The sequence below is a fragment of the Lygodium microphyllum genome, chromosome 4 (genome assembly GCF_053477565.2).
Source record: "Lygodium microphyllum isolate KBCC chromosome 4, Lygodium_microphyllum_v1.1.10, whole genome shotgun sequence".
In the NCBI taxonomy this organism is placed as follows: Eukaryota; Viridiplantae; Streptophyta; class Polypodiopsida; order Schizaeales; family Lygodiaceae; genus Lygodium; species Lygodium microphyllum.
In genome coordinates this window covers 117,269,492-117,341,580 of record NC_141138.1, presented here as the reverse complement: position 1 = coordinate 117,341,580, position 72,089 = coordinate 117,269,492, and the positions used below count along the sequence as shown (strand labels likewise).

The following is a 72,089-nucleotide window of genomic DNA, read 5'->3' as shown; positions in this document are numbered from 1 at the left end:
TTTGCCTTTACTATCTTGAACCCATAGACTGATTAGACGACATGTGATGCGAACACCTCTTGCGATATACGCAGGAGGGATGGGTCATAATTTAATGCACCTAGTTTAGGGCTACGAGCCTCTATTCCCCTGGGAATGGTATGCTTTGATGTCTATCATAGTTGTTTCTAGGAGGATGTTATGCGTAGTATTGTTGGATTTCATTAGGCCAAGAGGGCCGATTCAGTTTGGTAGCAAAGTTATGTTTGATTTCATTAGGCCAAGAGGGCCATTCCCCTGTCTAGTGCGGGTGCGTTTAATCGGGTTTTTGTTTTAAGTGTTGTGCTGGACAGGTTTCGTGTTTCGTGGAATTTGGTGGAGCCTGGAGGAGCCTTTGCTGCGATGAAAGCTTCTTGTGGCCAATCCAGGTGATATCTCTCCTTTACGAGTACCTTTCCTTTCCTGTTATATGTGTATCTGTACTTGTCGAGGGGATACATTTTTGTTGGGGACCGGTAACTAAGGCATGAAGTCCCAAGATTAGGCTAAGTATGTTTGAGGGAGGTCGGAGTAGTCATTGCCTCCTGTAAAGACATTGTCAGGCATCGAAAGACCTGTTTTAGAAGGGAATCCTAGTGACCCTGTTCTGCTAGCCTGCTAGGCAGCCATTCTAGGAGTTCTTGTTAATAGTGAGGCAGTTAGAGAAGCCTGCCAGAAGATAATAATAATGATGCCAAGAAACCCTGAACATCCTACAAAAGATGAATATAAATACGAAGGTGTGTAAAAAGGGGTTCTAACCCCTATCAAAGAAAAGAAAAGAAATAAAAATGTATAGGCAGTTGATCATTGCCTTGCGAAGGCCTGGTAGGTTCCTGGGGACGAGTCAGACCCGGGGCCGATACCTTGTCTTCCTAGGGGTGGCTTCTTGTTGAAGAATGAATGACAAAACAAGGCCGGTTGGAGCAAAAATAAAAGTGAGCGTTAGAAAAGGATTAAGTGTCGCCTTGCGAGGGCTTGGTAGGTTCTTGGGTGCCGAGATAGGTCCTGAGGCCGATGCCCTGTTCTCCTTGGGTCACTACGCTCAGCTCCCTCCTTTTTACATGCCCAAGTATGTTCATAAAATAAAAACCCTAGAAGAAGAAATGTACTGAAAGAAAATATTCCTTGATCAGGCTATAGGAGTCCTCGCCTTGTAGGAGCTCCTAGTTGTGTTGTCTTTAGTTGGTAAGTAGTTCAGACTACCATCTAGGGCAACCTCTTTGATAGGTTTTTTAGTTTGGTTGTGTTGGAGCAGGTGGTTAGTGACTCGCTTCGGATCTTCTATTAGATGCTGCCAAGTCTACTTCTTGTGGATGTCATGCCTTGGTTCTGTCCAGGGGTAGGGGGAGCATTGTGCTGAGTTTTATTATATATTTGTTTTGTATCAGTTTGATGCTTCTTTGATTGTTTATGTGCAGATATGTTCGTGGATTCGACGGGCTGAGTCGCCCTATCCCGTGGTTGCCAATGAGAGCGGAATTTTGGTGCCGGCAATTGCTTAAAAATAGCTAAAAATTACGAATATCAAGGGAAAAATATTCACCGTCAAAGGCGGCGGCTCGATCTAGGACGATTTTAAGTGTCAAGCAGTTGACGGGCGCCCAAGTGACACGTCCGGATTTTTAGTAATTTTTTTGTCAGTTGGGACGAGATGCGGGAGCTGCAGGCCTGTCCAGGATGCCGAGACGGACACCCAGAATTTTATAGCACGTCAATCGGAGCTCGGACGAGGAAGATAGCCAAAAACCGGCCCGAGACGCCCAAGAGAGTGGCCAAATTGGAGAAATGAAAAGGCATGACTAGTGGGGGGGGTGCCCTTTGGCTTCCCCACCCCCAATTTTTTTCGTGGAGGACAACGAAGAGCCATGAATGGATCAGCGCCGAAAAAAACGGTGGCCCCCCCACACAAATCGATGTTCAGGCTTCAAAGTAAGCCATGGATTCAATCATAGAAGGCAACCACATTCGATCTTCGCTCCGCATCGCTCCGATTCACGCAAGGAATGGCAGCCTTTAGAGGGAGAGAGAAAATCAGTATTTCTCTCTCCTCCCTCCCTCTCTCCTCTAAGGGGGAATTCATGTGGGAAGAAGAAGGAAGAAGAAAGAATGGTGGAGGCTTGTCCGGCATGGATCGGATTGCTCCACGGGCTGGAAATGGTGATTTGTGATCGTCATGAGCATGAAGTGCTGCTGATATTCAGATTTGCAGCCATGGACATGAAACCCGAAACACGCAAATAAGCGGTAATTCAATCTTTTCAAAGGAAATTTGAGATCTCATGGTTTTTGATTGATAAAATGTTGTTCATGTGGGCTAAAAATTGTTTATGTTGCTTTTTTCCATGAGTACTTGCTGATCATAATCAGCAAATCAGAAAAATATGCATCTTGTGGTTCAAAATAATACACTAAAACACGTAAAATATGAAAAAGCAAGGGAAAATGATGTTTTTGGGCATAAAAATGGAAGAATGAATAGGAACACCAACTAAATTTTCATTCTTGCTGCAAGAAGGAACTAAGGGCCACAGCCCATAACCTATTTTGAATTTTTAGTAATTAAATAATGTAAAAAATAAGGAAAAATACAAGGAAAATAGAGAAAAACCATAAAAAATAAGGAAAAAATGCATTTTGGGTGTGGAAAATTAATGAAAATTAAGAAAAATGTTTGTGAATGTTTGTGGGGACTGAAGCATGAGGATTTGCCTCAGTTCAACCCCACCTTCTTGTTCTAGTGTGTTTTTCTCGCTTTCTATACATAAAATGATGGCAAATGCCCTATAAATCCATATCACAATGCAACATTTGATCGATGGGAGGGTAGAGTGGTTAAAATGTGTCTTAATGTGGAGTAAAATGATGAAAAGACTACTGTTTTTGTTTGCATGCCATATAGGTCGGTGAATAATTATAAAATAAGAGCCTAGTAGCACGAGGGTTTCCTCGGTGCTAGGTTCATGCAACGCCGCATAAGAACGGTAGTTGAAAATCATTGAAATGATGTTTTCCAAATGTGCACAATATTGATTTCATAATTGTTTGAGCACTTAGCATCCAAAATATGCATAAATCATGGAAATATTTAAAGGTATCAGAAATCCTGGATGCACAGCAATTGCTTTCATTAGGACCTTGACCCACGTTGAGTGAGAGACAAGACACCCTAAGCCATAGGCTAGTCGTGGGGTCTGGGGAAAAGAGAAGTAAGGACAATGGTACATTCCTGTATACGATTAAATGGTACCTTGAGTGGATTTTGTGCGAAATATTTATATGTTGAGCGACGCATCAAGGGGCCAATCCCCAAGGTGTAGGAGAGTCGCAGAGGGGTGGCGGCACTCAGCCGTTGGAGGACCCCCTATGTCTGTGCTTTGTGCCATTAGGCAATGTGTAAGGGACTCTCTTTGAGGAGTAGTGGGTGAGAGAATAGTGGACTACAAACGAGGTAATACAAACGCAAGACATTTAGGAAGGCAATGTATGTGTCATCAACGCTCCTGGCCACGAGGCCATGGGGTTGTTGAGCGCATGAGATAGAGGTCCGGCTAGTGCATGAGCCAGTGCCAGCCCATTTGAGGTTCCAACATAGTAATATTGAAGAAATCATAAAAAATGAGTCATATAATAATTTTATGCTAAACACGCAAAATCTGAGACTATGCAGTTTCAGGTGAAATATGTGGTTTTTTGGGTTCTGGTGTGTGTATGTTGTTCTTTTGGGTTGAAACATTCTTTAAAAATTATTTTCAGTAAGATCAATTAATGTAAATCAAAAAATCAGTAAATATAATTAATTATGCTATAAATAAATAGCCAAAAATAAAAAAATTTAAGTTTTTTACATTCAAAAAAGTAAAAAAATAAGATTTATATTTGTGAATGTATGGTAGAGCTGAAGCATGAGATTTAGCCTCAGTTCAGGCCTATCTCTTTGTTGAAGTGATTTTTTATTATTTTTGTAAAAGAAAAGTGCATAAAAATTACTACTTAAACCTACCAACAAATGCATAACTCTAAATGGTAGGGAGAAGGGGGTTGTTGAGTGTTTAAAGTATGCTAAATTCTAATGTTTTATGATGCATGTCATATAGGGTTCAGTTTTGTCTAAAATTAAAAGGATTTAGTAGCACGAGAAAGCTCGGTACTAGCCCTAAGCAACAAAGCAATCGTGTATTAGAATAAAAGCATGAAAAGAATTGTCTTTGCACTTTCATGATGCTGATTTTAAATGAATAAATTTATTTGAGCACGATGGTCATACACAATTGCATCGCACACACCATAAGGTATCATATCCTGGATGAATAGCACTTGTTTGTATAAGCAATTAACTACACTGAGAGTGCAAGGTACCCTAAGCCGCAGAGGTAGATATTCAGTTCCTTGGGGGTTATTTAGTGAGGTTTATTCATTATCTCCTAGATCAATCATTTGAAAGAGTGGACTTTGTTTCGAATGTGTTCTATGTTCACTGCTCATCTTGGGGCCAATCCCCAAGGTGTAGGAGAGCCGTAGTGGAGCTGCGATGATCAACCGAGGGGTGCTCCCTTTGTGTGTGCTTACGTGGTGTGCAACACAAATATGTTTAGGGACTCCCTTTGAGGAGTGGGAGAAAAATTATTTGTTGGACTACAAATTGTACAAACGGAAAGTTCTTAGATGCTCTTGGCTATGAGGCCACGTGGGGTGGTTTTAGGTGAGTAGTAGAGGCCCTCACCTAGTGCCTTAGAGCCAGTGATGGGCCCATTTTGGGTCCCTACACTCCAACTGAAGCAAGTGATGATACTCCCAATCTAGAAGTAAATGAAATAGGTGACGATCAAGGTACTCATACATCCAATGCTGGGGAGAACAAAAAGCAAGATGATTTGGATAATGATTGCATTATTCCTCAAGACATGGCAAAACCTTATGGCATTGAAATCCTTGAAGCATTGACAACCAATCCAGCAGGGTTTCCCCTTTGATTCCTTTGTGTTGATGCATATGCAATCAAAGGGTGATGGAGCTTAGATAGGATTTATCTATGTTGAAGGTTGCACTTGAGAATGAGGGTTACATACCCACCAAAGGCTCTTTCATCCTCTCACTAGCCTTGCCAAATGGAACACATCAAGAGGTGGATGACAACATTGTCTCTAAGTGGGACAAAAATTGGCAATTAGTAAATGAGGAGTTTGAAAATGAGTTGTAAAGAAATGAGAATTAGTGCATTCTTAGCAATAAAATGTTTTATGTTTGGAAGGGAAACCATAGGACTATAGCATGGATGCAGATTATCAAATAGTTGTATAGAAATCATAAGGCAAGACATGTGAGAGTGCATTCATAGTTCATTTCACAGAAGCCCAAAGAAGATGAGCTACTCTTGATTGCAGCTTTGCAAACATTCAACTTTGTAAGCTATTTGTGGTATTTTTTTCTTCTTTCTACTTCAATATGTGTGGTACTTTTGCAACTACTTTCACATTTGTGGGTTTCATTAGGGCAAAAAATGCACTTTTTGTTCTTGTCTCCTCCTTTTTGAAGATAGTAGAGTCCACCTCGTGATTCTCTCCTCTGTTTTAGCCAAAATCTCCAAACTCTGACATGTTTTGGTAGTCTCAAAGTCCTTATTTACTTATAAAATCTAATAAAACTAGCTATGATAAAGATGTTGTGAAGTTAATAATGACTTTTTTAGAAGTCGAGAGCTTTTGGCACCCCCAATATATTTTCATTAGTCTTTTCAATATTTCTTCTTTGTTCATTCGTATTTCAGTGAGCTTCTTTCTTTGCTCATTTGTCTTTCTCAGTGAGCCATTTTCTCTGCGAATTCAATCTAAGTATGGCATCCAAAAGGCACCCATCTCATTTAACAAACTCCTGCACTGTCAATAGCCAAGGAGTAGATGGAAATTGGGAGCCCAAAACCTTTTGCATAAACGATTGGGTGACCATGTTGCCCTCTTGCAAAGGCTCTCACAAGGTCAAAAGAAGAAAAACAGAGGATATAAAACATCACTGGAAAGAGCATATCATTGCTTTCAAAATTACACATGAAGGGTGGTTAGTCAAAGTGCAACATGTTTACATGGCCAAGGATATGCACTTGTCTCCTAACGAACGTTTTTTCCAGAAGACACATTATAAGTCTTAAGTTGATAACATATGTGATATTTTTTTTCATGTAAGCAAGTATTAATATCGAATTCTTGGTTGTAGATATATTTCTATCAACTAGTACTGAATGGCAACCTGTAGAGAGTTTGAGTGGAACTTTCAATGTGATTCATAAGGCATTTGCAGACATTATATATATTGATGAGATCGTTGGTTCTTTTAGTGAGAGAATTTTTTTTAAATATTATGCACAATATGTGGTTCTGTCTAAAGAGGGTACATATTGATATATCAAGTATTTGCCATTGCCAAGTCTCTCATCTCTAATTTGAGAGGTTCGTGATGCATAGTTTTAAATTCAAAATATGTCAAGATATTCAAAATTCCATGACAACTGGAAGGATCTCAAGAAGAATGCGCATGTCATGGTTTATCCCCTTACATATCTTTGTGGGCTGCTCCTTCAAAATAGCAAACTTACAAAGAACAAAAGTATCTTGGCTAAGTAGAAATTTTGTAGAAGTAGAACTAGATAACATTATAGGAAAGCTTTGGAAATCTAGAGAGGTTGACCATAAGGGCAACACCATGAGGTGTATTGTATACCCCCAATCCTTGCCTCTGTGTTATAATATAGCACAACAAACTCTTGCTTTGGGCTTTGATTATAGGATATACAAACTTAAACTAGGCATCTGGATTCCCTTGGATTCTGATACAGATTGCACACCCTTCAAACTTAAAGTTATAGAAAATGAGGTAAATATCACTTCCAATTGGAATCTTAAAGATGTAAGGGATACCTTGGAGATTCTAGATTGTACATCCCCAGAATATAAGTTCAAAGTAAACAGTAAAATAGTTGGAAAAAGAGCTGAACGCTCTTTCTCTTGTATGAGTTGCTTGCCTCCCACAATTGTAACCTTCGAGCCATAAATATGAAAACATTGATGACATTTACATTTGACAAAAAGCTTTTCTTTGAATGAAGAGTTACAAAATTGAAGTATAGAAATACAAGGATCTTGCTTCATTTGCATCTATTTATCCTCTTTCAGCTTTGTAACTTCTTCATCACTTTTTGAAAAGATATCTAATCTCCTTACAGTGGCTTTTTTCTTTGGTTGGTTGAAGAATTTGACTTGGACAGGGGGCCTCTTCTCTTCAGGGGGCTGATGAGGAGATGGATGAGAAAGTGTTGGCATTTCTGTCTTTTTGGAGCTTACCTTACTTGTCTTTCCAGATGACTTTCCTTTTTCCTTACTCTTAGTCTTAGTTAAGGATTTAAGTGGAAGAGAGTCGGGGTTGACTGGTGTGATTGCCCTGTCCAAAATTAACTCAATACATCTCTCTCTTATCCACCATGTGTATGAATTGGCTAATCTTGGCACTGCAAGGAAATTTGTAATAAGTTGGAAAATGTACCCAATATGTATCTTAAAAAGTCAGTTGTCAGGCCAGTGATACTTCATACTTGTAGGGAGTTAAAACAAATAAATTGAATAATTATAAAGTTTGATGACAATGCAGTAGTTTCTGTGAACACTGAAAGACATGTTGCCCAAAAAAGAGAAAGACATGTTGCTCAAAAAAAAAAAAGTGAAAGATACTTACATTAGCCCCATCTATCTTGAGAATCTTTGAATCCATTGTCCTACAAACATTTGAAATCATTCTCCATCCACAAGAATGTGAATCATTTTGCAAGGGCCCTTCTTGTAAGAGAAAGCTACATGGTTTTTGAGGATCAGCAAGATCCTCATATGTGGTATCCAAAAATATAACCATCAACCTGCCAGCACTATAAATGGAAACATGTTACTAAAAAAAGACAATCAAATAAAATAAATAATAAACTAAAAGGTGAGGATTATTGTATTCAACATACATTTTTGCTTGACCATGGATACCACTGAGAGAGTTCAGAAGGATAATTTCTCTAGTGAGAATATCAATATATATTAAGATCCAATGTCCTTTGCAAAGTAAAATGTTAGTAAGAAATGCATACTATAAATAAGTATACATTAAGCCCTTTGCAAAATTGCATACCTTTCAATGTAAGGAAAAAAAATATTGTAGTTTGTGATTGGATTGAACGTTTTGAAAAATAATTCTATGTTTGAACGAGATCTTAAAAACAATTCCACTGATAACAGTGGATCAACAATAAATATAGTTTTAGAGATTTCTTAGCTAAGAGAAGCAATCAACACCCTAAAACCAATAGTAAAAAAAAAGGAATGTTAGTTGCAATGAACATCACTATCATTCCATTTTTAAAAAAATTGAGTCAAAAAGTCTTACCTTATGCAACAAGAGACTACAGAATCTAACAATTGAATATATCTTTCTTAACAAGCATGGATTTGTCCTCATGGGAAATACTAAGATAGTCTTCTTCTGAAGAAGTGCAAGAGACATTCACAACCATTTGCATGTATACCTCTCCCATTCTCTTCAGATTGACAGGACCAAGGATAGTGATTTTCCTCTTGCAAACTTCATCCTTTGACTCTATAATCTCTTGTGGTCGTTCTTGTTGGGCAGACACTTGTTGGAGGGTGATCTTTGTAGGGTATAAATGTGTCACCTCTTCAATCACTAGTTGTTTTGCTCTCCTAGATATTTTTGGAGGAATGTTAAGGATCTCAAATGCTTTTTTATCAAGAGTGGGCGAGGGCCTCAATACCTTGCCGAACCTATACATGATTCTGCTGACCATACTAAAGTCTTTGTTCATCATCAAAGTTACTCTATGAGCGTGGTTAGCAGCAATGTAAGCATCGTTCATAAAATCAATAATGAAGTCTTCAGCAGCCTCTTGAAGGCAAAGAATGGCTGCAAGCTGCCTTTTTTTTTGCATGCCAACTTTAGTGGACTACCTTACTCGCACTGTATTTGAAGATGACTGATAGGGCGCGAATGTAGTGAAGCGCAGATTCAAAAATCACCTACTCGCACCGTATTTACGGATGACCAATACAGGGCGATGCGACAATCCTTGAACTCGACATTGTTGTGTTTTCACACTCGTGGATTCAAAAAGTGAGCCACACAAGCTGGCATCGTTGTTTTATACTTGCGGGACGGGCAACACGTGGCACTTTTTTATTGGCTAGGGTTTGCACAGGCCTTCCATGTGGCAAATAGTTGTCGATCCATATAAACAAGTAATTAGATATTGATGATTTTTTTGGAAAATTATCAAGACTAGCTAGAGTTGAGGTCCACTTTTAGTTTTTCATATGTCAATTTGCACCATTTTGTGTACCCCTTATACAAGGCGAGGAGATATTGTTCTTGAGGTCGCTTGCGCACTTTCACGCCATATCATAGATCCACAAATACAAAGCGAGGAGGCATTGTTTGTGAGGTCGGGTGCACACTTTCACGCCGTATCATATTTTCACTCATGTCTGAACCCAAGGATGTTGTAGGCTCCCAAGAGAAGGTAACCCCCTAATAAGAAAAGAAGAAGATTGTCATCAAGATCAACACGGGCTTTCCTAAAATTCACATAGCTTCCTCCCCTTGTTCAGTAGTAAGTGTGGAAATGCCTAGGAAGTCTCCAGTCAAAGGCCAAGGCACCATTGAGGGTTTTTGGATTGTCTAAGATCATAGAGGTTTCTCCATCAAAAAGGCTCCTAGACTTTGTTCTTCAGAATGGCATGGAGTTATCTTGTTAGGGAACTATAAATGATATTTTCAACCCTGACTGGGATATTGACCATGTATTGAACTCATGCAAGAAGTTATTCCTAGAGGAGTTTGCTGAGTCTAAAAGTCTTGCATTTTCGATAGTTGAAAAGGATGCAAAGGAATATGTTCACATACCTATTGGGAGCTCACCTTCAGAGAAGGCTTTGTTTTCAAGAAAGTGTACATCTCATTCTCTTGATAGGTTTTGTACCTCAGATTTGTTTTGTTTTGCTTATTCTAGGAAATGTAAACTAATGTCAAAAAAAGCTGCATTCATTGCATATACTCTTGTTAAATATAATGAACAACAATTAGAGGGTCCAAAATGTTCCAGCTTCTGCCTTTTGGACGCGGTAGCAAATGACAAGGATGCAAAGGAATGTTTGGACCTTGAGCAAGAAGCATATATTGCTGGCAAACTAGATGTTGCCCAATTCAAAGTTGAGATCATTATTGAAGAAAACCATTGAAATGAAGATCTTGTATGTAACTCTTCTTTTTATACTGTTTCTTCACTTCCAACTTTCCCTATCAAGGACAAGGAGTACATACTGGTAGCAGACATCCAAAGGCTCTTCAATCTTAGGGAGGATTATTGTTTAGCGATCATTGCATAGGCTTTTGATGCTGCAAATGGCATTGTTGACGTCAAAAGTGAATCAAAAGAAAGGTTACTTAAACTTGATACCAAAATTATGGATGACAAGTTTATTGAAGCAGGGGATGCTCTTTCTCTTTGTTTTCGTAAGGCAAAGAATGTTGAGAAAGAGTATGGGATTACTGAAGAGTTCCACGGCCTTCAAGACTGACTTGGAATTTCAAATTTTGGAAGAGAAGAGTCGCAATATGTTAAAGAATTGGAAGATACCAATGAGGCACAATCATCAATTAACATATGGAATCCAACTAAGCTAGAGAATGATGAAAATCAATTGGTACGATTATCTTGAATTCTGTAAGATACATTAATATGTTTGATTTCAACATTCATTTGACATTTATCTTTTTTTACAGTTGGAGATTGAAGATTTCGATAACTTCTTGGGATGGGGTAAAGGGACAAGAGTTGGTATTAGCTCACTGAAAGATGTTGCACTTGGCCATTACTTAGCAAGGAGTGATCCGAATGTTTTTTTGGTATTTAATAACATATTCTCAGAGGAAAAAATATGGCCTATACTATGTATCAAGGCACTTACAAGGCTACTTGGTTTCTTTAGGTCATAGTACAATGCACACAAGGTGATGTTTTTGGAGAAGATTGCGGCAATTAAGATTTTTGGTTATGGTCCTGGTTTCTCTACTTCTAGAGCAAGATACTTTCTGGCCCTCTCATCTTATGCTTTGGAAGCAAAACGAATTGATTTAATGCTTTGGTTATGGTCCTGGTTTCTCTACTTCTAGAGCAAGATAATTTCTGGCCCTCTCATCTTATGCTTTGGCAGCAAAACGAACTGATTTAAAATCAATAGTTGGCTACAAGAGAAGAAAATTTTTATGTTACAGAGGAAATATACCGGAGGGGGAGGATGATATAAAGGCTCCTAAGAGCTAGCTTTGTACTTTTCTTTCTTGAAAAGTACTATGAATTCTCAAGTTGAAGTACTCATTCTTTGAAGCTGTCATCGAAAAAACCAATTGAATAGCTCCTCAAGAGCATTTCTTTTTGTAACTCCTCCTCCATGTCTTGTGCTTTGAAAAAACCTTATACATGCTTGATAGTGAGATTTTTCCATGCCTTGGCCGCTATAAGTTGCTAGGGGGCCTTGCTCCTCCACAAAGTAAGGCCCATGGATATGAAGGATATGTTGCAAATTCATAAGAGTAATGATTATTTTATGCCAATGGAAATTTTATCGAAGAAAGCTTGGATTGAATATTCTCTCTTAATAAATAAAATATGCTATCTTCTTCTCCCCATGCCTCCTTTATTGCTTGAACAAGATTTGTAATTGAAAATTTGAACTCTTCTGGATACATGTTGGTTTTCATTTGTTGCTTGAGGAGCTTTAGGAAGACATCGAGGTGTCTCCAAACCTCCATCCTTAGAAATGCAAGTCATGGTATGCTTGCAACATTTGTTGTTATCCCACACAGCTCTCTCCAATGCTCCCATCTATTTTCCTGTATGGTTTCCTAAAAAACGTCTAGCTTTTGAGCCTCCCATTGAGACATCAACCAAGACATCTCTTGTTTTCCCTGAAAGTGTTGGATATTTTCTTAAGTGAACTTGACCTCCATGAAAACCCATTTTGGAGAGTAATGCCTCACATTTGTCAATATACTCATTCGATAAAGACAAAGGCTTAATTGAGTATGCATAGTCGAGATGCAACCTGAGAAGTTTATCATTAATTCTAATCTCTACATGCAAAGTACATATATGAACATTTGTAAGAGGAATTGAAAGAATTGGATCCCATACACTACAAGATATAGGCCTTATACCGACGTTAAAAGCGACAAAAATGTAAATAAAGAAATTTGCCCATGTCATCGTAAAAAGTTTCGTTATTGGCGATGTCATAGAACAGTCAGTATTAGCATCGTTATCAGCATCACTATTTGCGTCGGTATCAACAAATAACGACGGTGATAATGACGCTTTGCAATGCTAATAACGACGCCAATAATGATGCATGCAGTAAATTTGCGACGCTAATAGCAACAATAACAAGGAAAAAATTTGTGCTTTATTTGGGCCATACAAAATAGTTTCTGCATTGTGTACCATGCTCGTATAAATAAAGACAAAGTGTACTTAAATTATAACACTAATACATGAAATAAATACATGATCGCATAATGAAAGCAACTGGTACAATCATGGCAAGATATCACTACTACATAGAAAATGCCTACACAGATCACGTGACTAAAAAAGAAGTGTGTGTGAGCTCCAGGGATCCAAGGGCGAGCTATAGATCATCGCCATCCGAAAGCTCGTCCCACCGCAAAGAAGCATCGAACGGACTCTGCAAAAAAAGAAACAACTACACATCAGTCCACCATACAATAATGCATTCTAATTAAACATGGTAAGTACTGACAAGAAAGATGAGTGACTTACAGGGCCACTGCATCCATACAATCGGTCGATCAATGCAGTGAGACGATGCCTCTCTGCATATCAAGTCTCAAGGCCGGTCAGATCGCGATTTGTAATGGAATGCTACAAAGGAAACAAAATACTAACAGTTAGAAACACGATTGTCAGTACAAAGGATATTGCAAAAAAGTAAGCAAGAAAAACAAAAGAAAAACTTACAAAGTCCTCCAAATATGTCCTGTGGCCGCCACTCCCAAGATGATGGACCACTCTGGCATCTAGTCGTGCCCTCGCCATCTCGCACTGCTGTCTTCAACGTCCTGGAGAATCTGTAGCCTCCTCCCTCAGTCGACACTAGTTGTCCGTGTCTAGCCACTCGGGCTTTAGCCCCACTCTTGAGTGCCTTGTGTGGGTCCGATCATCTGTGTGACATATATACACGCATGGACTCCATCATCCAGCCCATAGAAAACCTATCTGCTACTGCGACTGGTATAGGAAACTCCTCATGCAAGGATGCTACTATGTAGTTCTTGCTCCTCTCCGGTATGTTTCTCCAATGATCCAAGACGTTGTGCCGAAAAACTTGTTGGCACAACTCTCTCATGCAAGCTATCACCCTCCTTCCCTCATCATTCATGATGATGGCTCCTGACCTATCATCTACAAGGTAGGCATACCCCTCTGGGGTATGCCTAAGATGGGTCCTCTCCCACCTGCGACCATGCTCCTGGGCATATCTAAGAGACCCCTGTACTTCTGGTGTACCAATCGGGGTAGTATCTATCGGAGTAGCACCCATAGGGGTGCCACATGCGGACGGCTGCGGAGTGACTGGAGTAGACGTCCCCACAGGTGTGACAAATCCTGGAGGTAATGCAACTCCAGCAAAACGACGAGACGGAGATATCGCGTCCATCCCCTCAATAGCAACCACTTGAGCCACGCTCTCTGGAACTGCCACGAGAGTGAGGATTAGTACCTGTATATCTGAGAGCGGAATCTTGATGCCGAGAAGTGCTTAAAAATAGCTAAAAATTATGAATATCAAGGGAAAAATATTCAACGTCGAAGGCGGTGGCTCGACCTAGGACGATTTTAAGCGTCAAAGTGCTTTAAAGGCGCCCGAGCAACACTTGTTAATTTTTACTAATTTTTCAGACTGCCGTCTGGGTTGTCAAGAGTTATCGGCCAATGCGGGATGTCAATCTGGATGCCTAGGATTTTTCAGAGCTCAATTCGGAGTCCGGACGGGGAAATGGCCAAGGAACCGGTCAAGATGCGAAGAGGTGGACAAAAGTTTGGCCAAATGAGTGGTGACCTTTGGGCATTGGACAACTTATGCCACATGAAATGTGGCATGCAAATCATGGTGAGGGAAAAAGAAGAAGGAAGTGTGGCAGCAGGTGCCGAAAAATGCGCCATGATCTTGGGCAATGCATCATGCAGGCTGAATACAACCCCCCCAATTGACATTGGCCCTTGCTTCCCCTCTGCCTGCTGGTCTTATCGCCGTGCTTCGCCCGTCAAATGGTGGCCTGGTTGGAGAATTCTAATTTCAGTCTTTCTCTCTCCTCCCTCTCTCTCCCTTCAGGGGCTATTCTTATGTGGAAGAGAAAAATGAAGAATGGTGAAGGAAAGCTTGTCCGGATGAGACCGGATTGCTTCCGTGTGGATGAAGACATGAAGAGTGCTGTTTTTGAAGATGCTAGACATTGAATGAGGGCTGACACACAGTCCCATAGCAAAACCGAGATCCTGAGACACAAAGCCTAAGTGGTAATTCAATTTTTATGAAGAAAAAATGAGTTTTTATGCTATTTGGTTGATGAAATATTGTTCCCATGGGCTGATTATGCATTATGTTGTTGTTTGCTATGAGTTTGATCAGTTTATGCTCAGAAAATCAGAAAATCATAAGTGTTATGACTGAAATTAATGGTATAAAACACGCGTTGAAGAGGCAAAATAGGGGTTTTTTGCAAAATAAAGGGGAAACATGAGATATATCATCAACAAAACCTGAAATTTTGCTATCAAAGAACCTAAGGGCCACAGCCCATAATGAATCTCAATTTCTAGTCTTTTTTTATTGAATAAAATAGAGGAAGAATACCAAAAAATGGTGGAAAATGGGTTTTAAATGGGAGAAAATTAGGAAACGATAAAAGGAAAATTCCAGAAAATTACATAAGTGTTTGTGCAATGTATAATGAAGGTAGAGCACGAGGTTAGCCTCGGTTTACCCTCATTTCTATATTTTTGTCGGTATTTATTGCTTTCTCTACAAAGAAATACACATAAAACGACTCTTACTCCTATCAATGATTGCAAAACATTAAACGGTAGGGTGAGAGGGGAGTTTGAGCATCAAAGTACAATCTTAAACCTGATTTATGTGTTGCACTATGGCTATAAGACGTTGTTTTAAAATAAGGGGAAAGGCAGCATGAGCGTAAGGCTCGGTGTCTCTCCTCATTTCATTACATAAACGTTAGCATGGAAATCATAAAAAGATTGGTTTCACACGATGCACAATGCTGATTTTCTATTGTTTGTGCACTAAACCATTCACATTATGCACTATGCATGGTTCATGGTATCGAAGAAAAATCTCCTGGACTGCATAGCAATTGTTTTCTTAGGACTTTAACCCACGTTTGAGAGTGTGAGGTTATCCCTTGCCGTAAGGTAGAGGGTCGGTTTCCTAAGAGACCGTGAAGTGAGGAAGCATGCTATATCTCCTGGAAATACGAGAAATATAAAAGAGAGGAGTTTGTGCTCGTTTGTGTTATATGTTTAGCAGCGCATCAAAGGGCCAATCCCTGAGAAGTAGGAGAGCTGCAGTGGGGCTCCGACTATTAGTCGGTGGAGTGCCTCCTATATGTGTGTGACGAGGCTTTATGCCTAAGTACTTTGGGATCTCCCTCTGAGGAGTTTTAGGGAAACGTTGGACTATGAACTATAAACACATGAATTAAGCTTTAGGGCGGTGTATCCTTCAGCATTTGATTGACGCTCCTGGTCCGCGAGGCCGTGAGGGTGTTTGTGTGTCATGAGCATGAGGTCCGGCTAGTGCTATAGCCAGTGCCGGCCCATTTCAGGTCCCATCAGTGGTGCATCTGCCGGGAGCCACTTATAAGTGGTGGTTTTCGGATCTAGGGTTTCTAGGGACCAAAAGGAAGTTGATTTATGTCCTCTGACAAGGATCGTCAAGCCGAAATTCAGAAAGCAGAATGTGCTAAGAGGGCTAGATGGTGGTTAGAGATCATAAGCCATTATTCTCCTCAAAGGTGTAGTCTAGTACGTATACGAAGCAGTGGTCTTAGTAACCCAACTGCTCTACATAGTCTGTTAGGTGCAAGAGGAAGCATAAGTTCTTCCTCTCCTCCACCAAGTCTACCCAGTTCAAGTGGGGGGGTGAATTCACCCGTTCAAGCTCCTATTGCTAATCTGATTGTCGCCATGGCATAGCCTATTGTGATTCCTGCAGGGACGCCGGATTTACCAGCCTTAGGAGTTCCCTTGCCTATTTTTAATGGGTTAGCAAAAGAGGATGCAGAATTTCACATTTGTGAATTTCAGAGATTGATGTTCAATTATCGCATCCAAGATGAGGGACATCTCATGATGTTCTTCAATATGACGTTAAAAGGAAGGGCTGTGGTATGGTATCATAGCATAGATTCTCGAACCATAACCACTATTGATCAATTCTATGCAGCTTTCCGAGCGGAATATGCCCCTGAAAGAGATGGCCAATATTGGTTGCGGGTCTTGAATGTAACGCGCCAAGATCCTTACGAGAATGTGAAAGCATATGCCAAGAAGTTGAAGGAAGTATTCTGTAAGTTACAAACTTACATTCCCATTCTGTCGGCTACCCGATTGCAATACTTTTTGCATGGATTGGACTTTAATATCCAAGTACAATTGAGCAGTGTGGCCTTGGCAGACATAGACATCGCTATTACACGAGCAGAGGGAGTAGAAGCATGATTACAAACGGTCTACTTCTCTCGAATGAATGTTAATGGGGGTTTAGTACCTGGCGGCAATCCATCATTGACGAATGGAAGTCAAGGGATGCCTATGACTAACCCTATTGGGAGAGGGAGTATGGTTTCGAATGTACCTTTATTGCCAACTCCTCCCAGTGTGGCTATGCCCATGGCAAGTCAGTTGGCTCCACCAAATGTTGGAGGGCAAGTTTCAAATTCGAATGTTGTTCCTGTGGGTCAACAGCCAATGCCAAATCAGATTGTTAGGCCAATGGAATGATGGGTTGATGATCGAGGCTACGAGTCAAGTGCATCTAATGTCCTTGGCAAAGTTAAGGACATGATGAAGCATTATACTGATATGATTTTCGAGCAATATCGACAAATAGCTGTCGACGTTAATTTCTTAAAGAAGCAACAAAATTTGATAGGGAGTCGACGCCCTAAAGAGGGTGGACCCTCTAGATTTAGTTGTGAATGGTGTACTGGACAACACTTTCCCAGAAACTATCCAAATGTGAAATGTGACATTTGTGGGAAGTCAGGCCATTTAGCTGCTACCTGTTGGAGTAAGATTAGCTCTCTCCAACAAGGGAGTAAACAACCGGGCCTAGTGAATCATAGAGCGCAAGGAAATACCTTGCAGTAGAATGATGCACCAAGGCAAATATTACAAAGGGAAAAAACAAATATAGAAGAGTTGCCACAAGGCAACGGAGTCAGCCTTATCGAGGCTGTATGAGTCAATGATGCTGAAACCTCTAACTTAAGAGCCGTGACAAGAGGTCAAAAGGCTAAAGAGGTTGACAAAGATAATACAAAACCAGTCGAGGTAAACCCTAAACAAGGGGATAAGGGGATGCAAGCCCAGAATCCTAGTATGGAAGGGGGACCGCTAAGACCGGTTGACAAGAAAGTTGACCCTAAGAAGGATGATGAAGTGCCAAGGAAAAAGGCAAGAGCTAAGAAAGAAGCACCAAAACCGGTCCAAAGACCAAAAGAGAGGATGGTTTGGCAAGAAAAGAGAGCTTTGGCTACTTATCATGACTTTGATTTAGCAAGTTCTCTCTGCAAAGTTAAACCAGATGTGAACCTCTTGCAATTGATCAAACTATCTCCAGAAGTACGCAAGGAATTTAAGAAGATCCTGCGTATTGGGTATATTGTAGAAACCTTGGGCATAGCACGAGTAGGGGAAGATTGCTTTGACCATGCTGAAAAAAACTGCCCTAGGGTTCCAACTTATGTGGATGGAATATTAGTGGAGCATGCCATTGTAGACATTGGATCCTCCTTCAATATCATGAGTTTAGAATTGATGGAGAAGTTGGGTCTAGGCATCCAGAAAGACAGCTCCACCCTTTTGAGAATGGCTGATGATAGTTTGAGACAACTAGAAGGTCGTGTTACTAGAGTCCATGTTACAGTTGCAAGTGTAGAATGTTTCTTGGAATTTAGGGTGATAAGATTTGCAGGACACCCTAGCTATCGGGTTTTGCTAGGTAGGCCTTGGATCTTACGAACAGACTGTTAAGTCGATATACCCGCCAGTCGAGTGGTCCTAAGTAGAGGTGCTAATCGAGTAATAGTCGATGCTTATCCTGAGTCTCCTCAAAGTGAGAGAGCTCCTTTATCTTCTACTGAATTAGAAACAGCAGACGATCCATTTGGTGGTGAGACATCATCTAGTGATGAATCTAAGGAGGGGTCCACTACAGAGGATATCTATCAGATAACTCTAAATGAGCCGATAGAACCACAAGATAGGATAAGAGATGCGGATGTAATTGAGTTGGACATTGGCACGTCGAATGATTCGCAGCCAATTAAATTAGGTTCCATGCTCACTTTAGCAGAAAGGGAGGGCTATGTGTCCTTGATTCAAGAATTCCGCGATATCTTTACTTGGAGTTATGATGAGCTAAGAGGCATTCCTTTCAGCCTAGCTGTTCATACTATTCCTCTAAAAGAAGATAGTTATCATGTGCGTCAGAAGGTAAGGCGTATGCCTTTTGAATTGAGGGACGGTCTATTTGAGGAGTTACAGAAGTTAAGGAAAGCTGGTTTAATCTTCCCTGTATAACACACAGAATGGTGTTCACCCGTTGTTATCAGAAAGAAGAAAAACAACTAGATCCGATTATGTGTAGATTTTAGAGAGCTGAATAAGCAGACAATTAAGGATTACTACCCATTGCCATTTATTGACCAGATGTTGGATCAATTAGCGGGTAGGGAGATATATTCATTCATGGATTGCTTTGCAGGATATAACCAGATGGCAATTGCAGAAGAGGACAAATTGAAAACAACTTTTATTACTGTCTTTGGTACTTTTGCATACCATGTGATGGCCTTTGGTTTATGCAATGCACCTGGATCGCGGCAACGAACAGCAGACAAGACCTTTGGTGACATCTCCCCAGATGAGTTGAAAGTATTTATCGATGACCTGGGGGCAGCCACTGTAAGGGAAAGGATGTTGATTATTTTAAGAAAGTTCTTTGAGCATTGCAGACAATTCTGTATCGCTCTTAACCCACGGAAGTGTGTTTTTGGAGTACCTTATGGGCTATTGCTAGGCCATGTGGTCAGTTCAGTAGGGATAGCAACTAACCCTGAAAAGATCAAGGTTATAGTCGCTATGAGTCCACCACGCACTCCGAAAGAGGTTCATAGCTTTCTGTCGTCGATAGGGTACTATCGAAGATTTATAAATGCCTTGGCAGAAAGGACGTTGCCATTAATGAATTTATTATCCTTTAGTTGTTCATTTGAATGGAGCGACCCTTGTAAGGTAGCTTTTGAGGATGTGAAACAAGAGCTAGTAAAAGCACATGTTTAAAGGCAGCTAAAAGGGGTGAGATGTTCTATATATTTTCAGTAGCCACCATGCATAGTATAAGCTGCTGCTTAGCCCAAATCTGGGAGGAAAAGTGGTATCATCCGATAGCTTTCGCAAGTCAAAAATTGGGCATTTCAGAGATCAATTATACCTACATGGAGAAGTTGTGTCTTGCGATGGTCTTTGGGACTAAGAAATTCAAGCACTACATCCTCTATGAAAAGGTAGTATTATATACGAAGGCGGAAGGACTTAGATTGCTTATGAACAAGCTGCAGCCGCCTGATCGTTTGGCAAAGTGGTTAATCACTTTGCAGGAGTTTGATTATGAGATTAAGAGTAAGCCACCGAGGTTGCAGGGTATTGTGGAATGCCTTGTGGATTTCAGGGAGCCGAATGAGACTTTGGTTGAAGGAAGCGATATTGAGAAAATGTTTAAAATTGATACAGCTTCTATCCCATCTTGGTATGCTGCTATTACGCATTATCTATCAATAGGAGAGACGGGAACTAGTTTGTCAAAGTCTGAAAAGAGGAAAATAAAACAGCAGGCATTGAAGTTTTCCTTGATCGCAGGGACACTATATTGGCAAGGTGTTGATGATATCTACCGCCGATGCATGATGCCTGACGAGGTTCCTTTCATCTTGGAGGAGTGTCATGACTCTGCATGTGGAGGTCACTTCGCGGGACGGTTGATGGCACAGAAAGCTTTACGAGCTGGATATTGGTGGCCGTCCATCTTCCAACATTATTTTGAGTATGTAAAGAGATGTGATACTTGTCAAAGACATGACAGTAGAGAAAATAGGAAACGTCCACTTACGCCTATTATGGCTATTCTTCCATTTGAGAATTGGGGCATTGATTTTGTGGGTCCTATTACCCCGTCGTCTACTACCCAAAAGAGGTATATTATAATGGCCACTGATTATTTTACAAAATGGTCAGAAGTGCGAGCGACGAGGCAGGACAATGCGAAAGAAACTGCAAGTTTCCTTTTAGAGCAGATCATCTGCCGTTTCGGTCCCCCAAAGGAATTAGTGTCGGACCGTGGAACCCATTTTCTGAATAAGGTGATCAAAAGCTTAACTGAGACTTGGCAAATCAAGCATAATAAAATGACTCCTTATAATCTGCAAGCGAACGGACAAGTTGAAAGTACTAATAAGCAACTTGTGGGGATCCTGTCTAAGATAGTCTCTGGGAAGAAACAAGATTGGGACAGGAAGTTGTATGTGGCAGTATGGGCATACAATACAACGTTCAAGCAAGCTACCGACCATACTCCATTCAAATTGGTTTATGGGAAAGAGTGTGTGTTACCCCTCGAGATTGAGTTGCCAACCATACGGTTTGCAATTAATCATTCTTTGGGAGATAAGGATTCCCTTTTTGAATGTTTCACGACCATAGCCCACCTAGATGAGCTGAAGTTGTAGAGCTTATTACACCAGGAGGTAGCTAAACGTCGGATGAAGCAGTTGCATGAACTTAGAGCGAAGAAATATACCTTTAAAAAAGGACAGTCCTATATTATGATGTGCGTAGGGAGTTGTTTCCAGGGAAGCTGGAACCTAAATGGGATGGCCCCTACAAGATTGTCAGGTTAGGGAAAAAATAGATCTACGACCCTATTAGCTGATATACAGGGAGTAGAGTTTAAAAATAATATTAATCTTAATAAGATTAAACCTTATTATTTCTAAGTATGCTAATATAGAGAAATGCATTGCAAGTCCATGCTAGGGATGATTTGAGACCTGCAAGAGAGCTTAAAAGCTGGTTGATGGGTTGGTTAATCCCTTATTTGGAGCACCCATATCTAGAGCATAGATACCATATGGGGAAACTTATCTGGTGGAGCAAAGGATACAAAGTGATTGAGCAAGAAGACGAAACCTTTGTGTGGGAGATTAAAGTCTTCCGCCATCACTGCTTATAACTGTTGACAAGTATCCCTATTGAGTTCAATGAAGAAGGTGGGATGGACCCGTTAGTTCATCCTCTCAACATGCTAAACTTTGATTACCATAATTACGAATAGAGGAGTTCATGATGGCAGGCTGTGTAAACCCATTGTGGACGTATACATTATATTTTGACGAAGCGTCCAGAGGCCCTAATAAAAAAGGGAGTGTTGGAGTAGTAATCCAAGATCCCTGACGTAGAGTTACGATGAAGTTAGCTGCTTATCTTGGGGTAGGATTCACTAACAATATGGCGGAGTATAAAGCCTTGATTATGGGACTGCATATTGCCAAACAAGGTGGTACTCGTCCGTTATTAGTAAAAGGGGATTCCCAGTTGATCCTGAATCAGCTAGATAGGACATACACAATGCGGAATCCCATTCTCTGTATGTATCATCGGACTGCTATGACTCTACTTGAGGAGTTTGAGAGAGTGTCTTTTCAACTGATTCCACGTTATTGGAATCAGTTTGCGGATTCATTGGCAAATCTTGCTTATGAGGAAGACCTCTTCTTCAATTGTGGTCCTAGTTTGGATATTGTTATCAATGATGAAACAGGGCCCGGACGCTTGTGGGGAATGTTATCAGAGCATGCGATATATGGCAGACGATGGTTGATATGGGTGATGCAAAGAGTAGCCGAGACCAATCTATCGTTATTATCCTGGACCCATAGGTTGATTAGACAACATATTATGCATACGCCTCTTGCTATCTATGCAGGAGGGATGGGTCATAACCTTATGCATTTAGTTTAGGGCTGCGAGCCTGTTTTTCCTCCTTGGAAAGGAGCCTATTATTGTATATCTGTGCTCTTTCAGGGAGGGATGTGTAGGTGCTATTCTGTTTGATCTCATTAGGCCAAGAGGGCCAGTTTTGCGAGGTTTTATTATTTTATTTCATTAGGCCAAGAGGGTCGATTAAGTTTTGTAGTGAAGTGCTTTATTTCATTAGGTCAAGAGGGCCAGTTGTCTGTTTAGTGCAGGTGTGGTTAATGGTTTCTTGTTTCAGTTTTGTGCTAGACAAGTTCGGAAGAAGAGCTTGGAAGGAGCCTTTTATTGCGCGGAAGCTTCTCGTGGCCCTATCCAGGTGATATTTCTCCTTTATGAGTACTGTGGTTTTTATGCTCTATGTGGTTGTGTACTTGTTAAGGAGTTTTTCTGTTTCTTGTTGGGGACCAGCGTCCAGGGCATGAAGTCTCGAGGTTTAGGTTCAGTGTGTATGAGGGAGGTTTGAATAGTCGTTGCCTCCTGTAAAGACATTACCCGACATTAAAAGACCTGTTTTAGAAGGGAGTCCTAGTGACCGTGTTCTGCTAGCCTGCTAGGCATCCGTTCTAGGAGTTCTTGTTAGTTGTGAGGCAGTTAGAGAAGCCTGCGAAAGAAGAAAATAATGATGATAAAGGAAAAGAAACCCTGAATATCTTATAGACAATAAATATATACAAAGGTGTGTAAAAAGGGGTTCTAACCCCTATAAAAATAGAAAAGAAAAGAAAGGAAAATTTATAAGCAGTTGATCATCGCCTAGTGGAAGGCCTGGTAGGTTCCTGGGGACGAGTCAGACCCGATGCCGATGCCTTGTCTTCCTAGGGGTGGCATCTTGCTAGAAAAGAAGAAATCAAGGAAGGTTGGAGCGAAAATAAAAGTGAGCGTCAGAAAAGGATTAAGTGTCACCTTGCGAGGGCTTGGTAGGTTCTTGGGTATCGAGACAGGACCTGAGGCCGATGCCCTGTTCTCCTTGGGTCACTACACTCAGCTCCCTCCTTTTTACATACCCGAGTATATTACTAAAATTTAAAAAAAACCTGGAAGAAGAAATGTGCTAAAAAGAAAATACTTCTTGATCAGGCTATAGGAGTCCTCGCCTAGGAGGAATTCCTAGATGTGTTGTCCTTAGTTAGGCAGGTAGTTCAGACCACCACTTAGGGCAACCTCTTTGATAGTTGGAGCAGTTGGTTAGTGACTAGCTTCGGACCTTTTATCAGATTACGCTAGGCCTACTCCTTGTGGATGTCATGCCTTGGTTCTCTCAGGGGGTAGGAAGAGCATTGTGCTGTGTTTCAGTATGTATCTATTCTATATCAGTTTGATGCTGCCTTTGGTTGTTTTGTGCAGATCTCGTGTGGGATTCGATGGGCTGAGTCACCCTATCCCATGGTCACCAATGAGAGCGGAATCCTGATGCCAAGAAGTGCTTAAAAATAGCTAAAAATTACGAATATCAAGGGAAAAATATTCAACGTAGAGGGCGGCGGCTTGACCTAGGACGATTTTAAGCGTCAAAGTGCTTTAAAGGCACCCAAGCGACACTTGTTAATTTTTTATATTTTTTTAGACTGCCATGCAGGTTGTCAAGAGTTACCGGCCAATGCCGGATGTCAAGCCGGATGCCCAGGATTTTTCAAAGCTCAATTCGGAGTCCGGACAGGGAAATGGCCAAGGAACCGGTCAAGATACGAAGAGGTGGACAAAAGTTTGGCCAAATGAGTGGTGACCTTTGGGCATTGGACAACTTATGCCACATGAAATGTGGCATGCAAATCGTGGTGAGGGAAAAAGAAGAAGGAAGCGTGGCAGCAGGCATCGAAAAATGCGCCATGATCTTGGGCAATGCATCATGCAGGCTGAATACAACCCCCCCCATTGACATTGGCCCTTGCTTCCCCTCTGCCTGCTGGTCTTATTGCCGTGCTTCGCCCATCAAATGGTGGCCTGGTTGGAGAATTCCGATTTCAGTCTTTCTCTCTCCTCCCTATCTCTCCCTTAAGGGGTTGTTCTTGTGTGGAAGAGAAAAATGAAGAATGGTGAAGGAAAGCTTATCCGGATGAGACCGGATTGCTTCCGTGTGGATGAAGACATGAAGAGTGCTGTTTTTGAAGATGGTGGACATTGAATGAAGGCTGACACGTAGTCCCATAGCAAAACCGAGATCCCGAGACACAAAGCCTAAGCGGTAATTCAATTTTTATGAAGAAAAAATGAGGTTTTATGCTATTTGGTTGATGAAATATTGTTCCCATAGGTTGATTATGCATTATGTTGTTGTTTGCTATGAGTTTGATCAATTTATGCTCAGAAAATCAGAAAATCATAAGTGTTATGACTGAAATTAATGGTATAAAACCCGTAAAACACGCGTTTAAGAGGCAAAATAGGGGTTTTTTGCAAAATAAAGGGGAAACATGAGATATATCATCAACAAAACCTGAAATTTTGCTGTCAAAGAACCTAAGGGCCACAACCCATAATGAATCTCAATTTCTAGTCTTTTTTTATTGAAGAAAATAGAGGAAGAATACCAAAAAATGGTGGAAAATGGGTTTTAAATGGGAGAAAATTAGGAAACGATAAAAGGAAAATTCCAGAAAATTACATAAGTGTTTGTGCAATGTATAATGAAGGTAGAGCATGAGGTTAGCCTCGGTTCACCCTCGTTTCTATGTTTTTGTCCGTATTTATTGCTTTCTCTACAAAGAAATACACATAAAACGACTCTTACTCCTATCAACGATTGCAAAACATTAAACAGTAGGGTGAGAGGGGAGTTTGAGCGTCAAAGTACAATCTTAAACCTAATTTATGTGTTGCACCATGGCTATAAGACGTTGTTTTAAAATAAGGGGAAAGGCAGCATGAGCATAAGGCTCGGTGTCTCTCCTCGTTTCATTACATAAACGTTAGCATGGAAATCATGAAAAGATTGGTTTCGCACGATGCACAATGCTGATTTTCTATTGTTTGTGCACTAAACCATTCACATTATGCACTATGCATGGTTCATGGTATCAAAGGAAAATCTCCTAGACTGCATAGCAATTGTTTTCTTAGGACTTTGACCCACGTTTGAGAGTGTGAGGTTATCCCTTGCCGTAAGGTAGAGGGTCGGTTTCCTAAGAGACTGTGAAGTGAGGAAGCATGGTATATCTCCTGGAAATACGAGAAATATAAAAGAGAGGAGTTTGTGCTCGTTTGTGTTATATGTTTAGCAGCGCATCAAAGGGCCAATCCCTGAGAAGTAGGAGAGTTGCAGTGGGGCTCCGACTATTAGTCGGTGGAGTGCCTCCTATATGTGTGTGACCAGGCTTTATGCCTAAGTACTTTGGGATCTCCCTCTGAGGAGTTTTAGGGAAACGTTGGACTATGAACTATAAACACATGAATTAAGCTTTAGGGCGGTGTGTCCTTCAGCATTTGATTGACGCTCCTGGTCCGCGAGGTCATGAGGGTGTTTGTGTGTCATGAGCATGAGGTCCGGCTAGCTCTATTGCCAGTGCCAGCCCATTTCAGGTCCCATCAATATCCCGAGTCAACTGCGGGCTCAGTGCATCCGTATCTCTACAGCATTCCCCTGACCTTTAAGCACTTCCTCTGTCTGGCCCAAGTCTGGAGCGTCGACCTCGTCTGCTCGAAACTAAAGCATTTGATTGCGCCGAAGTAGATCTAATAGAGCGGCTTGACGATGTCCGAGACAGCTCCTGGCCTGCCACGTCTCCGAATCTCGATATCTGATCTAGAGACATGCGCGTGAAGATATCCTACAACTCCTCATCGCTCATCTCTTGACTCATCCTGATAATTTAAGTATCCACAAAGGTCACATACACAGACAAAAAATAATGTTAGCATAATCAATTTAAATCATACAAAGCATAGTAATATAATTTTTTTAAAAATGATCTTACTTAAAATGCATATCTTGTGTACCCTTATAAGCAATTAGTCAATGAATTGAGTAAGTGGATGCTCCAATTATGAAGTATCCTATGGTCCCATGTTAATCTTCTGACAAAACTCGTCATAAACTGGAAGGTCGATAGACATGTCACCACAAAAGGACGAGTCCACCTCATTCTCAAAGAATTCTTGGACTCCTGTATTTCCATCATTGTTACCCGATGCTAGCTCCTCTACATGCTCCAAGCTTTCGGTGGCCTCCACCCCGTACAATATCAACCCCTCTATTTGCATATTGCTCTCATCTATGCTCGGAACATCGCTTTGATCATATACTCTCGCACTTCAGGGAGCTAAAGGTATAACATACCACCATCGAGGTTGTCAGGGGTTTGAATAGAAGATTACATGTTCACAAACATGTACAAGAGAGATTTAACTATTGTGACATGTACCATGTCGTAATACAATTTAACAAACAAATGAGTTCGTGCACCTGTTCACAATGGGCTGACAACACAAAGGTGTCGCGCAAATCCGTCCATTTTTTTTCGGAATCTATTTCGAGAAATCCATATGGACCTCATCGAATTGCTGCTCCAGCTCCTTCAAGTACCACTTTAAACCACTGCACATCAAATAGTATCATGGAGAAGCTACGGTAATCCACCGTAATAATACTTTGCAAGTTCCCAAAATACTCCATCTCATCTCAATAACCGTGTTCGGATTCGTTGCTCATCGTCGACTCTCTTGCTCGAACTTGACATGATACCACAGTCTGTTGCGGAGTGTATTTTGTCAATACGCTCCATGTGGAAATGCAGTCTGCGTGACCATACTACACTATATATTTTGTACTGTACATTGAAACACTCAATTAGTTGTCACATATAAAATATAGATACGACAAACCCTAAACACGTTATCACCTTTGGACTACATCCCCTCGAGAATTCCCACTCCTCGGTTGAGACCTCCGCCCCTTCACAAGATGTTGCGGTCAAAGCTCCATGCAACCATCGCATTGACATAAACCACAACATATCCTCCATGCCCTCAGGATATCAAATCGATCGATGGTGCATACTACATCGAAATTCAGATCGCGGTTCCTCTCAATCTTGCCTAGCTTGCTAGTACTTGGCAAGCCACATCTCCATAGAGGCATGGTGCAACATACAAAAGCGATTCACTTTCTCCTCCATTGTAGCATCCATTCTTTTTTCTACCCCATTTCCAACCACCACATCTCCAGTCAGTCTATCATCGTCCTTCAGCAACCATAGCATACTGTTGTCTGGATCCACCATTGGTAGCCATTGTGAAATATGCACTACCGTCTCAGACACCAACCAACCTTCAGCCATGCTACCTTCTGGCCGAGCTCGTTGTCGCATAAAGCCTTTCAAGGTTTTTATGAAGCGCTCCAAGAAGAATGTCCATCGCGTATGGACAGGTCTAGTAATCTCCACTTCATCTACAAGATGCATAAGAAGGTGGATTTGTATCATGAGCATGTTGGTAGGCAGGTATTTCTCAAAGAGATAGACCGACTCCACTGCTCTCCGCCTCGTGGATTCAATAGAGAATGTCTTAATCTCCTTCTGTGAGATCCATTGCACTAAAGTTGACAACCTGTAAATGGCCCTGCGTATTTCTGGAGTAAGGCATCCTGTGATCGCGATCGATAGTACAAACTGCCACAAATGAGAAAGCATTATGAACAATGACTACACTCCAAATAGCAAAATGCGCAGGTCACTAACAATCCATTCATAGTACAAACCTGACATATCTTATGCCAATCATGGGATTTTAGCCCTAATAATTGGTCGTCTTTAGAAATTGCAGACCTGAGAGAACGCATCATACCCATCAGAGTGTGGATAGACTTGACTATTTGCTTCACAATGTGCTCTTCTTTAGTTGACAAAACCCAAGGAGAACGAGGTAGCTGCACGTGACCATCAGCACTCGACTGGCCAAAGCGCATCCATCTTGCCTACCTTCTTTAAATCCATTCGTGCCCCTATAGTGTCTCTCTTTCATGTGATGTGGTCCCATAGCAAGCTACCCAAATTCTTGAAAATATGCATGGGATACAACAAGTGGTTGATCTGTAAGTGGGTCCAATATGGCAACTCGTAGAAAACTGAGAACCATCGCATTCCATTTGGATGTGGATCAACGTGAGACAATGCACTCTTGCAATTTTCGGCTGTGCTACCTGTAGAGATCTGCTCCCAAAACAGAAAATGGAAACAACACTGCTCCTCTTACCAGAACACCGCGAGCTTGGCTTGCTTTCTTGAGCTCCTTACCATGAACAAGGCTCTGATACCATGTCAAGATTATGGGAGAGAAGGAAGGAGTCTCACTTGTAGCTTTCTTGCTTGCACAATGGGTGAATACACACAAAGGTGGAGGCTAAAAACAGTTTTCCTCTTCTTAGTTGTGTGTGCCAAAAAGAACTCAAATACAAAGAAATAGAAGAACCCTATATATGGGTCTCAAAACCAAACTCAACTAACTAAGGTGGCATACTAACTAAGCCATGAACTAGAGTAGATAAGGATAGCTATCATGTAGCTATTATTCATGGGTGGTGTACCAACCGCATCTGCAACAACTGACAAGTTGGTGACATAAATGCACAATTGTCACCCTGGCATATCACGAGTGGAGCTCGATATCTCAACACCCCCCCCCCTCCCCAAGATTTAGTTGTAAGTGGTGTGGTGGCCAACATTTCCCTAGGAATTATCCAAATGTTAAATGCAACATATGTCAGAAGTCTGGTCATTTAGCTAGTACTTGTTGGAGCAAGATTAGTTCTCTCTAACAAGGCTCCTCTCAACCTTTGGTTAGCTCAGCTTGACATAAACCCTTTATCTTCCATCTCTATCTTCACTCTATCTCTCTTGGCTGCCATAGATAACACATATCTACCTCTGTTGGAGCATCCATATCTCTTTGAGCTTTCTTCTCAAGAGTTGTTCCTCAGGTTAAGGCACATCTTTCCAGACCAAAATTTTCTGATATTGTGCAACATATGGTCCAACATTGTTGAAAATACATAGATCTGGCACAAATTTTGTTGCTGTCAATTCTCTCACCCTACTGTGAGCATTATTCCATGAGTTATCATAGGGCATTTTCTGGTCATATAGGTGACTTACTTCACCTAAGAGGGCTTGAGAAAATTCCACTCTAGCAGAGAGATATTAGAAGATTACTCAAAGGTGGTACTGCAAGAAGCCATAGCAAGCCTACTGTTGTTCAATTGATGGTGCCATCATTACACCTCACAATTTCAAGGGCTACCATAAGGATTTTGAAGTTTATCATACAAGTTACCTCTTGACAAAATCTCAACTCAAATGGTCTAGTGGATGAGCTGCTATAGCGAAAATATCAGACTGTTGTTCTGAAACCATAACTGAATATTTTCATTGAAAAGGATCAAAACATCCAAGAGAGTATCCACAGACTATGTAGGATGAAGATATTTTTTATTGAACTTCCTACTCAACTTGAGACATTCCAAACTCTTATTCTGATCCACAAAATGTAGAGGCACGTTCTGAAGAAATTGTAAGAAACTCATCCTTCCCAATATGATAATAAATCTAGCAAGAAAAGCTTTTGCAAAATAATACAGAATATCCATCTGAGCAACAGCCACATCCTCATTTAGATTAATCATCAAGTTCGAGAATACTCTTCCTAGTATTTAGGTGAGACTACTGATGCATAAAAGCAAGATATCAGCAAAAATGAGATGCTAAGCATACTCAAGTATCCTCAGAATAAGCATGTGTTCTAGCAAATTGAAGATAAGAAGTGGAACATTACACTATAGTGTCCCAGGAACACGGAGGATTCACTAGTGGTAGTAAGGAGATGTCACCTATGTACAATAAATATATGAAAATACCCCTTATCTACCCCCTATTTATGGGACCTTACCTTATAAAATGTACCTTTCTTCCCTTAAATAACCCCCTCCCTTACACTCATGTGGTACCATACGGTAAACCCTAGTGGACCCCCCGGGCTCAAGAACCATGAATGATAGGCCAATTAAACATTGGTCCTATCAAAGAATTGTTCAATGTCCACTGCAATCAATGGAGGATATCACTGTTACATCCAGGAGTATCCATAACTGATTGGGGAGGAAGATTAATATAATCAGATGGAGAGGGTAAAGGGATAATAGGAGAACAGTGAAGAGGGGGTAAGATAAATCATAGAACAAAGATATTTGAAGGGATAATGAGGGTGGGAAAGAAGGGAAAGAAAGTAGAAATTTTTGAAGGGATTCTATTGGAAAAATAGAAGGAATAGGTTGAACAACAAAAGTAGATTCAATAGGAGTAGGCAAGGATATAAGATCAGTAAAGGGGCATGTAGTAAAAATTGGAATGTGAGGGGAAACTGCAAGAGTAAAAGATAAAAGAGGAATACTATCTAGATTAGATTGGAGAATGGCAATATACAATGGAAATCAATAGGAGATTAAAGAATACGATAGGATATCATGAGGATCATAAGGATAAATGGAACAATGAAAATCAAAAGCTGAGAAGAAATCCTTAGTGAATAAAGGATTTTTAGCAATATGATTCAACATTTGGGATCTCAATGGATGAATATTTGACTTGTGAAATACACTGTGTCGACAGCAAGGTTCCAAAACATCATCCTTCAAAGGTGGATGCTAAGTGTAGCCTTTACACCATAATGTATGTTGATGATAAGCCTTTAGGTCATCAAACAAAATCATTTTAGCTGAATGGACATACATGAATACTTGCAAAATCACATCTCCTATATAATTTTATATCCTCCTCATTCACTGATATGTAGATCTCCTTGGAGATACATAAAAGAGAATAGTTGAGCTTCATGAAAGATCAAGTCATCAACAAATCTGTCAAATATTGCTTTGAGTAAATCTACTGACCACATATTATGCCATCCATCCTCTAGAGGTTCTAAATACACATTACTCAAGGAGATATACAAAGCAAAGTGCTGCTATTGATATTGAATCCAAAAGGATGATGGGGGTGACACCAATTTAGCATAATGGACAAAATCTTGTTGGACACAATTCATACACTGCTGAAGGCACTCGACTTTGGCAAAAAATCGATCACATAGTTTAGCCTTTTGTTGCAAATGATCTAATTCTTCCTTAGACAACAAAGAAGACATCATGGTGGCTGGAGGAGGAACAAAAAGAGAGGCAATTTTCTAATTAAGTTCATCAATAAAATTCTTTTGCGACTCTACAGTCTCTTGAGAATACCAAGCTTGTGAGTTGATTCAATCATTTCCTCAAGGGTGGCATTCTTCTCTTTGGTTAATGACACATTTGCTTCCTCTAAAGTGGCAACCTTAGCTTCTAACTCTTTAATCATGGTCTGCTATGAATCCATAAAAACTATAGCTACAGTCATTTGTGTATGGATATCACTCAAAGCAGTCTTTTCAGAAGCTTAATCTGCAAGAGCTTGGCTAAGTTGACTAGTCAAATAATCCACCTTGTCTTGCAATGGAGTATACACTCCCGTATAAATGGTTTGAAGACATGAAGCCATGGAAGTCTCCAAAGCATTTTAAACAATAGAAACTAGATGTGGAAGCATAGATCCAGAAAGTACTATTTGCAAGGAAGAAGGAATCTGTGGATCCAGTTGTCCTTTCCTTTGTGTAGCGAAAAGATTGGTACAAGACAAGAATGAGGGAAGGAAGTCCAAGCTTCCATCTTGTAACCTAATTCACTTGAATAACAGTTGGTCTCTCTAATCTATGTCATTATGAACATTGTCTTTGTGTTCCATCCACCATAGCTATACTCCAGATCCATGCATTTCAACATGGTATCAGAGCCATGCTGGGCATGGCTTACCTACCTTCTCTACTCTCTTAGCTCCTCTTTACTTTTGGTCAGCTCATTGTTAGCTCATGACCTTAGTTTCCACCTCTATTCCCACTTGACCTTCCATGGCAGCCATAGCTAGCAGGACATACCTTAGTTGGAGTTTCTAGATCTATGTCATCTAGATTGTGGCTAGCTTCCATAGCAGCCATAGCCAGCAGGACATATCTCAGTTGGAGCTTCTAAATCTATGTCATATAGATTGTGGCTAGCTTCCATGGTAGCCATAGCCATCAAGTCATACCTTAGTTGGAGCTTCTAGATCCATAGGCGAAAGGACATACCTCAGTTGGAGCTTCTAGATCCATGTCATCTAGATTGTGGCAAGCTTCATTTTCCAATTGGTCATCGATAGCAAAGTCTCTCCGTTTCTAGTCACCTACATCTATAACATGCTCTTTCTTGTATACTTACCTATTGTTGAAGCGAGCCAAATCTTGTAGCTGCTATTTGCTCGGCTATGGCAACACCATTACACAGATCTCAGCATGCCAATCTATACATCGAAAGGTGTGGGATAAAAAACCGAAACCTTCTAGAGGATGGGATTGAAAAAGAGCAAGGTGTTTAAACAAGGGCAAAAGATGGGGATGTTGAGAAATCTAATATCAGTTGATAATATGGTCAGCATGGCAAAACATGTTGATGTTGGTTACGAAAAATTGACTATCACAGAAGAGGCTTCATAGCCTTATGCATCCCCGCGAATGTGGACAAGGAAAGAAATCGCCTGCGCTAGCTTGTTTATATGCCCCTTTTGGTTCCTTGCACAGTTCACATTCAATTTTATCTCTCAAGTACACAACAGTAACCTCCAATACAATCTTAAGTTCAACTTCCAGTCTGTTCACATTCCTCATATCCTTGAAATTTATGCAAGTGAAGTTCACATGGGTAAAGCTATGGAGTGTGTTTCTTTGTATGGTAGGGACAATAGTTGTGAGCCTATTAGATTTAGAGGCAGGTAGCAGCATAGCTACTAATCTAGCGTGGGGCAACTTACTCTGCCTTGTATCAACTGTTTTCTATATAGTGTACACAACACTGATCCATAAGAAACTTCCAGACAAAACAAGTGGAGAAGAGAAAGCAAGTACATTGTTATTTTTTTATTTCCTTGAATTGTTCAATGGATTTGTTTTATTCCAAGTCACTGTCGAAACCTAAAACGAGCCCGACACTAGTTATAGGCACTAGTTGGGCCTCTATAACACTCACAAGACAAACCCACATGGCCTCGCGGCCAGGAGTGTCTAAGGGCCACACTGCCCTCGCTAATGTACATATTGGGTTTGTAATAGAGCATAGTCCAATGATTGCCCTTTCTTACTCCTTAAAGGGAGATCCCATACATCTTGATATAATATACCACGTAACCCAAACATAAAGGAGGCACCCCTCTAGCTAAATGTCGTGGCCCCACTGCATCTCTCTTACACTGAGAGGATTGACCCCTCAATGCATTGCTCTAATATAAAGCACATACAAATAGTCTCCACTCCTATATATTTTGAACGATCCAAGAGATTTGATCTTTCCTTACCAAGCTTGCCCCCAAGAAACCATTCATCTACCCTATAGCTTAGGTTTCCTCACAACTCGATGTAGTTCATGTAATTGGCAATCAATTGCAATGCATCCAAGAGTTACCATGTAAAATGCATAATGCAATTGTGGACGACACACCTCGTGCTCAAGCATTTAATGATAAAGAAACCAGCCACGTGAGGTGCAAAACCAATCCTTTAATGATTTCCAAGCTACTTGTAATTGTGGCACTGCTAGAGACTAGCACCGAGTTTCCTTGTGCTACTAGTCTCTCTTAAATTTAAATAGTGATCAGCTTGCATGCTATGCATAATCAAAAAAATCAAAATTTAAAACATTTTCAATGACAACTGCTCACTTTCATAATCCCTCTTCCCTCCTACCGATTAGGTTTTGCATTCGTTGGGTAGGTGTAGGGTTCATTTTTTGTAGTTTTTCATGTAAAATTTGATGAAAACACACTATAACATGGAAACAAGGCTTCACTAAGGCTTGATGCTTATGCTCCATCCTTGTTATATGCTTATAGACGTAAAATGTATTTTGTTCTAATTTTTTAGATGAGAAATCTAATTTTTTCTCATTTATTTCTTCATAAAAATGTGATATTTCAGAATTATGAGTTCTTACCGATCAAGAACACTCAACATCATTTTTATATTCATTTTCATCCCATATGACCCCAAAACACTCAATAAAATTTCCAAATTCCATTATGTTTATCAAAATTGCAAGTTGCGGGTTTTGTGTGTTTCAAGGGAAATTATTATACCATTATATTTTTTGGTTTTTCTTTCATATTTTAGCAAGCATGCAACATGGGAAATAAAAAACAGACAAAATCAAGCACTTTCTTCAACCATTTTTCATAAAACAAAAGAACCGCTCACTTATGTATAAAAACAGCGACTCCAAGGCTTGTATCTCGTAGAGGCTAGGCCATTGATGCTTTTTCTTTGCCGTTGACGCACTCTCAACCCGATCTATGTCCTCCATCACTTCAACATCATCAATTACTCTGGATTCGTCATCACAACCCTTCCCCTTCTCTCTTGAATTGATGCATATGAACAACCACTTAGAGGAGAGAGGAGAGAGAAAGCCTAAATTTTCAAAATTCTGAATACTCCATGAAAATTTTAAAAATTATACACATCTCCTTCCTCTCTCTCTTTTTATCAAGAATCTCTCTCTCCCTCTCTAGAATGATGTGAATCAGAGAGGCATCAGGTGAAGGGGCACAAAAAAATTTGTGCCCCCTCCCCCAAGAGAATAGGGCATCGGCCTCAGGTCATGACTCCGTACCTAAGCACCTACCAAGCTCTTACGAGGTAACATGTAATCTGTTATTAGCACTTACTTTTATTTTTGCTCCAACCTTTCTTTCTTTTCTTTTCGGCTAGCTGCTACCCCTAGGAAGATAGGGCATTAGCCCCGGGTCTACTGACTCATCCCCAAGAACCTACCATGCCTTCGCAAGGCAATAATTAATTGCTTTTATAAAATTTCTTCCTTTTTTCCTTTTTGTTCTTATTTAGGGGTTAAAATCCCTTTTTACACACCTCTATAATTTTTATTTTTAGATAGATTCAAAACTTGCTCTTCTTCGATATTTAGGCATGCTTCTCTAACTGCCTCACACTAACAAGGACTCCTAGAACAACCACCTAGCAAGTAGGTAGGACAGGGTCACAAGGATTACCCTCTATCACAGGTCCTGAACACCCAACAATGTCCAAACAAGAGGTAGACGATTGCTCAAATCTCCCCCAGATATACCTAACCAAACCCTGGGACTTCATGCCTTGATTGTCGATCCCCAACAAACAAAAAAACAATAATATTATTTGCTTAAGGCAAAAAAACTCGAAAAAGGAACAAAACCACTTGGAATGGACACAAGAAGCTCCTCCGCAACAAAGGCTCCCGCCAAGCATGTCATCCAATCTGTGTAATGCAACCACTAAAACAGAAAACCATTAAACGTGCTTGCACTAAACAGACATATGGCCCTCTTGGCCTAAGGAAATAAAGTATTAAAACCCTGAAAAAAACCGTCCCTCTTGGCCTAATGGAATAAAACAAAACAACTTGTATATATCCCCCCTTCGGAATTTCAACAAAATGCTCCATTCCAAGGAGGAAATAGGGTCCTACCAGCCCTAAAATAAATGCATCAATTTGTGCCAGAAAGGCTCTATTAGCAAGATACTGGTGGCCTACCCTCCACAAGGATGCATATGACTACTGCAAGAGATGTGAAGCTTGTTAGCGAATGGGGAAACCCACCAAAACAAGTGCCATGCCACTGCAACCTATTCTTCCCCTAAAGCCGTTCAAGAAGTGGGGGATTGATTTTGTGGGTCCCATTGGTCCACCCACTAGACGGAAGCAAAACAGATACATCTTAGTATGTACGAATTATGTCACAAAGTGGTGTGAAGTTAAACCTCTGAAGCGGGATGATGGTAACAACGTAGCTCTGTTCATGTACCAGAATATTATCACCCGTTTTGGTAGTCCCCTCAAGCTGGTAAGTGACAGAGATACTCATTTCCTTAACAAAATCATGGAGGAGCTGATAGAGCTGTATAAGATCCGCCATGGTAAGTCCACTCCTTACTACCCCAGAGCCAATGGCCAAGTTGAAGTCCACAATCTCATCCTCTGCTCGATCCTAACAAGAACGATTGCCGCACATCGTCGCAATTGGGACGATTGACTTACAAAGGCCCTATGGGCATACAGAACCTCCCATAAGGCAGCTACAGGACAGACCCCTTTCTAGTTAGTGTATAGTACAAAAGCCATCTTCCCTGTTGAATTGGAATTGCCCTCTTTGCGAGTGGCAGTTAAAGAACACTTGGGAGATGATGAGTCACTGCAACGCTGCCTCCTACACTTGGAATGTTTGGATGAGACTCGACGGATGGCCCTATAGTGTATGGAAACCACTCAAGCGCGAGGCAAGGTCTGTCATGACAATTTCATCAAGCACAAGGAGTTCAAAGAAGGTGATCTTGTCCTGGCCTATGATTCAAGATTTGGCAAGCTTCAACAACAGTGGATGGGCTTGTACAAGGTACTTCCTATCAATCCTAATGGCTCTATTCAGGTGCAGACCATTGATACCTCTGATAATCCTTTTCTGATCAATGGCTATCGTCTGAAGAAGTACTTCCCTCCTTGGGGATCTTGACAATCACAGTCGACCCACCCTTTCCATTTTGGGTGTCGCACTATCATTCTCTTTGTTCTTCTAATAGCCCTTATGATCTTCCTCATGAGGCAGTCTCGTTCTGCTAGCCCCTCATAGATACCTCTCAACCCTACCTTGTTCTCTTCTCGTCTGATCCAACAACGGCGGCGAGGTTGGTCCTAACACATGGTATTTCTACCATTCTTTTTATTAACGAAAAAAAGAAAGAAAAAAAAAACAAAACAAACAAAACTGTTATGGGAGAAAAGGAAGAAATTCCCTGTCATAACAGGCCTCGTTCCAAGAAAAGGTGGAAACACCCTTGGGCAGGAAGGATTGTGGAAAATGTGGTAATACCCCACAGTTCAAGATAGCTGCCTCACCAATAGAACCTTTCCAATAAGTAATTTGAAGCCACCTCCCTTGGTGCGCTGTCTCTGCAATCTCAATCCATCTACCCTTCTTAGCAGACGACCTTTCTTACAAATTATTGAAGTACCAGACTTGTTAGCTGCCTCCCTGGGTACCACCTCATCTTCAATATCCTGATGATAACAAGAGCGGACATGATCTTCATCATCAACCCCCTGAGTGATGCAAGCTTTCATCTTAACAGGATGGGGACATGAGTATGGGCTGCCCTTTGTATCTATCAGTGAGTGTGAGATAGAGGGTGGGTTGAGTGACTAGTCTTTCCCTTCAAATCAAGAGAGAGGTGAGATGTGTGACTTGAGTGTTGCATGCACGGGATGGGCCTCTCAATACACAATGCACGATCTGTTCCTATGCACTGTACCGTACGGCTCTCTGACCTTCCTTCTTGCACTGTATGTCAACGCAGGGCGGGATGCACAATTGCACCATCAAATGTGCACAAGACATACAACCTCTGCACAAGTGAAAGTGAGGATTACATCAATGGGTTTCAGGAACGGGTTGCCCTCCTAGATCTTTCAATAGAGAGTGAGACAGAGGGTGGGTTGAGTGTGACTGGTGTTTCTTCAATCAATTATTGAGAGGTGAGGATTGAGGGACGTTACGACCATTGGCGTCAGGTACATTTCTGTTTCCCTATGCACCCATGGGATGGGTCTTTGCCATCGTCACAGGACACGCCACTCTGTTCTGTGCACTGCACTACATGGCTCCCTAGCCTTCCTCCTTGCACCTATGCCAAATAGGTGGAACGCATGAATGCACCATCAATTGCGCACACTGGCATACTCCCTCCAAATCAGTTTTCCCTTGTTCAATTCTACACCGGTCGTGAGTTATGGGATTTCATGCTTATTCATTGAGTAATGTGCATCGTGGGTTGAGTGACTATTTTATCATCCTCTTGAATGCCCGTGAGTTGAGTGACTATCCTTTGTCAACGATACCTATCCCGACAGGCTTTATCAACCAGCTACCTCCCTGGGTGCTGCTGCATGGTCCCTGCCATGCTGGTTGAATGTTGGAGCAAGTCGTGGTACCTCCTGCAGCCGACTCCAACCCTTCTGTAGCAGTGATGGCTCCTTCGACCATACGCAAAATAAGCCAAGTCTTTCTAACATTATTCTAATGATTGTAAGTGTACGATATATTTTAAGTGTGGGGACACCAGAGTCCAGTAGGTTGACGAGTCCTAGGTTGTGTTGCTGCATCTAACCCTGTTCGTTAAGGTTTTCAGTGTGGGGATGCGTCCCTGCGCGTTTATGATGCATACCCCCTACATATGCCTCAATTTAATCACCCATGTATGCCATGATTTGATTTTACCCTGATAAGGTTCCTTCCCCACCCACTCGTCCATGTTCAACCCACCCTTGGGGCCGTTCCTTCTCTTTTTCCCTTTATCCCTTATTGTGACGATTTTCCATGAGAACGCATCCTACATTCACCAAAACCCACATCCCCCTTACAGCCTTATTCGTCCCTTTGACCTGACCATTTTTCTTTTTACCAACCCCTATTGTTGTTGACAATTCTTGAGTTATTAATTTTTGAAGCATTTTTTGTAATTTGGACAGTTTTCCATGTGAACTCACCTTTATTACTTCTGAACAACAATCTGGCATGAAAGCCTTGTCCTCCATCCTCCCCTTGACATTTTTCCTTTTTGCTCCTTGTCCTTTCGATGCACGGTTAATCCAATATTAATTTTTGCGCATTTTTGGGCCATTTTCGTGTATATTTTTAACATTTTTCCATGTGAATATCCCCTATTTTCATCAGAATTCTAGTTTCATTTGACTGATGTGTCCTGCTATCCTTTTTCCACATTTTCCTTTTTTTTCCACCCTATTTCGACCGCTGTATTTTTTGTTATTAATTTTTCAATATATTTTCGATTATGTTTTTTGTGTTTTTCGCATGTGAACCGCTTCTAACTCCACCGGAAGCGAGTTTTGCCATGACACCCTGTGCATCCCCTTCCTACGAACATTTTTCCTTTTTACTACCCTTCATTTCACTACTCGGTTCTTTTTGTATTCATCTTTGAGCCCATTTTCGGGTCCTTTTTTTGGGTTTTTTCCATGTGAATGCGTCCTTTCTCAGTCGAAACCATGTGTTGATGTGATAGATTTCTCAGGCACGCTATTTGACACATTTTTCCTTCTTTTTTTCCTGCATTCTATCGAGCAAATTTTTCCATATTAATCCTCGTATGTATTTTTGGAGCCATTTTTCATGTTTTTCCCATGTGAACACCCTAATTTTGACCCGGCACCCGTGTCGTAGTTTTCTGTCATCTTCTCCTCGTCTCCTGGCACATTTTTCCTTTTTATGGTCTTTCCATCCGGTGTATGGTTTGGGTTTTATTAATTTTTCTTTCTCTTGACATGTGGCCGCATCTTTCGTGTCGCGCGTGAACACGTATGTTTTTTGTTTTAAGCGCCTCGGGACACCCCATGGCCTCTATGCCTTGCGTGTCGCCGTCCCCGCCCCGTCTGATCCCACCAATGCAAAATTTTTTTACTCCCGTCCCTCGCATGCGCGTGGGACGGAGGTGCGTTCATCATTTAATGTATTTCCCAAAAAAAAAACCAACCAAAAAATAAAAACAACAAAAAAACAATCCCACAACAACACCCCTAAAACAATTAAAAAAACAAAAACAAAAACAAAAAACAAAACACACACACACACACACACATACAAAAACACAATCATCATAATTTAAAAAACAAAAAAAAACCACAATAAAAACAACAAAAAACAACTAAATAGACAAAAAAAAAACAAAAAAGAACAGAACCACACACGAAAAAAACAAAAACAAAAGCAGAAAAAAACAACAAAAGAAAAAACAAAGAAAAAAAAAGAACGAGAAAACAAAAAAGAAAAACAACACAACGAACAAACACGAGAGAGAGAGAGAGAGAGAGAGAGAGAGAGAGGGAAAACCCAACAAAAAAAAAAACCAAAAACGAAAAAACCAAAAAACAAGAAAAAAAACCACCACAAAGAAAAAAAAAGAACCAATAAAACCCAAACATAAAAGGAAACCCAAAAAAAAAAAAACAAAAACAAAAACTGCATTTCTACCTGTCGCACTGCGCGGTTCTCCTCTCCTTCCTTTGCGTTGTTGTCTCCTTATGCATGCCATCTCCCTCTCCACCTCTTCCCACATCGCTCCTTCCTCCCTCCTACGCGCCTCCCTTCTCGCCTCCTCCCTCCTCCCTCTTCCCGTAGCGCTCCTCCCTCCCGCGCGCCTCCCTCCCTTCTCACCTCCTCCCTCGCCCTATAGCGCCTTCCACTCCTCCTCCTTCCACACCTCCTTCCACTCCTCCTCCCATTCCTCCTCCTCCTGCTCCTCCTGCCCCCCCAAACCTACCCCCAACCCTGCCTCCAAACCCCCCCTCCCCCCCAAACCTAACCCCCCTAACCCCAATTCCCCCAACCAAACCTAACCCCCCCAACCCTAGTTCCCCCAACCAAACCTAACCCCCCCTAACCCCACTTTTCCCAACCAAACCTAACCCCAGTTACCCCAACCAAACCTAACCCCCCTAACCCTAGTTACCCCTATCCTTACCCCCCTTTCCCACCACCCCCACCCGCAGCAAACACGCAGCCACCCCCGTTTCTTATGAAAACAAAAATCTACACCCAGCCCCCACACGCAAGCCCCCTTGCTACCCGGTGGTACCTTGTATGCATATGTTCACGCGGGCCTCAAGATGTGCATGTGCGTACCTAAGCTGCTAGCGGGGTGTTCACGCACGACGACATGCATTTGGTCCTATTTGTGTGGTTGTGCGTGCCGTCCCCGAGCATACGCAGCTTTTCACACGCAGCCCAGGTATCTCCTTTGATTTTCCACAAACCCGCAAAAAATACCTAAATTCTCCTAAAAACACTTAAATACATTTAAAAATTCAAAAAATTTCAAATAAAAAAATCTTAAAAATTCCTTACTAAATTGGGTAATTTTTTAATTTATCTCACTGATTATAATATAGAAACTTAATTACAAAAAAGTAACAATATTTAAAATGCTTTTTAAAATTCACTAAAAATTGAGAAAAAATCATTAAAAATCTCTAAAAATTAAATTTAAATTTAAAAAAATTACGAAAAATTTCCATAAATGCATTTGACTACTTTTAGAATATTTTATAAGCTAAAAAAGCCTTGACACATGATCACTCTATTATTTTCGGATCAAAATGATAAACTTTTAATCTAAATTCATAAAAAAATATTTTAAATTCCAAAAATGGGCTGCAAAATTACAAAAATTTTACAGATCCATTGTTGTAGCCCGATGGTTTCATTCTCACTTAGGTTTGATTGATATCCTAATAAATAAAACATTAAAAAAATATAAATAAAAAAAGAAAAAAACTCTTAAATTACAATTAAAAAACCAATAATAATATCACCCAAATACTAATCAAAATTTTACCTAAACCAAATGTGATCCCACTAATATCGTCTTAATATTTGTTTTATTTTTAAAAAATAATAAGGTGTTTTATTTTTTTCAATCAGTGGTTTTTTGCTTTTTTGTTGGATTTCTTGCATTTGGGACTACTCCGTGCACCCTCAGTCTCTTGCATACACACCCCTACCAGGTATCTATTTTTCGTGCTTTATTTATTTTTTGACATCCCTTAACTATGGTTAATTGTTAAAATGAAATTTATTCACCCACTTTTCCATGCGCGCTCGCACTAAATACATATTTTTCTAATAAATTAAAATCAACCCGCCATTCACTTTGCATACGGTACATGCGCTTCAGAGGCACTTTAATTTTAAACAACAATGAACCAACCGTCACAAAAATGCACGCACTGAAAAATAAGAGCGCTTAAGACACATTAAATTTTTAATCAATGAATATGCATTTAGAGACCTGAGTCTAGGTATTGAAGTCTGGGCTTCGTTAAAAGCATCGTTTCATATTAATAAATTGTAATTAACAACTTAAAAATGAACCGCCATTTTTAAATTAAGGTTTACAACCTAATAAAATTTCAACCATTGTTAATAATTTATTAAAATAAACCCTTCACTAAAATCATTTTTCTCACTGCACTTTTTTCTCTTTTTAATAAATACGCTTCATGGGATGGGCATGTATAGTCCTTTAAGCTGACATTGTTTATCAAAGTTTTGGTTATGTCTTGATTAGGCTATTGAGGTATTATGGTTTGATTGTGTGATACAATTACGAGTGCCTGTAGTTTTCTTTTCTGCCCGATACGGGGTCTTGGGTGCCTGCTTGTTGCATAGCATGAAGCTTTTGGTCGCATATGTGTAGGGGTCATGTCGAATTTTTTCTAGGATGTGGGATGTTTGAGGTGGTCAGTTGGTTAGCTATGCATGTGTGTGTTTATTTTGATCGATTTCTTTTTTATGACTATTTTGTTATTTTGCAGGCATTCACTGTGATTGTCTGTGTTTGTGGTGTGTGTGTATATTCCATCTGAATGGTGCCTCAAGCTCCTCCTCCTGTTCAGTATGTCCCATTGATCAGGGATTATTCTTCCCTACTGACTTTTGAGCCTATTACAAAAGTTGGCCTTGCATCTTTTGTGGCTGCTTTACTCCCTCTGATTCCAGATGATTCAACCCTTTGTGATGAGTTTCTTGCATCATACAGTAAGAAATCGGGCTTCGTGCATGGTATTTCCATGGTAATGATACCTAGAGGGTTAGGGAAGGCTTCGTCTCTTCCTTACAAATGAGAACCCTTTGTTACAGCCAAATAGTTATTCTCAAATGACGAGATTCTCAAGCTGTTACGGAAGCAGACTAAAGAGGTTCTCGATGTCAAGAAGGTGATTAACACTTCAGGAGTGTCTTTCTCAATGATTACTTTGATCCTCTCTGGAAGCTAGTTTGCCAATTTTTCCAGGACAGGTTCATGTCTGCCAAGACACCATCTCATTATTTGTCCAAGGAGCTCTTCACAGCTTCTAGGATGGTTTTAAAAGGGGTTGCCATTGAGTGGAGTACTTACCTTCTTATGAAGATGGACCAACATTTTGTCAAAGTGACTAGATGGAATGTTACCAATGTAACCTATGGTTCATATTTATATGCTTTCTTGACATATTCAGGCCTTAAATAAGAAGGGTGTGTTACCTCCTCCTCCATCTGATCCAGTTCCTCCCCCTCCACCTTCAGAAGATTCAGAACCCATTGACATAGAGGATATTGACTCCCCTCCTCCATTGGTCATTCAACAGAAGCGCTTGAAGCGTGTAGCGAAGAAAATTCCACCAATCATTCCTTCAGTGTCAGTTCCTGCCACCTCTGGAAGTGACCTCCCTGCCTACCTTACATGCAACAACTTATTCAGGGCACATCGAGAGGGTTCTTTGGAAATATTAGTTTCTTCACTGAACAGTTTAGTGTCAAGGGATGCCATTCCTTTCCTTTGTAACGACATCTAGAGTTCTATTGAACTCTCAGTGACAGCTTGTGTTCAACAGTTATATGCTTCTTTCTATGAAGAATTGATGCAATCCAAAGACTAGATGCATAAGGCAACCACAGAGTTAGCCTCTGCTAAAGACACTCTTGCCGATCTGTTTAAGTAGATGGAGCAGCAGACATAAATGATTGAGACCCATAGAGAAGAAATATCTTCTTTGAAAACTCAGTTAGCAAAGACTCAGTTAGAGGTAACGAGAGTTTCGGAAGAGAAAGAGAAAATATCTAAAGAAGCTCAAGAGTTTAAGACTCTTTTGGATACGAAACTGTCAGCTTTGCAGACTGCTCACAATATAGTGGAATCCCAAGCTTCTCAGATTAAACAGTTGAAGGACCAGCTAGTGCAGTCACAGTCCATTCCTCCAAGCCCCAGTGTCCCCATGATTCCATCTATATCTCAACAAGACTGGGCAGTTCTCCAGAGACATGCCACATTATGTCCATTGCTTCAAGATAAAGTGGAAAGATTGCAATCCAGGATGGATTTATTATAGTCTACATTTGAGAAATTTCAAGAGTATATTCCTCCCGACCATTCCTTTTTTTGTCCACTATCAGTTGCAGAACGTGGCCTTCTATATTAAGTTCTCAATGATGGATCTCCCTCTTCCAGAGGATGGTTGGAGTGGGGCTTGGTCTTCTGATTTGCTAACAGAAGTTGTCCGTATGGTCTTTGAAGATTCTGTGACAACAAATACCATGTTGCTGTCTTATATGTATCTATAAGGTGATCTGTTAATTTCAGATGATGTAGATCTGGCTTGGTATGTGGGGGATGTGGTCTTACAAGCTGTCTTATATGTCAACCATTTGGAGTTGAGGATAGATGAAATCTTCCAGTGCTATTCTTCTAAAGTGGCTGCTTGCCCTGACACTTTATGGCATTCAATGATTGATTCTGTAGTCCTGAACCAACACCAGAATACAGCTTCTACTTATGTGCAGAGCACTAACCAACTAAGGGTGGATCTCCTAGATTATCTTTCTAAGAACCATCCATTTGATTCATCCTTCTTTGATGCCTACCATCGACGATCTATTTTAGGTCCCTCTGTTCCTAGCTTATTGTTCTATCAACAAATGGCCCATCGCTATGATGCTTATTTTTCCCTTTATCAATCTAACTCATCAGCTATCTTACCTCTCCTTTTTCAACCTTAGGTTTTTCCTCAAATTCCAATATTTACCTATTGTTCTTTCATTGAAGATCGACTCTTTTTCCCTTCTCCACCATGTCCTTCCCCATCTATCCATATACCTTCTAATTTTCCTGCTTATCGATTGACACATTTTCTAACAGATTCGCTTAAATTTTCAGTCACTCCTTCTTTAGTTTATTCCTCATTTTATGATTTTACCTACCCATCTCTTCATCCTCTTTTACTCATTCCTCTTCCATCTCATGCCACTTTTATTTCTCAACCCCCTCAGTTGGTTAGTGGGTACAAAGGATTTGATCAGCAGATTCCGAGAAGAAGAGGATGGAGCTCAACTGTTTCTCTCATGAGACCACAGATTAATTGGCCATTAATTCTAGGGGACTAGACAACTGCTAGTCAAGTATACCAAAATTACCTCAATTTTTCTCAACAATATTCACAATCTCTAGATCCTTCAATGAGATTGTTAGCCCATTTTGCTTGGTACCTAGCATATATGCATAGGCATTCCCATAACGATCAAAAGGCCATTCCAAAGCTTTGTATGAATATCAATGTGAACATTGATTCCCAAAAGTTGGATGTCCTATATTTGCATGCCCTTTATCTACCTAGCAGATACCTTGTTTTGCTAGAACGGATATACTGCCTTCAATTCTTTCAGAATCCTCCAAAATCTTTTGTAGATGAGTCTTTATCCCTGGATCACTTTCATAATCATCAAGCTTTTAAGAGGGATCATCTTCATTGATACCCTTGAATGTATCTTCTATGCTTCTTAATGAGATATTTTTTGGAAGGTGCCATTTAGATGGTTGTGTTTGTGTTTGTGCTATAATAATTTGTATGTGATGAGTTTGTGCTGGTTGAATTATTTGTTTGAGAGCTCTCTTTTCAACTATTGATGGTGATGGTGGATGGCAAGCCTACGATGCAAAGCTAAAGAACCTATGATATCCTTTACAAAAATTTTATGACTTTCTATTGTTTATTAGATGTGTTAATGAATAACGAAGTTTTTCTTTAGTATTATTCTTTTCTAGATACAGGTGATAAGTTGGGGTCATGGTGGAGTGATTGTTGAAGATACTACGGAAGATCAAATTGAACTCTTTACTGAACTTACATTCTTCTTTTCCTTAGGTTACGAGGACTCTTCCTTTCTAAGTGAGGGGATCTATTGAGAGTAAAAAAAGACTGAAATTTTGACTGATTTTTGTTATTTTTGAGGTTTGAATGGTTGATTTTTTATGGATTTAGAGTGATGTATGATTGTTAATGGGAGTGTTTGAGAGTGTTTTGGATGATATTGATTATGTTTTGGAAACTCATGATGATTCTCAGTAGAAATATGAGACCGCCACACCATGTACAACTAAATCTTGAGGGTGCACCCTCTTCAGGGTATCTACTTTCTATCAAATTATGTTGTTTTTTAAGAAAATTAACATCAACAACTATTTGTCGATATTGTTCAAAAATCATGTTAGTATAGTGCTTCATCATATCCTTAACTTCGCCAAGGACATTCGATGTACTTGATTCATAGCCATGATCATCCATTGGTCATTCCATTAGCCTAAAAATTTTATGGGGCATTGGTTATTGACTCACAAGAACAACATTAGGGTTTGATGCTTGGCCTCCAATATTTGGTGGAGCCATCTGACTAGCCATAGACATAGTCACACTAGGAAATGCCAAATTATTTCCTGAAACTAGACCCACATTAAGATTGGTTCGAGAGGCATAGTCCAATTATAGTTGGGATTCTATATCTTGTGCTCGTCTAATATCAGTGTCTACATCCGACAAAGTGACACTACTCAACTACACCTGAATGTTGAAATCCAGACCATGCAAAAAATATTGCAATTGTGTAGCTACTGGGATAGAGATAGAGGCTTGCAATTTGTGAAAGACCTCTTTTAACTTCTTGGCATATGCTCGGATATCCTTATGTGGCTCTTGACGTGTCACATTTAGTACATGTAGCCAATATTGACCACCCCTTTCAGGGGAAAACTCCCTTCAAAGGGGTTCAAAAAATAAATCAATAGTGGTTATGGTTCCAGCCTCTAGGTCATCATGATACCATATAGCAGCTCTTCCTTTGAGACTCATGTTAAATAATATCATTAAATTTCCTTCATCCCAGATACGATAGTTGAACATCAAGTTTTGGAATTCGTTAATGTGCAGTTCTGCATCCTCCTCCACTAACCCATTAAAGATGGCCAAGGGGAAACCTAAAGCTAGAAAATTTTCCATTCCAGTAGGTATAGCAATAGGTTTTCCCGCCATGGTAACAATCAAAATTGCTACAGGGGTTCGAACAACTAGGACTATAGCTTCACTCGAAGTGGAGGGATTGATTTGAGGGGGGAAAGAACTAGAGCTTCCTCCCCCTAATGGATTGTGTGCTGAGCTAGGGTTATTAAAACCCCACCCTTCCAGAGATATCAGGCCACTCCTTTACAGAGAGTATCTTCTATTTATCTCAGTCCATCGTCTAGCTCGTTCAGCCATTTCTTGCTTTTGGAGCTTCACTTGATGGTCTTGTGAGTCTAGCTCACTAATTTCTAGCATACACTAGAAAATAGGTCCCAATCAACCAAGGCCTAGAAACCGCCCACTTGTAGGCAGCTCTTGACAAATACACCACCTCTCAGGACATAAAATGGGCTCAACACTAGCTATAGATACTAGCTGAGCCTCTATAACACTCACAAGATAACCCCACACAGCCTCACGAGCGGCCATAAGCATCTAAGGGCTATATTGCCCTAATCTCGTTATTGTAGATAATGCATTTGTAGTAAAATGTAGTCCAATGATTGCCCTTTCTTACTCCTCAGAGGGAGATCTCATACATCTTGGTATAATATACCATGTAACACAAACATAAAGGAGATACTCCTCTGGCTAAATGTCGTGGCCCCACTGCAGCTCTTCTACACCAATTCTACACCAAGAGGATTGGCCCCACTGCAGCTCTTCTACACCAATTCTACACCAAGAGGATTGGCTCCTCAATACACTGCTCTAACATAAAGCACATATAAGCAGTCTCCACTCCTATATATTTCGAATGATCCAGGAGATTTGATCTTTCCTTACCAAGATTTCCCCCCCAGAAATCGTTTATCTATCCTACAGCTTAGGTTTTCTCACAACTCAATGTAGATCATGTAATTGGCAATCAATTGCTATGCATCCAGGAGTTACCATGTGATACACATAATGCAATTGTGGATGACACACCTCATGCTCAAGCAATTTATGATTAAAAAACCAGCCACATGATGTGCAAAACTAATCCTTTAATGATTTCTAAGCTACTCGTAATTGCGACATTGCTAGAGACTAGCACTGAGTTTCTTCGTGCTACTAGTCTCTCTTAAATTTAAATAGTGATCGGCCTATATGCTATGCATAATCAAATAAATAAAAAATTAAAATATTTTCAGTAATCGCTCACTTTCATAATCCCTCTTCCCTCCTACCAATTAGGTTTTACATTCCTTGGGTAGGTGTAAGGTTCATTTTTATGTAGTTTTTCATGTAAAAATCGATGAAAATACACTATAACATGGAAACAAGGCTTGACCAAGGCTTGATCCTCATGATCCAACCTTGTTATATGCTCATAGATGTAAAATATATTTTTCTCTAAAATTTTAGGTGAGAAAACTAATTTTTTCTTAGTTTTACTTATTTTTTTTCATTTACTTCTTCATAAAAATGTGATGTTTCAGAATTATGAGTTCTTAATAATCAAGGACACTCATCACCATTTTCATATTCATTTTCATCCCATACGACCCCAAAACACTCAACAAAAATCCCAAATTCCATTATTTTTATCAAAATTGTAAGTTTTGGATTTTGCGTGTTTCCTGGAAAATTATTATACCATTATATTTTGCAACATGGGAAATAAAAAACACACAAAATCAAGAACTTTTTTCAACCATTTTCTGTAAAACAAAAGAACCGCTCACTTACGCATAGAAACCGCAATTCTGAGGCTCGTATCTCATAGACATGCGGCCGTTGATGCTTCTTCTTTGCTGCTCATGCACTCTCTTAGTCTGATCTACGTCCTCCATCGCTCTAGCATCATCATTTGCTATGGATTCATCATCACAACCCTCCCCCTTCTCTCTTGAATTGATGCATATGAATAGCCACTAAGAGGAGAGGAGAGAGAGAAATACTGAATTTTTAGAATTCTGAATGCTCCATGAAAATAAAAAAATTTACACACATCTCCTTCCTCTCTCTCTTCTGATCAAGAATCTTTCTCCCCCTCTCTAGAATGATGTGAATTGGAGAGGCATCGAGCGATTTGGAAAATTTGCGCCCCCTCCCCCCCTTCCTGTTTATTAAAATTTTAGTTGATTTCAAGGCTTTTATTAAGCCTAAGGTTATAAACTTCAAAATAACTAGTTTAGTTTTTTTGTGTTCACACTATCACCAAGTGGATATTTTGGTTTTGAGAGGGCAACCGGACTCTGATTCGAGATCCGTTTGGACAGATGGCTTCGCAACATCGAAATCTATAAACTTGGCCTTTGTCACACACTTTTTGGCTCCCAGATCCAATAGTTGATTTATAATGCCAAACCTTGCGGGGATTAAATGGGGGGTCAAATGACATCTGATTGATGAACCAAGACTTGCGTTGGATTCCTAACACCAAAATGCATCTAGGAAAACTCTAGCTTTATAACGCCAAACCTTGCGGGGATTAAATGGGGGGTCAAATGACATCTGATTGATGAACCAAGACTTGTGTTGGATTCCTAACATAAAAATGCATCTAGGAAAACTCTAGCTTGTTGGCCATCCACCACCATTTGATTTTTCATGAAAATTTGGTCTTTGGTGCTTCTCAGGCACTTCTTGCTCCGAAAAACGGCCACAAATGCTTCAAGCACGGCTCAGAAGCAGCTCCTAACATCCAGCTCTCAATCTCACTCCTCCTGCATTTTACTGGTGTGGAGCCATTTCACCATCTCACTCTCAGATAGTTTGGTCTTATTATTGGAAAAAAATGAAGAAATGTAGCTACCCATACTAAAGGGCAATCAATGATCTTATTTGAAGACTCTGAAGACATTTATGCTGCCTTAAAGATGATGATACCTTTGCTTGAGGGGGACATCTACATGAAGATTAATGCAAGCAAAGTCAATGAAGAAGAAGACCAGAAACACCATAAAGAAGAAGATAAAGTCAATAAAGAAGAAGAAGACTAAAAAGACCATAAAAAAGATTACCAAGAAAAAGAAGACCATAAAGACAAAAAGATCATCAAAGAAAGCAAAGCGGACTACATTAAAGAAGAAGGAAAATAAAAGAATATCTGCTATCCCTACCATGACATATCTGATGAAGAAAACCACAAGGGCCTGTCAGCAGTCCTTGTCTCAACTTTTCACTATAATGTTTTCTTATATATACTTGCCATTAATGCTTCTGTCATGCCTTATAAAACTCCTCATGTAACCTATGCATAACAACCCCTACACACTTAGTGTGGCCTTGTAATAGTCCTTGGATATTAGCCATGTTTTTGGTACCTACACTTAGTCTTTTTTGCAATAACCTTTGGGGATGCTTACCATGTTTGTGGCATACCCACACTTACCAAGGTTCTACTCATGATGGCCTCTATACACTTAGTGCTTTCTTTACGGTTGTGATAGAGAAGGGGTGTTGAGAGTTATGCAATCACACCCATGTGACATTCTCTTTGTATGGAGCAATAGGGCAAGACTCAAACAGTTTACTAGAGAGGATGCCTAAAATATAGGATGCATGAATCCCATAAGCATAGTGGAGAAAAAGGGAACCATCATGAGCCTATAAAGTGATGTACCTTCTTCCCATTCAATGCTGGAATAATATTATACTTTGTCCTTTCAGTCATAGTTAGTGTCATACTCAAGATTGTTTTTATGAGTCCAAGCTTCCATCTTGGAACCTAATTCACTTGAGTAACAATTGGTCTCTCTAGTCTATGTTTGTGTTTCATCTGCCATAGCCATACTCTAGATCCATGCATTTCAACACTCGTCGTGTCGTCATGCTTTCATTACTATTTCAATCTCATCTCCTGCAACACTCCATCCTTGCCTTTCTTGTACAAAGTGCCACCTAACAGGGTATAGGGGGTTAATTCCAGCAGAAGCTTCTTCTTCTCATAGCAGCTAGAGATACTAGGGGGATACTGTTGGGTTGCCAAGAGGTTGGATATGTCTGCATACCATGGGGTAACAATTTCAACTAGAAAAAGGGAAGTATGAGGAAGGTTTGGATCATCCTACTCTTCTTCGTCACTCTGAGGGATTCGTGACAGATGATCATCTAGGATATGGGAACAACCAGGTTCGGTAACCACTTCAAAGTTGAACTTTTGAAACAAAAGGAGTCATCTCATCATTCTTCCCTTCACATCGACCTTGTTCATTAGGAAGGATAGGGCCTCATGATCCACGTAGAATTTGAAGTGTGTCGATAGCAAGTAGTGTCGAAACTTCTCCAAGGCGAACACTATTACTAGGCACTCAAGCTCCATCATTGTATAGTTCCTTTCTTTGTCGATTACTTTTTGGCTTGCATAATAGATAGGTTGATCTAACTTTGAGGAGCCCTTTTGGCATAAGACTGCACCTAGGACTTCAATAGATGCATCAGTGTGCACATTGAACTCCTTTGTTCAATTAGGAGGTTGCAAGATGGGTGCTTCAATAAGGCATTGCTTTAGGGTGTTGAATGCCTCATCACAATCAATGGTCCATGTAAACTCTGCATCTTTTCTGAGGAGCTTATGCAAGGAAGCTTCCTTTGTTGCAAAGTGTGCAATGAATCTTCTGTAGTATCCCACATGGCCAAGGAATCCCCTCAACTGTTTGAGGTTAGATGGCACTATTAAAGTTGCAATCTTCTCAACCTTTGCAAGGTCTATTGCTATACCATGTGGAAAGAGAATGTGGCCCAAAAGAACTCCTAACAAGACTCCAAAGACACATTTTTCGAGGTTGAGAGAGATCCCATACTCTCGACATCTGTTGAAGCACTGCTCTAGGTATCCCTAATGCTCACGGATCAAACTATAGATACATAAGTCATCTAGGTACACCTCAATGAAATCATGCATATGGTTCTAGAATGCAGCCATCATCACTCATTGGAAGGTCACAACAGCGTTAGAGAGTCCAAACGGCGTCACTCTATAAGCATAGGTTCCCCATTTGGTTGTGAAGGTTGTTTTGGGTTGATCTTTTTCTACGATTTGGACTTGGTTATATCCATTGAATGCATCCAAGAGGGACTAAATAAAGCTCATGGCCTGCCATTGTGTCCAACAATTGGTCTGTGAAAGGGATAGAGAAATGATCCCTCTTAGTTTTGGAGTTTAAATTTTGGAATTCCACTTATATTCATAGATTTCCATTCTTCTTGGGTACTACCACAATGGGTGAAACCCATTCACTATTGGCCACTAGATAGATGAACTCAGTTTCAAGGGGCTTCAGTAGTTCGGCCTTCACCAAGGCAGAGTAAATTGGGTTCATGTCCCTTTGTCTTTGCCTTATAGGATTGGCATCAGGCTCTAGGTCAATGTGATGTTGACATACCATGGGATCAATCCCTTTCAAATATTTGTATGACCATGCAAACACGTCCAAGTTCTCTTTTAGTAGGTCATGCAAGATTGACAGTTCTTCTTCTGGAAGACTAATACCAACCTTTAGGTGACGTTTTGTGCCATCTGCATCTAGGAATGTCAATTGCTTCTGACCGTCCACTTCACATATGAATGTCCCATGGACTACTTCTGGGTAGAGATCCAACTCCCTCAAGGGAGTGGTCTTCTCTTCTGATACTCCATTCAAACTGATGTCCTCTATCAATGGAGACTTAGCTCGCTCCTTGGGAAGTTGAAAGATATTAGAGCTCTTTCGGATCTTATAGGAGGGTTATTTATCTCTTAAATCGAGGATTCATCTTCTAAGGATGCATCCAAGAATGTCACATAACAGGAACCTTCTGACTTTTGTTTGAGCTATCAAACTAGTGGTTGTTGGCACGGTGCATCTTCATCATTTTCTCTTAAGAAGGATGGATAGGACAACAAGAGCCACTATTGAAGGAAGGCTTATTCTTCTTAATCCATTTCTTAGGGATATTTTGCACATAATGTGACTCATTAGCCAATCCAAAAGGTATCAAAGTCATTCTGTCTAATCGCATGGGATCTCTTGCTTATGTGGCCTTTAGAACTTCTTTCTCATTTGTGCCTTTTGCGAGTAGGATAGATTCTTCCAGCCGACTATCATAGTCTTCTTCCTCACTGCCAACTTTGTCCTCTTTAGACTCTATTTCTGCCTTTGTGGGAGCTCTATAAGAGAAGAACAAGCTCTCTATTATGTCCTCTACTTCTACTTTTGTGTTTGTCTTTGTCTTTGCATCTGCTCTACTACGGCCATGTAATAGGGAAAATAGTACATCCATGCTTCTATCTTGCTATCAAAGGTGACTTCAGAAGTCAATTTGGATTCAGGCAAGAGGTATTCACCAAATATGCCCTTGCTTCAAAAAGCCATGGTCTTCCCAACAGAGCAGAGGTTATGAGGTCCCATAGAAATTTGGTTTTGACCACTAGATATGTCAGCCAATAATCTCTTCTTGCGAGGGTTGTCTCTTACTTCTGTGGTCTCTAGAACTTCTTTCTCATTTGTGCCTCTTCTGCTAGTAGGATATACTCTTCCAACCAACTATCATAGTCTTTTTCCTCACTGCCATCTTCCTCCTCTTCAGACTCTATTTTTGCCTTTGTGGGGGCTCTATAAGAGAAGAACAAGATCTCTATTATGTCCTCTGCTTCTGATTCTGCGTCTGTCTCTGTCTTTGCATCTGTCTCTGGCTCTGCTGACCATGTAACAGGGAGAACACATACATCCATGCTTCTATCTCGCTATCATAGGCGACTTTAGAAGTCAATTTGGGTTTAGGCAAGAGGAATTCACTAGATATGTTAGCCAATAATCTCTTCTTGCGAGGGTTGTCTTTACGTGTATCAGAGAATGCCCAAAGGCTTAATTCTTCTTTGGTCTGCTAATCTGATAAGCCACTCCAAGCCTAGATCCTTCATTGTCACATCTGTCTCATGATGTTCACTAAAGAACCTCTATCAATCAATGCATCTGCAATAAAGCATCCTTCAATCCACACATGATCTCTAAGGTACGAGGATCCAAGAAGGCGTTAGCCACATCCACTTCTTTCACGAGCTTTGGGGCTTTGTTGGACTTGGTTGTTATGGAGGGAGAAATCCTTAGACCTCTTCTTATCATTAGTATGATTTTGAATTTCTTTTGATAGCTAGGAGACAATATCAAAAACTTTTGAAATGTTAGATTTGGTTTAAAGATTTCTAGGTCTTTGACCAAGTCATATTCTTTGATAGGATGTGCAAGCTTCTCCTATTGGCTAGGGAATGGGCAACACCCACTTTTATCTTCCCTATTTCTTCTAGGAATGGCAACATATGCACTTCTTCTACTTATGGACATACTTCGGTATTTTCTATATCTTGGACCTCTGGTCCTATATCTGCAACTATCTCTGTAGCTCTCTGTGGCCCCGCAGTGCTCTGTACTACATTGTTCTTCTTTGCATCATTTTGTTTCTCCTTGGGAAGGTTGAATTTCACTATCTTGGCATAGGGAACATTCTCTTTTGGAACTATAGGGTCTCTGTTCTTTGCACTCATTATTGCGGCAATCTCCAATTCCACCAAATTAAAAGTAGGTTTTTGCGTCTTCTATTGGGTATTAGAGGTAGCTTTTATAGGAGCTGGACTTGGACAATCTCTTACAGTGTGGCCTTCTCCTTTGCATCGAATGCATAAGGGTTTTTAGTCCATGGACCTTCCAGGGTTTCGACAATTTGGTGAGATATGACCCTTTTCTCCACATGTGAAATACTCCACTTCTGATCTATGGCCATTGCCAACAGATTGTCGTTCTCTGTAACTTTGAGAGGGAAATCTCCTTAGGCCCAAATTAGGACTGAACTCCCTAGGCTTTGGTCCAATATCTTGTGTAGTCATCTTTGATTCCAACAAGTTGAACCTCACTTATTCATCTTTCTTTCTTCTTTTATGCATCTCTTTTTAGAGAGTAGATATCTTCTATATGGTTCTTCCTCAATCAGTATGAATAGAAGGCTCCATGAATGGTTAGTTTTCAAGTACATTCAGCAATAGCTAAATGTTCTACTTTTGATGGAACTTTCCATACCATGTATTAGATTGCATCACATCTCTTCTGCCTCCTGATGGACTGGATATATTGGTTGTATTTGCCTTCAGCGTATATAGCTATTCTGTAATCACATCATCAACTCCTTCTTAATGCTTGTGACTGAATTGGACAGGTAGTCCTTCAAATTTTCACCTCTTGAAGTACTTGCAATAGGGTTTTGGGAAGCTTTTGTAATCACTACATACATTGGTTGGGTTGATCCTCCAGAGGATCCTTAGTTCTGATTTCTGATTCAAAGCTCTTATTGTGCAACTGGAGATTGTTGATTCCGGTTGGTAGGGTTCCATTGTTGTTTTTGAGTTGCCATTGGGGGAACCATTTGAGGCCATTATTGTTGTGGTTGAACCATCATTTGAGGGGCTGTCGTCTGTAGCCAGTGTGGATTCGATGCACTACACTGCAAGATTGTTTGTATTTGAGGGTAGGGGCCCGATAGGGGTAGGGAACTGTCTCTGGGATTGCATTTGGTGGGTGTACCATTCCTGGCGTGGGAGGATGTAGGACTCCTCTTTCTGAGGTAATTGATAGCCTTGCTTCAACTTGATCATATAGTCTTGCATCTTCCACCGCAGCTTGCAGATTAACTGGTCTTCGCAATTTGACAAACTTACAAACTTTTGGTTATAGGCCTCTAAGGAAAACTCCCTTTTGGATACCTTCATCCAAGTAATGGTTGGTCTATCTTTTCAATATGGATTCCATTCTAGAGACATATGCTTCCATCTATTTACCAGAGGTCTAGCTTAGGTTCATGAATGCCTCTCTCATCCACTCTTCAAAACCTTCATGCCTGAATTTAGTGAGGAAGACCAACTTCAGGTTCCTACTGCTTGTCTCTCATACGATTGAAACGTCGCACCTTTAAAAGTGGCGGGGAATATTTCCAACCAACGCTCGGGGGTTCTGGCATTGTTAGCTACACACGCTACCATAAACTCTACTACATGAAGATCAGGGTCTTCATTGCACTCTCCTTTAAAGGTGGACAATGGGACTACATTTGTTGGCCTATCAATTAATATTTCCAGGATGGATCTGACTAGGAAGGGAACCTTGAGTATGTACTCCACCCAATTGGTATGTACTTCACACAACAGAATCATAAGGGCTTTAGTCTCTAGAGGACTCTCTTGCCAACATTTCTTCTACTTCCTTCTTTTTGACATCTCTGAATTCAGCTTTCAATCCACTATAGAGGGGAAGGTATTTAGTTATGAAGGTATCAAAACTCATTCTTTTGAGCATTGTTGTGGTGCCATCATTATAGTGATGCCAACTTTGGATGGTTTCCATAGTGTATGTTGTAAAGATCACTCTATTCACCAACTTCCAATGGGTTGCTGATTGGACAAATAGAAGGTTGTCAGTGCACCATGCATCCCCTATATCCTATTGTTGAGCATCCAAGAACAGATTCCAACCCTTTTCTTTCTTGTTCCCGTGAACTTCCACTGACCACGATTGCTGAAGGTTCTTCACAATCTCCCACTTGATGATGTCTGGAAACTTCTCAATGAATGCTAAATCTCCTATGGATGATCATTCTCTCTATTTTTGCACTTTAGTTTGCTCCCAAATAGTTTGTTACCAAGATGCACATCTCTATTGCTTCAACAGGGTGTGAGGAAATAGTCCACCACATAGAGCCTACATCATGATGGTAATATGTCTCCGCCATTGTGGGATGAGCTTCTTTTAGAAAGTGGATTTGGAAATGAGAATCTCCAATTCTTCAGTGGTAGAAAGAACCTTGCAAGAATCCATTGAATTCTTCTCCTCTTGGTAATGCCATTTCCTTCATTTCCAACCTATTCTGATGCTTGTTGATGGTAGTTTTCCTTGGCTGCACACCAAACATGGAGCCACAAGATGAACACCAAGAAAATAGGGATTCTACTATAAGAAAAGCTATATTGTATTAACAAAAAATATCTTTTTCATACTTGGTGTGACCACAAAAAGGAAAAGAATACCAGGAATAAGAAATCTTCACGCATCTTCATAGAAACAATTCTCCCACGGCTTTAACTTGAACAACATTTATTATACTCTTCATATTCTTCAAAGAATTCATCAAGATACCACAAAGACACAAGAGAATACACTACTTTGAATGGAAATCATAACAATAATATTCTTCTTCAAAGGTTTCATAGCTTTCTCTCATCACAATCTCTCACTCATAGATACATTGTTTTGCATAGATTTGGCTATCTTTCACTCACTCACTCACTCACACACATACTCTCTCTCTCTCTCTCTTTCTCTAATTCTCTACAATAATACAATGAGATAATAAAAAATTATCATTGATAACTCCTCTTAGATCATGGATAATCCTCCCAAGAGGTATGTCTAGTATGAAAGGTCACCAAGACCACTATAGTGTCCTTTGAGAGCTCACTACTGTCACTGTCACTTCAGTCTTTACTTCAAGTCTTTAGCAGCTACTTCTTCCACTTCTTCAAGATATTTTGAACTTATATTCATCTCTTCCCAAGGTTGGAAAACTTTCCCAAGCTACACATACATCCATCGTCACACTTATAGAGGCATACAGAACAAAACAGAACAGAGATAGAGGCTCTACATATGGTCAATAGAGGGTTAACATAAATACATCATAAAGCCTTTAGCTCAACTTAATTCATTAAAAACCATGAAGAATCAATCAATAAGCTTCCAAAAACTCTCAAACTTCATCAATCACTATTCCAATCCCTCATACAGAAGGAAAACAGAGCAAAATAGAAGCTCAACATACTCAAACAGAACCAATCAGACACTAACAAGACATTAACAAAACATGTCATAACATCATATCTCCACTATAAAACATCATGAGCTTCCAAAACATAATCAACATAATCCAAAACACTCCTAAAAACTTCCAAAACAACTAATAATCATATAAAATCTAAAAAATAAACCATTCAATCCACAAAAACAACAAAACTCAGCCAAAAAAGCAAGTAATCTCAACCCTCAACATAAGGAGACCTACGCATCCACATGTCTAATGTGTGCATTGCAACGGAAACCACATTCTAGGAGAGTGTCAAGACCCTCAATCTTGACCTTGCGCCAATTGTGATAGGTTCAGTCATGATGCCATGCATTGTAGACTACAAAGGAGACTTTCATACTTGCAACCTTACAACTAACAGTACCTAGGGAATAGGCCATTGAATTTCTTTGGGAGCGGAGCCTCATTGGCTCTTCCAGTACCTAATGACACGAAGCCAACCATCCCTAGGATGGAAATTAATCCCGTAGGCATGCCTCAGCCACCTGAACCTTTTGTAACCCACCGGCCAAGCGATGCTCTAGTTCACTATGTAGAGGAGCCAAATGACGAAGAAGCATATGTGAACACTTACGTCTCATACGACAAAGAGGAAAATCCGATCCTTATGAACTATCGACCCACAATGCTGAGGATGGCATTAGGTAGAGGTATAGGCCTAGGAGGGCAAACCCAAGAGTCGATTGCTTGTTGGACTTGCAGTCACCCAGGGCGCATTTCCTCACGCTACCCCAAGAGGGAGTAAGCCAACCCAGAAAAGGATGATGTTAGATGCGCAGAGTGTGGAATTACCCACCTATTTTTTGCTGATTTCCCTAGACAAAAACGATCCTCTAGCTCGACAATCATGCCATCAATACCGTTGGGGATTTTTGGAGTTGAAACGCATGATGGAGAGGCTATGCCCATGCTGTTGCATGTTATGACCCAAGCATAGACAAAGCAGGCTTGTGTATCAATGCCAGGGCCTAGCAACCTAGACGTAGCCTCAATAGGAAAGAAGAGCCATATGCGAAGGAAGAAGAAAAGCGAAGCAAAGATTATGCTTAAAATTGAGAGTGCTACAACAATACACGCAGGGAAGAAAGTCATGGGCACAGAGGCAGAAACGTTCGCTCCGAAGACTATAGAAAAATGGAGTGCTGAGGTGGTCAAGGAGTACCCCAATTCAAAGCACCAACTTGAAACCATAGTTAAGGTCAAGGAATGGGTTAGAGAAGCCCATAAAGAGAAAGTTGAGCCCATCTTGGAGGATGAAATATATGATCTCTCTAGTGTGATCACACTGGTTTCACCTATGCGACCGAAGTTGAGAGATGCCATTGCACCTCAACCAGTGTCAAACATAGAGAGCTTGAATGCCATGGGCTAGCAAGCTAGCCAAGGCCATTGGCCAAGGATTGTAGAATTAGGAGATAAGAAAGCAATGGGTGATCTTCTTATGATGTTACTAACCACCCCAATGACTTTGAGCTTAGGAGACTTGCTTAGGTAGCATCCAATGTTGTGGCAAGAGTTGGAACAGTGGGTGGAAGGACCGCTTTAGCAATTGACTTGCGTGACCATGATACAGTGATGCAGATACTGAGCTTGATGCTACACTCAGTGCCCAACCTTATGTGTCAATGTTTTTTGAAAAGGCATATAGATGCATGTGGTCTTGCCAGTCCTAGCACTAGGAGACACCACAAGAAAAGGAATTGTAGACACGGAGGCAAGAGTCGGTGTGCTTAGCCATGTAGTGTGCCAGGCTTGGGGTAACCTGCCGATTGAGAATGCTAGGTTTAACGTCACACTGGCCAATGGGATAAAGGTCAAACCATTCGGAGTGCTGAAAAGTTGGCCTTTAAATATTGTAGATGTTGAGTTCTCACTAGACTTCATCATCATGAAGGGTCAACTATGATATCCTGCTAGGCTTGCCGACCTTGGATGCGGAATGCACGAGTCATAGAAGACTAGGGAAATGGTCTAATCTTCTTAGGCAATCAAACGAAAGCATTGAGGGTAGAGATGGAAACGTGGAAGACTACATCAGAGTCGACCTCGACACCATCTCAGCTATGAGGAAGGGTGATACTCAGGTTAGAAAATCTTACAGGCTACCAATGAAGTATATCCCTTTCCCTGAGGATGAGAGTGATTGGATGCACGTGCTAGCTACGATCGATATGCTATTCTTAGACAATGAGGAATATGAGCAAGCTACTAATGAAATTGGTGAGCCTAAGGACAAACCCTCAGTGCCATTATGCATGATGGCCAAAATCCCTAGTAGACGGCCCACCCTTATCACACTCCATAACCTGAAGAACAACAAGCTAGAGCTCCACAAGATCTTAAAGCACTTGACGAACGAGCTAGTTGGAAACCCAGCCACTAATCTCAAACCCCTCAAGGATCTCTTGGACAAACCCAAGTAAAGGTGGACCAAGGTGCATGATTTGAACTTGATGTATAATTGGGCCTTAGTCACCGAAGAGAAAGAAATGGAGTATCAAGACCTAGGAGATGATGAGGACAGTTTAGACGATGAGTGCAAGAATTACTCTCTCATGAACGAGGACAGTGAAGAGGATACCGATACAATAGAATATGACATGGAGATGGTTGGGCAATTGAGCAGATCAGAGTAGACTCAAAGCCATAGAGAGTGCCAACACGTTTAGAATTGAAAGAGGAGTTTTCAAAACCGAATGTGATTGCACTTGGCTAGACCATTTAGGGTTGATAGACTATGAGCAAACATGGTTAGTTAAGCCAAGTGTCATGCCTCTATTAAGAACAGAATCACCATCAACACTACAACCACCAAGAGAGACTTCCTCTTCTAGTGAAGATGGAGAGTTTGACTCTAAGTTGAAATTAAGCTCAGATAGCAACGATGAGATACCTCTACCTCCTAATACAAAATGCACCAAGGGAGACCTATTGATCCATCTAAGGCCCGATGGTTGAAGGAGGAAAGGAAGAGGAAATTCAAGGAATTGGAAGCTAGGAAATATAAAAAATTGCAAGGCCTACCAAAACGATTCACAAAGTTTAAGAAAGGTGATAGGGTAGTGATCTTGCTAGGAACCAAACGACAAGGAAAAGTGAGCGAGCCGATAGAAGGACCTACCAAAGTGAAAGAGGTTAATTTGGCTGAGGAAGGGGAGACATCTCGACATGTCTTTATAGCCGATGACTTGAGAAAGCATGAAGAGGCAAGTCTCATTACTCTCCTACGAGAGTTCATAGGCATCTTTGCTTGGTCACTCAACAAGCTGAAAGGAGTGGATCCAAGGATAGTGATTCATTATATCCCCATGACACCTGATGCAACGTCGGTCAAGCAGTGACCATATCTGATGAATCCCAACCATGCTCATGTTGTCGATGAGGAAATCAATAAGGTGTTAAAAGCTAGATTGATTTAAGAAATATAGCACACAGAGACTAGGTTTTTCCCATCGTGATTGTATTAAAGAAGAATGGAAATATCAAAGTGTGCATCAATTATAAGAAAGTCAACGCTGCTACAAAGAGAGAACTATCCACTACCGTACACTGAGCATGTGCTCTAAAGAGTAGCTGGCAAAGAAGCCTACAGTTTCTTGGATGGCTTCTCAAGTTACAATCAGGTGCAAGTGCATCCTCATGACAAGCATAAGACTGCATTCACTTCCGAGTAGGGCATCTTTGCCTACATAGTCATGCCCTTTGGGCTAACAAATGCACCAGCCACATTTCAATGGCTCATATGTGTCATCTTCAAGGACATACTTTGGCAGGGGGTTAGAAGTGTTTGTTGATGACCTATGTGTTCACTCGAGCTAGAAATAACAGCTAGATAAACTCTGTGCAGTTTTTGAATATTGCAAACTATATTGTCTCTCATTGAACCCCCTTAAATGCCACTTTTGGGTGAAGCATGGATGCATCCTAGGGCATGTGGTGTCCAAGAATGGCATTGCCACTAACTTCTTAAAAGTTAGGGTTATTGTTGACCTTCCACCACCAAACCATTACAAGGAAGTTCAATACTTCCTAGGGCATACATGATACTATCAGTGATTTGTGTTAAACTATGCATTAATTGCTAGACCACTCTACAAACTGCTGATAGTATTCAAATGGACTAAGGAATGCCAACGTGCATATGAAGAGTTGAAAAAGTCTCTAACAACCCCACCAATATTACGAGCCCCAAACGGGACCATAACCTTCCACGTCCACATTAACACCTCAAAGTTTATTGTGGGAGTAGTGTTGTTCCAACCTAGTGAACACAGTCTAGACTATCCAATGAGTTTCTCTAGTAGACAACTCAGGGATACCAAAATGAACTATTCCAGGCCAAAGAGAGAAGGTTTAGCCATGGTGTTTGCTGGTAAAGAAATTTTGACATTATCTATTGGCTATGCCTTTTACTTTCTTTGTTGACCTACATTTTCACTTTGTATTTATGAAAGTTTTGGGCCTTATTGAAAATAATACACACTCATGCACCAATCCAAGATTTCCATTGGGATACATCAACCATTCTTTGTTGACCTAGTTTGCATCCATCCTATCCCTACATTGCAAGTCCCTTTTCCTTAGCCTATGCTTATTTTTCCACTTACCTAGTTCCCACATTGGAATTTCATGATATGCCAATGAAAATTTTGTATGCTCATGATAGAATTTTATAGTGGCACTCCACTTTAAAGTTCATTTACTACTCTTGTGGCCTATTTATAAATATCCTAATCTATGAGTTTTTCTTGAATAAAACACAACCCTTTTCTATTCAATCTATAAGTAACCCCTTTATATGACACCCCTCTGTATGTAAAAAATGTATTTTAAAAACACCTTATTTTGAACTCACGTTATATATACATATATTCATGAGTGACCCCCCCCCCCCCCCCCCCCCCCCCCCCCCCCCCCCCGAGCATCTTTTAGAACACCCACTTGTTGTAATGATGTGGTAATGTGTAATGAACTAGGCTATCCTTGATGTAAATATTGGTGTGAACGCTCTCCAAAAATGAAAGATATTCCAAAGAATATCACGCAAGTAAGCTTGCCAAAAAAAAAAACCCCTATTTTATATTAGGTTTCCTATTTTCAAGTCAATCCTTACGGGGTTAAGGCAAAGCTTCCCCTATGAAGTAGACTCAAGTATTTTAAGATTACATATGTTTGATTATTCTAAGGATTTTCAAATGGCAGCTATCTTGATTACTTCTTTATGGGCTACTAATACATACTATCGATATTCAATTAGGTACGCACATTACACTTGGTATTAGAGAAAATATTAAGTATTGTTTGAAAATTACTAAGGTTAGATAAGAATAAAATTAAGAAATTTATTATGAGCTATTCTACCACTAATGTTTGATGAAATTGTGCTAAAATGACAAAGCTAGTGTTCTCATTTTCAACTCCCTTTTTGCCTTGTAAAATGAGAACAATCAATTTTTAGGCATCTCTTGTTTTGGTCGTATGAGTTATTTTTGATTGATTAACTCAGAGTGTTCATGGTGGATGCGAGTCGTTTGGTAGAGGCCATGGTGTAGGTCGTCCATTTGAAGGCAACATCTAATAATGAATGTTTTGATTCTCAAACACATGTTGGAGAAGAAAAGGAAGTGCAAGAAAGTAGGGGGATCTGAAGATGTCAAGAGGATATAATCAAAGCTAGTGGATACCAAGAGATCTAATATCTTCTAGAAAACTTCTAAAAGATTTGAGAAAGTGCTAAAATATTCTAAGAAGTTCTAGAACATCACCGAGAGTTTCTAGAAAAGTAGTCATATCAAGACGTACATAAGCATTGCTTATGTCATCGGTTATATTAGTAATGCTTATGTCATCGATGATATCATCATCCTTCTGCCAATGCTTATATCATCTCACATCGAGAAACCTCTCCTTAACCTTCTTAACTCTAGTATAGATAGGGGTATTGGGCTACTTGCCTTTTAGCCTTGCCAAACTAATATGAGAGCAACAAGAACTTGGCAAAGACAAGGATTGTCACCTCACAACTTATAAGGGATTGACTTCAAGAAGAAGAACTTAATTCTTTATTTAAGAAGACAAAGTACAAGAGTATATTTCTCTATACAAGATTCTCTTCAATGATGCTTACAATAAGATTGGGTTCATGATACAAGACAAGGCAAGATCTTGATGCAAGGCTAGACTGAATACAAGACAAGACAAGAATCGAAGATACAAGGCTTGAACAAGAACTCGAGAGGACTTATGTTGCATGATCCTTACAACCAAAATTTCATTTTCTTATACCAAAACAAAGCTCTAGCTGCACATTAAAATATCCCTGTGTAGATGCCCATGCAAGAAAGTTTTCTTGACATCCATTTATATAAGATCCATATTATCCTCCTTGGCAACCAAGGCAAGCCCTATATGAAGGGTAGTCATATTGACTATTGGAACGAAGATGTCATCAAGGTCTATCCCCTTCTTGTGCTTGAAATCCTTGGCTACCAATCTTGCATTATACTTTAATAGGCAATGCATCAAATGGAGACATTTTCAGCTTGTAGATCCATTTACATGGTGGTACATGCTTATGTTTAGGGAAAGAAACCAACTCCCAAAAGTACCATGTTCTAACGTGGTTGATGACCACAAGAGCAAGCTTGAAGCCCTTAGATTCTTGCTCGAGGTCGTAACTCATAAGCCAAGGCATTCAACATCTTGAGAAAAGTAGTTGCTCTTTTCTTCTTCCCCCTTGATACTTCTATTGCTTGGGTGCATGTGCTTCTAGATTGTCCCTTTATTGAGGTGAAGCACTTATCTCATAGGGACTCCACTGTCAAAACCATCAAGGTGATGTGTTGCCAACACTTCACCCTTGTCTTTACTCCACCTGCCCTTGTTGACTCGACCCACTAGCTTTCCTCAATAATAGTGGTAGATACCTTTCAGCCTCATCCTAAGACACAAGCAGCAACACGACCGAGCCCACCACCAACCCTTCCAAGGATGCCATGGAGAGAATCGAGGTGCTCAAATCATAGGAGCAACTGCTCTATAGAGTGGTGAACACCAAGTCCTCAATAAGGATGATTAGTCACCCAACCTCTTTGCCAAGCAACCTGCTAAACAAGGTCCTACATCACAAGAGCCTCACCACCTCTGCTCCCCCAAGAAGTCCAACTCTACCACTAGCCTCTTGGCAAAACTCACCCTCCTCAATTGACAGCTGAAAAATGCCCAAGGGAGGAGGAAAATACATATGACACCAAGCTTCTCGTCCCCAACTTTTCCCTTACCAGTCCTGACAATACATCTCTTGCAGCCATGCCCCTCCTTGCCAACTTGTCCCAATAGCTCATCATCATCCCACCTGAATTCAGTTGGGAGATGGCCCATCAATCATTGAACTTCATCAATGGGTTCTTGACCAAGCAACAGTATTAGTAGAGCAAGACTTGGTAGTGTAAGTGGATTGCCTCAAGAAAGCCAATATCACCCTCTTTGAGAAACTCAAGTAAAAAATCTAACTCAGGACTATTTCCCTAGAGAAGCTCATAACAGAGATCATCTACCACAATATTCCATAGCCTCCCCTCTAGACTCACATAAACTTGTGGTTGCATTAGTACCACCTCCAATACAATCCCCTCCCACCACTTTGCCATCCACCTCTTGGCTAAGCAGGACCTTGATCTTGGCTCCACCCAATACCAACCCACCTCACCCCCTACTACCTCCCCTTCCACTGTTGGCCCATCGTACCCTAGCTCTACCACTAGACAAATTTTAGGCGGACATAGAGGATGACAATAACATAAGCGAGTAACTTTGTAGGTCTGAATCTACCATGCATGCCACTTTTAAAGGAGGGAGCAGTTAGTGGGCTTTAAAGCTAGGAGCCACCAGATGGTGCATTAAAGAGCTGATGGGTACAGAAGCAGTAAAGACTACTTAGCATGACACATGAGTGGAGAGTATTTCTTTCTACAAGCAACGGCCTATATAAAGGAAGGTAGTGAATCACTATTATTGTTGTTCAAGCATACAAATAGTCATAGAGGTCAAGCAACAAAGGATCCTGTTGCCCCATGCCATATCCTTCTTGAGTCTTTTATGCTAGTCTTCTTTGACTGGCATCCTGAGTGCTCTCTAATAGTAGAGCTTGCATTGTACTTTCCCCAATCATTGCATTTAGCAGTAGTATTGCTTTGGTCTTGTATTCTTGTAGTTGTTTAGTACTCTTTTTTTCTCAAGAATCTGTGTTGTGACCATTTCGGTCCCTAGATGTTGTATTGATTCTTACTTCAAAAATATATTTTGGATTGAGTCTTGAGTACACTTCGGTGTTTGATCTTTGTGCTATGAACATGTAACGCTCTACAACCTAGGTGTTAAATGCCAAAAGTGATGTCAGTGTCCATGCGTGTGTCAGTTTTGAGTATGTCAGTTGTCATTGATGTGGCAATTGTGCTTGGACATCGATTACTAGAAATTTTGAAACATTTACTCTTCGTATAGTCGTTTAGTACTCTTTTGCTCTCAAGAATCTGTGTTGTGACAGTTTCGGTCCCTAGTTGTTGTAAGGATTCTTACTTCAAAACTATATTTTGGATCAAGTCTTAAGTACACTTTGGTGTTTGATCTCTGTGCTATGAACATGTAACACTCTACAACCTAGGTGCTGAATGTCAAAAGTGATGTTAGTGTCCATGCATGTGTCAGTTTTGAGTATGTCAGTTGTCATTGATGTGGCAATTGTGCTTGGACACCAATTACAAGAAATTTTGAAACATTTACTATGCATAAGTTGCAAAAAAACTTCGGGCCCTACTTAACTGACTTCATGAGAATATTTTTGGATGAATTAAGTGTCTTTGTCATAGCACTCCTACATTTGCATCATCTTTGGCTATGCTTCACTAGATACTGAGAAGTAAGTCTTAGTTTTAACCCATGAAGCATGTTTTTGCTATAAAAGATGGTGTTTTGTTGGGCTATGCCATTTTAGGAGACGGGATTACCGTGGACCCTTGCAAGGTGGTTGCTATTGTGCAATCCATGCCTCTAGAATTCCCCATCCATTGCGTTGCACATTCTTGGGAATGTTTGCCAGCATGGTTCACCGATGTGGCGGTACAATGTATCAAGAAGTGTGCAGCACTTATCGTTTTTTGTAGTCATAATTTTGCTAATGTGGCACACATATATTGGCCACATTCAAACACCTAAATCTCCATGCATCAATGGCCCTCAAAAGCAACTTGCTTATTATCTTTTGCCCTATTATATCTTCTATTCCTATCATCACCATTTTGTGCTCTTGATGCACTTTGTTTGTTTTCCATTCTTCTTCATTGATAGCTTATTGCTACTATCAGCCATGTTTATCTCCTATGTTTGGCTTGATAGGTTAACACCATTACTAACTTAGTGCAAGGAGACAGTTATGCCTTGTGGGCACCACTTGCATCTTGATGCTTCACTAGCTTTGTCTTGGGAGAGCACCCATGTCTATCCCATGGTTCAATCAATCCTTTGTAAATTGTATCATGACTCATAGGTTGAAGTGGTAGGGTATCAATATAACCTCACTCCCCATTGCATGTAGGAGCAATTACTCCTCCCCATGGATAATGTGTTAGAGGCCCCTTCTCAACTCCCTAGCCCCAACATGGAAGCTATCTTTGGGCTTGCCAAAAAAAAAAGAGAATCACCTTAGTAGCATAGTGGGCAACTGCAAATCAAAATAAGAGGTATTAAAATTTTTCTTGGAAGCACTATACTTGTAGGCTAAGGCCTTCAATATGTCCCACAAAGTTGAATATATGTTCTTCATGCCCAACATTCCATCTATAGCTTGGGTAGAAGTCTTTCTGAAAAGACTTAATGTGGATGTAAGCAAGTGGTAACCTCTCCTTCAGATGTGAAATCCTTGAGGATCATGTGTGGCCAGCATTTTACTTTCCTTTTTCCCCTTGCTACCCCTATAGATCCTCCATGCCCTAGTCTCATTAATGATTTCAGTATCCTTCACCCTTCTCCTCCACATGTTAGTTCACATGCCCAGCCAAATGGACAACCCAATGTAGTTTAGGAGCTTGAAGACATAGCTCAATCTATCGGATGCTCCAAAAATGAAGCCAACAAGGAGTAGCTTGTGGCCGTAGAAGAAACTCTATTTTCCCCTTAGCCCACCTCTATATTAGAAGCCTCTCACTCTAACCAGAGCAAGCTCAACTTCAAGTCCCATTGTGCTCTACTGTTGTAGACCTCTCGTGGCCAAAAACATAGTCGGAAGGAAGCTTCATGGATGGCTAGTCAGATTGCCACAGTTGTTACTGGGACTACCATTCTCCCTATCTCAACCCTAGCCCAGATTGCACTCCCTACCTATGCCTCTATTGGTGTTTACATGCTGATAGAATTCTACCCAAAAATCTCACAATGTTGCCTCACCTATGTGGTAGTAGGAATTCCTCAGCATCAACAAGTTTAGCAATAAGTTCACACTCTTAGGATAGAAATGGCACATGTGTGTTAGGAGAATGCAACATCAACAGTATGTGGAACTCCGAGAGCAATGATATAGCCATTTGGCCTATCAAGAGGCTCAACTGAACTTTGTGGATTCCATCTAGGAGTAGCTCTAGCAGGCGTAAACACAATCCATCTTCCAACATGGATAGGTGGTAGTAGCCACTAATGAAGGCACATCTATGCCCATCTCTCCCAACACCTTGTAGGAGTCCTTCCAAGAAAAGATGTGTGAAGTTTGGGACAAGGCGGTGTAGCGATTCCAAGCTACACCGGTGGATCCTTATTCCTAGTTGTTGCCTCTACTAGCTTATTATGATGATCACATGTAGATATGTAGTCCCAACCTCCGATATAGCTATCGTTGGTTTTCCCTTCCTTGCCAACCAACCACTTTTCCTAGGGTAGGTGCTTCCTCTTCTTTGGCCCCTACTACCTCTCCTTCTACAATAGGATCGACAACCAACCTTGAGTGGGAGCCTAACACTCCCACTAGGCCCTATGTTTCCCAATATATGCCCAGTGCACACCAATGAAACAATAGCCCCAACACCCATTTCGATTGCCACGCGATGTATCAGTCATCTTCAAATACAGCGCGAGTAAGGTAATTTTGTACCCATGCTTCACTTCTTTTGTGCCGTATCAGTCATCTGCAAGTACAACGTGATTAGCTTGATTTTGAACCTGCGCTTCACTTCTATCACGCTGTATCGATCATATACAAATACGATGTGAGTAGCTTGATTTCGAACCCACACTTCACTCCTATCGCGCCGTATCAGTCATTTGCAAATATGGCACAAATTTCTTAATTTCGAACCCACGCTTCACTCCTATCGCGCTGTATTGGTCATCTACAAATACAACATGAGTAGCTTGATTTCAAACCCGCGCTCCACTCCTTTTTTGCCGTATTTGTTTTTTTTGTTTAGGGTTTAAGGTTTCTTATTTATGGTTTTAGAATGTTCTAACTTGTCTCATTTTCCAGCAAGTCATGGCTAGGATAAAGCAGAGTGCAAGGAAGGTGCAGATAGATAGCAAAGATAATGAGGAAGAGACAAGGCCATCAGCTCCTCAATCTTTTCCTCCTGAGATCCCTCCTACCCCTGGTTGCCCTCAGTCTCTTGCCATGGAATCTAAGCAATCTAGTGCAAAAATAGTGTCTTCTCCTGCCCATAGTAAGCTTCATCATGTAGAGTCCTCCCTTACAACTGCCAAGTTTCCAACCTCCCTTAGAGCCCCTATTCAACAAGTAGAGAAACCTAGATCCTCTTATGCCCATTGAGAAGAAGACCCTTCCAAGTCTAAGAGAAAAAGAAAGTCTAGATTTTTATCAAGGGTGTCCACTAAAGTTGGCATGCAAAAAAAATGGTAGCTTGCAGCCATTCTTTGCCTTCAGGAGGCTGCTGAAGACTTCATTAGTGATTGTATGAATGATGCTTACATTGCTACTACCCACGCTCATAGAGTGACTTTGATGAACAAAAACTTTAGTATGGTCAACAAAATCAAGTATAGGTTCGACAAGGTATTGAGGCCCTTTCCCACTATTGATAAAAAAGCATTTGAGATCCTTAACGTTCCTCCAAAATTATCTAGGAGAGTGAAACAACCAGTGATTGAAGAGGTAACACATTCTACAAAGACCGCCCTCCAACAAGTGTCTGCCCAACAAGAACGACCACAAGAGATTATAGAGTCAGAGGATGAAGTTTGCAAGAGGAAAATCATTGTCCTTGGTCGTGTCAATCTAAAGAGAATGGGGGAGGTATACGTGCAAATGGTTGTGAATGTCTCTTGCACTTCTTCAGAAGAAGACTATCTTAGTATTTCCCATGAAGACAAATCCGTGCTTGTTAAGAAAGATATATTCAATTGTTAGATTATGTAGTCTTTTGTTGCATAAGACTCAAATTTTTTAAAAATGGAATGATAGTGATGTTCATTGCAAATGACATTCCTTTGTTTTTGCTATTGGTTTTAGGGCGTTGATTGCTTCTCTCAGCTAAGAAATCTCTAAGACTATATTTTTCATTGATCTACTGTTATCAATGGAATTGTTTTTAAGATCTTATTCAAACATAGAATTATTTTTCAAAACGTTCAATCCAATCACAAACTACAATATTTTTTTTCCTTACGTTGAAAGGTATGCAGTTTTGCAAAGGGCTTGATGTATACTTCTTTATAGTATGCATTTCTTACTAATATTTTACTTTGTAGAGGACATTAGATCTTAATATATATTGATATTCTCACTAGAGAATTTATCCTTCTGAACTCTCTCAGTGGTATCCACGGTCAAGCAAAAATGTGCGTTGAATACAATAATCCTCACTTTTTAGTTTATTATTTATTTTATTTGATTGTCTTTTTTTAGTAACATGTTTCCATTTATAGTGCTGGCAAGTTGGTGGTTACATTTTTGGATACCACATATGAGGATCTTGCTGATCCTCAAAAACCATATAGCTTTCTCTTACAAGAAGTGCCCTTGCAAAATGATTCACATTCTTGTGGATGGAGAGTGATTTCAAATGTTTGTAGGACAATAGATTCAAAGATTCTCAAGATAGATGGGGCTAATGTAAGTATCTTTCACATTCTTTTTTGAGCAACATGTCTTTCAGTTTTCACAGCAACTGCTGCATTATCATCAAACTTTATAATTATTCCATTTCTTTGTTTTAACTCCCTACAAGTACAAAGTATCACTGCCCTAACAAATGACTTTTTAAGTTACATATTGGGTACATTTTCCAACTTATTACAATTTTCCTTGCAGTGCCAAGATTACCTGATTCATACACATGGTGGATAAGAGAGAGATGTATTGAGTTAATTTTGGACAGGGCAATCACACCAATCGACCCCGACTCTCCTCCACTTAAATCCTTAACTAAGAGTAAGAGTAAGGAAAAAGGAAAGTCATCTAGAAAGACAAGTAAGGTAAGCTCCAAAAAGATAGAAATACCAACACTTACTCATCCATCTCCTCATCAGCCCCCTGAAGAGAAGAGGCCCCCTGTCCAAGTCAAATTCTTCAACCAACCAAAGAAAAAAGCCACTGTAAGGAGATAAGATATCTTTGTAGAATGTGATGAAGAAGTTACAAAGCTAAAACAAGACAAATAGATGCAAATGAAGCAAGATCCTTGTATTTCTACACTTCAATTTTGTAACTCTTCATTCAAAGAAAAGCTTTTTGTCAAATGTAAATGTCATCAATGTTTTCATATTTATGGCTCGAAGGTT

The 72,089-nt window shown here is 40.4% G+C and overlaps 1 pseudogene; it reads left to right on the top strand.

Moving 5' to 3' along the window:
- The first annotated feature begins 33,034 nt into the window (after positions 1-33,034).
- On the top strand, positions 33,035-50,230 carry LOC148037522 (putative vacuolar membrane protein YML018C; annotated as a pseudogene).
- Positions 50,231-72,089: the final 21,859 nt, after the last annotated feature.